Source organism: Puma concolor, chromosome C1 (genome assembly GCF_028749965.1).
Source record: "Puma concolor isolate L17-30 chromosome C1, mPumCon1.1.hap2, whole genome shotgun sequence".
NCBI lineage: Eukaryota > Metazoa > Chordata > Mammalia > Carnivora > Felidae > Puma > Puma concolor.
The window spans coordinates 3,056,097-3,128,185 of NC_141674.1; the positions used below are offsets into that span (position 1 = coordinate 3,056,097).

Consider the following 72,089-nt stretch of genomic DNA (forward strand, 5'->3'; position numbering starts at 1 on the left):
CCCAAATAAGAAGTGACAGAACTGGGACCAGGACTATGGTCTCCTAATGTGCTGGGATCCAGGATGGAATTCTGTTTAATTGTGGGGTTGAGATTTGGGACTATAAAACAATGGAGCCCATTGTGCTTTGAAGCCCCTACTAGCCATCTTCCTCTCCTATTCTGAGAGAAGTAGAGGTCCTCCAGATGAACCACAGACCTCTGGAACCCCTCCCTGAGCCCACTCCCCTTTGGTGGTGGGGCTCCCTCTTTGTGCCCCCAAAGCCCCAGCTGCATATCCCTAGCCCAGCACCCCCCATGATGGGAACTGCTGGCCTTCCCTTGTCCCCCACTAAGACTGTGGTAAGATTGTGGGTCATTCACCTCAAGTGTGCTCCTGGCACAGTGACCATCAGTGCAGGCTCTTGTCGATCAATGAGGAAAAGTGGCTTTCATTTTGCAGTAGGATTTGCAGAACAGCAAACCTATTTCAGATTAAAGAATGTGTGTCATAACATAAAATAGCTCATCACAACCAGTTACTGTCTCCAGCACAGACAGGATGACAGGAGGGACCATGAGAGGGTCACGAAGGGTGCGTTTTACCATCAAAAGCCATATCGACCAAAGTCCATTATGACAACCTGTGAGCACAGAAGTGGGTGGGCTCTGTTGCATTAGTGATTGTCCCAAATACAGGAAAATTGATCTGTGACAAATTAATCCTGGCAGCTTTCATTTTCGATTTCCTTTCTGAATTATACAGAAGCATTAAAATGTACCCAAATAGGAAAGAATAAGACGGGACAAAGAGATACATGTGCCATATATTGATTTCTTACAAAAATACTTGAAGAGTAGATTTAATTTAACTAAATGGTAGTAGTAATATTGACATAGTAATCATACTACTAACGGCAAAGCTGTTTCTTGGGGCTCCACAGCTGACCCCTGTCTATGCAGGGGCCTGAGGTCTTCCTTCTACCTGAGGGGAGAGGAAGGCCAAGGGACAGACACGAGTTGCATGAGGTTGTCCCTACTGTTCTTAGGATTTTGTGGGTTCATTTCATTATACTAATGGATGGAGAGGAGCTGACGGTGCTCTTATCCCCAAATCTACCTGGGAATACACGTTCAGTGCATGATGAACCATTCAGGCTAATCCCAGCTAAAGCGGAAAGCATGTAAGATAAAGCAAAGGAGAAGTTGTTATCCATTTGAGGGTTTCCAAGATGGCAGGGGGCTTGGATGACGATTAAATCATGTGGAAAGTCAGCAAGGGTCATCTTCCTTGAAGGCAAAGATAATGGCACCCCCTCCCTTCAAGATGGCTGGGCCCAGGTTTGAGCCTGGTACCCAGAGGAAGCAGGAAGAAATGCTGGCACAGGAGGTGAGGGTGGCCAGTCCCTAACCCACACTGTTGGGTCATTTACTGCCCATGCACCAAAGAGCCCCAAATAAGAAGTGACAGAGCTGGGACCAGGACTATGTTCTCCTAATGTGCTGGGATCCAGGATGGGATTCTGTTTTCCCATCTGTGCAATACAGAGAACAGTGGTTCTCAAACTCAGGTCAATGGACTGGCTATATAAGAATCATCTGGGGATCTTCTAGAAGTCCTGGGATTACCAAATCACTAGCTTTACTGTGGGGACCAGGAATATGCAATTCAAAGCCACTCCAGCAATTCTAATGCCACAAGTTTGTGATCTGGGCCTCTGTTAGTCTCTTAGGACTGCTGTAATGAAGTCCCACAAACTGAGGGGCTTCAGACAACACAGATTTATTCTGTCTCAGTTCTGGAGGCCAGGAAAACAAAATCACAGTGTAGGCAGGACCATATCCCACCCCTGAAGAGGCTCTAAGGAAGAATCCATTCCTCACCTCTTCCAGCTTCTGGCGCCCTAAGCCTTCCCTGATTTATAGCTGTGTCACTCTAGGCTCTGCTTCTGTCTTCATAAGACCCTCCCTTTGTGTGTGTGCGTGTGTGTGTGTGTTTCTACTGTATGTGTCTTATAAGTCCAGTTGTTATCAGATTTAGGGCCCACCTACACAATCTAGGATGATCTCACCTCAAGATCTCTAGTACCTGCAAAATCTCTTCTTCCAAATAAAGTCACATTTTCAGGGTTTGGGATTAAGATGTGGACAGATATTTTGAAGAGCCACTACCTGGCTCACTAGTGCTCCTTTTTCGCTAAAGTTCTGGATATCTGTGCTGCTCCCAAAGACAGGGCACTGACACCAACACCTGTTCCCCATAGCCCATCACTGGGATGTGGTCATTTGTTGAGAACTCCTCTTTGCTCTTGGACAGGCACCTTGGTGATTGTGATCCTTGAGCAAGGACAACCAGTCCAGAAGGATGAATAAGCAACTTTCTCTCTGCTTTTTTCCCCCTGCATTAGAAGGCATCACTGGGCCCATTGCAAACCTGTAACTACCCTTCTGCCCTTCCTTCACTCCTGGGAACATGGTGGAGGGTGGGGAGACAGGGAAAGAGATGGAGAGAGAGAGAGAGAGAGAGAGAGAGAGAGAGAGAGAGAGAGAGAGAGATTGAGCCCTGCCATGCAAACTGCACAAAGCCAGCTTTGGTTCCATTCCCAGGGCTGAGCACAGGGCCTGACAGAGAGCAAGATCCAAATAAACTGCATGTTTAAACCCCAAATATCTGCATGTCTGGCTCCCTTACTTCATCTGGGGCAGCTCAGATGGTGCCTTGCAGAGACTTCACTAACCAGAGCCTTGTAGGGAGTGCCCCAAGCTGTTGTCTCCCCAGTCTGCTCCTCTCACTCACCACACCAGACAAATTACCTAATTACTCAATCTTCTTTTGAGTGTTCCCTGCCCAGAGGCAGAATTTGATTCATGCCTACATTTCTGCTATCTGGAATGGTGCCTGTCACACAGGAGTAGATGACTGGCTGGCTTGATGGTTGGCTGGCTGGTGGATGGATGGATGGATGGATGGATGTGTGAATGGGTGTATAGGTGGATAGGTGGGTGGGTGGATGGAGGGATGCATGGATGAGTGGATGGTGGATGGAAGGATGGTTGGATGGATGGATGCATGGGTAGATGGATGGATGGAAGGATGGATGGATAGGTATATGGGTAGATGGGTGGGTGAAAAGATGGATGGATGGATGGATGGATGGATGGATGGATGGAAAGATGGACTTTTGAGGCACCAAAAAGGCAGGATAATTTGGTTATAGGTCAAATAAATTGGTGTGTGGAGGACAAAGAGGCTTGTGTTTTGGCCCTGGGATAGAGCTGGACCTTGGGATGCTGGTGAAGAGCTGGAGTTGTGCATTCAGTCAGTGATGAGCTTAGTCTGGAGAGAAGAGGGTCAAAGATGGCTCCTGTATCCTGGGTGCAATAGTCTTCTATTGCTGCTGAAACAAATTAGCACACACTCAGAGGCTTAAACAATAGGAATTTACTGTATCACAGTCCTGTGGGCCAAAAGTCTGACATGGGTCTCACTGGGCTAAAACCAAGGAGGCACCAGGACCAGCTTCCTTTCTGGAGACTCTACGGGGGGAATCTAGTCCCTTGTGTCCTAGGACTGAGGTCTGTTTCCCTGGTGGTTATCAGATTCTGGAAGTCCTTGACTCTTGGCCTCTTCTGTGGACTGAATTATGTTCCTCCCAAATTCATATATTGAAGCCCTAAATTCCAGTGTGGCTGTTTTTAGGGTTGGTGCCTCTGAGGAAGTAATCAAGGTTAGATGAGGTCATAAGGAGGGGGCCCAATATGATGGGACTAGTGTCATTTAAAGAAGAGACACCAGAGAGCTCTGTCTCTCTGCCTTGTGGGGACACAGTGAGAATGTAGCCATGTGCACACCAGGAACAGGCTCTCACTGGGAACCGTCTTTGCCAGCACGTTGACCTGGGACTCCAAGCCTCCAGAACAGTGAGAGTAAACATCCATTGACACCAGTAGCCTGGACCTTGCAGGCTGAGATGCCCCCAACTCCACCTTCAAAGCCAGCACGAGGGGGTGAAGTTGTTCTTGTGGTTTGATTCTCTCCTGATGACCCTCCTCTTCCTCCATCTTTCTTTAAGGGCCTGTGGTATTGCACTGAACCCATTTGAATAAACCAGGAAGATGTCTATGTCTTAAGGTCCACAGCCTCAATTCTACCTCCAAAGGCCCTTTTGTCACATAACATGGGGTATTCACAGGCTCAGGGATTAGGGTGTAGTCATGTTTAGGGGCTGCTATTCCACTGACTACATGGGAAAGAATGTGTAGCAGTTAGAACCAGGATGAGGCCATGATGCATGTTAATTTAATCCTTCTAGAGGCTACCTGCTGACTCTGAGGGGCAAGCAGTTTCCAGGCTATTTGGGGCTATTTGAGGGGTCACCATTCTACTACCTCTCTGACTCAAGGGCAAGAGAAAATCTTGAACCCTTGAAGCCCAACAAATATTCTGTAGATCTCCTGGGCTATTGAATTCCAACTAGACATACCTGGGACCCAACAAAGCAGAAAGAAAGAATGTAGGCTTTTCATACATGAGAGTATTCCCCTTTGAGATCTGTTTGTCCATCCGTCCATCTGCCCAAGAAAACTTATTGGCAGAAAAAGTTTCTGGGTGTTGTATAGGAATCCCGGCTGCCAGATGGATATGGGGGACCCTGGTGCTCATTCCAGACCAGTGGGTCTTCCCAGAAGGGGCACTGGTTAACCTCAGTGAATAAACAAACCACCCCAGTGCTGCAGAAATGCAAACTGCCCTCAGAGAGGGGCTAAGAGGGCACTGCTCAGATCATTTAGTTGCTGCTTGGTTGGAAGAAGTGAGTTGCAGAGGATGTCTCTGCACTTAGCCTTGTTGGAACCAAGATCCTCAGCTACTGATATGACGTAGCCTCTGGTCTCCAAGACCATCAGAGGCAGCCAATTAAACCAAAAATACTCCAGACAGCAATTGCAAGGGAGAGCCATGGGTTAGCTCAAAGCTTGTGCCCCCAGAAACTGCCTGTCATGGAGCACAAATGATGTGCTGTCCTTCCCAGAAACCCCAGAGTGAAAATGAGTTTTAATCACCTGTCCCCCTAACACTAATCACCACCCATCAGCAGGACAGACCCTGCCAAAGCACATAATTCTCAATCACACAGGCTAAATAAATGAATAATTACAGGAATAAACTCGGCAGTTATTGCTAGCACATTAAGCATGGGATAGACTCTCTTTGCTCCCCAGTCTGAATGCAGAGTCCCTGGGGCTGTCAAACTCAGGCTGGCAGGGCCACTGGGAGGGACAAAGACTTGCACATCAGGCCTGTGCCCCATGCTCCTCAGCTGCACCTCTGATAGAGGGTCCAAGCCACTCTGCAAGTCCTCACTGGAGACTAGAAAAAGCCATGTACCTCCTGAGAGGACCCAGAAGGCAGCTAGAGAGATCATTCATCCCCTAATGTGGTCAGGAACACATGGGAAAATGGACCACAGCAGCAGCATCCTTCTCTCTTGTCCAGAGTGCATGAAGCTCGTAAGGAAAAGAAGCCAGAGGCTGGAGTCATGGACGCCAGCCATGTCCCAGCCTGCTCGTTCTACCTCTGGGGAAACTGAAGTTCCCCACAGCCTTTGCAAGGAATGAGGCTCATGAACATGTTTTTATACAACTAAAATGGCCTGTGCCCATTTTATCGCTGACCATGCCTGCTTGGTCCAGAACCCTCCTCAGTTATCAAATAGAGACAAAAACAGGCGATTTTCTTCTCTTTCTATTTCTGTGTTAAAGTAATCAAGTGGTGTTGTGTTCGAGCAGCTGTTTACCCAAAGGAATGAACAGAGATCAATATTAATATCTGGACACCTACACACTAATCTTCTTGAAATGTCAGAAAAAAATAAGGCGTCGAGAAATTCTATTCTAGACATTTGCCAGTAATGGGAGTGAAACTCAATCTCTCTCTCTCTCTCACACACATACACACACACACACAATTTCGTCCCCACACTCATGCTTCTGAAGGTGACCCATAGCACCTGAATGGACACCAATGGTCCATGTGGAACTCTGAGCTTTGAGAGTAGAGTTTTGGTCCTTTTCATGTGGAAAGATCAAAGTGTGAGCCCCTTTGTTCCGAGACTGGAGGGTGGCAGCCAGTTGACAACTGGAGAGGGGCCAGGCCCTCCACCCTTCTCCATGATGTTAGATGGATCCCTGAGCCAACCTGCACACATGTGAATGCCTTTTAAGGATCATTCTCCAATACCATACTACAATTTTGTTACTAATTGATCAGAAGCTCAGATGTAAACAGAAGGCATCCAGGGGTCCTGCCTGTATTTCTTTTTTTTTTTTTTTTTTTTTAAATTTTTTTTTTTTCAACGTTTATTTATTTTTGGGACAGAGAGAGACAGAGCATGAACGGGGGAGGGGCAGAGAGAGAGGGAGACACAGAATCAGAAACAGGCTCCAGGCTCTGAGCCATCAGCCCAGAGCCCGACGCGGGGCTCGAACTCACGGACCGCGAGATCGTGACCTGGCTGAAGTCGGACGCTTAACCGACTGCGCCACCCAGGCGCCCCACTGCCTGTATTTCTAAGTGATTTGAGAGCTGTGCTCAGGGGCCACCCACAGAAGGTCGTCGTTCTGGAATTAAGAAGCAAAGGGGCCAAGTGGGAGCTTGGTGGCTCTAGAGCTGATCCCTTCTGGAAGCAAGTGTCCTATGAGCAACCTGTTTCTCTCTTGAATGTCCTCAGTCACTGCCCCAGGAGGGCTGCTTGGTGTCCTTTTACTTCCTTGGCCCCGGAATCCTTCACCAAACACCAAGCCCTTTGGGGAGCCACAAAGAGCAACCTTTGCTTGAAGTATGCATGGTTCCCATAGCTTCCTTGTCCAGGACAGGGAGTCCTCTACAGGCAACCTCCTCACCCCCCAATGGGGCTACGTGCACCAGCCTGTCTTCTCGGAGCCACAGCTCCCTCGTCTGAGAAGCAGCAGGGAGCAAAGTCATCTCTGGGTGGCCATGTGGGTTCAGGACGGCTCATACGATCTGCCTGATATAATGCTTGGAATATGACAGGGGCCATTGTGGTTGTCAAGAGTACTAAAAATATTAATTACTTCCATTTATTATTATTGATTCTTTTCTTCTTTTTATTGCCACCCACATACCTTGGATTGAATGGATCACCATGAAGGCCACCTGCCCTTTGTGTTTTGTCCCCTGGCTACTACCTTCACTGTGCCCCAAAGGCCCAGCCTATCAGCCTGGGCCGACCCCCTATCAGTGAGGGGCCCAGCCCTGCTGCTGATACTCATCAATGGGGTATCAGCTGAGTTCCAGCCTTGCTGGACCTCTGTTGTCTAATCCTCAAGGACGGGAGAAGCCTTCCACATGCACGTCCAGATTTCTGTGACCCTTGCAGACTCCTGTCAGAAGAAGAGACCAGACAAGGGAGACATTGAAATGGCCCCACAACCACTGAAGACACAGTGTTTGCCTGGGGCTTCTTTCCCACCTGTGTTTTGGACCCTGGAATTCCGCTTCCTCCAAGTCGATGGAAAACAAACAAAGAACATACATCTGTGAGAACATGGTGGTCGACAGCTGGAGGAAATAAAGAGCTGGCTGGAGGCAAAACAGCCGTCGTCCAACCGCCCTAAGCCGGCACAGCCCTTTCCTCAAGGAAATCTCTGTGGAGACAACAGATAAAGCCAGTGTTGTATTAGTGTAAGTCTATTTTACAAGTCCAAAGTGATTCTACTTCATCATCTTAAAGCAAAATCAATAAGAAACAAGAATGAAAAACACCAAAAGCAAAAGGCAGAGACTTGTAGATGAGAAAAAAAGAAAACCACTCTGATAGGAATCTTGATTTCCCATATTGTGGGGGAAACATGGGAACTTTGGTGCAAATGGTAGCACTCTCCAGCATCCTGTCCTCGAGATGCCCTTCATTCAGGCTGATCCAGAAGCTTCAAAGAGGAGGGACAGGGAACATGTGTTTACAGTAGAAACACTAAAAAGGACAGACACAGGCCTCATCATACATCCCCCAAAAATTGGATGAGAGGCACCGAAATTCACAACAGCTCTGAGACAATACAGTGGTCACCGTCATCACCCCGGGAGTCACACGCCCTGTGCCTCACACCCTCGGTGCCCCAGCAGGCTGCGGGCAGCATGTCCGGTGGAGGAGAACTGTCCTTTGCTGGTACCAAGTGTGCACCATCTTGAGAGCTGCAACTTTCCTGATCAGTGGCACTGGATAGACCATTGAAACACAGGCACCAAGAGAAGGAAGTTCATCCCAAATTCTGCAGACATCTTTATTCATCCAAAATCAGTGGTTTCCAGGGTGTCAAAGATATAACATGTAGGAAAAGGTGCCCATGGTCTGAAGTTCTACCACTGGGGACTAAGAAGCCAGGGGCTCTTCAGTCAACCCTGATGGCTTCTCCACCTCCAGTCTCACCTGTGGCCCCTCACTCCTCTGCTTGGAACTCAGGGCCCACCTGCTGCTCCTCTGGGCACTCTTGTGGCCTCCCTTTGCCCAAAATTCCTTTCTGCCAAGTGTTCACACAGTTGGCCTCTCCAGTCTGGGCTCATGTGCCCTTTAAAGGAGGCTGATCTGAAAATTACTCCTTCCCACTCACCCACTACTGCCCCCCAACCTTGCCAGTTCTGTCCTGTTCAGCCTCTCTCCCTGCCTGGTGCATTGCATTCTATGTACTTCTTTATTCTATTTACTGTTAATCATCTGTTGCTGTCACAGTGGAATACGTTGTTTGTGACCTAGAATAGGAACCTGTGATGGATCATTTAGTAGGTCAGCGTGGCTGGGACATGGGGCTTAGGGATGTGGTCATACATTATTCTGGGTGGTTTTGTGAGGGTGTGTTTGAACGAGATTGATATTTTAGTTAGTGGACTCTGAGTAAAGATTGCTCTCCCTGACATGAGTGGGCTTCACCCAATCAGTTGAAGATCTTCATAGGAAAAAAGACTGGCCTCTCCTGAGCAAGAGTGAATTCTGTGGCAGACAACTTTCAGGTTTTCTCTGGGTCTGCAGCCTAAAGATTTTGGACCTGCCAGTATCCATAATCACGTGAGCCAATTTCTTACAATAGATCTCTCTATATGTATAAATTTTCTGTTGGTTCTTTTCTCTCTGGAGAATCCCGACTAACACAGAGAGCTCATAACTGTTGAGTGAAGGAATGAATGAGTGAAGGAAGGAATAAATGGCTTTGAGAAGGAAACAGGGATTCATGGGAAGCCATTCTGGGGCCGGGAGAGAGCCAGCATCCTCGTGGGCTTCTTGGTGCTCTCCCTTTACCATGTGAGGTCTTGTTCAACCACTGAGCCCCCACCTGGAGGCTCACCACCTGGAGAAGCCATGCTGCCTCTTTGTTGTGGGAAGCATTTAAGCCTCAGGATGTCAGGTGTGGTGTGAGCAGATTCTCCTCCTTCGATGGTGAGGAAAGGATCATCCAGTGCTCAGAATCAGAGGACCCAATTACCATCTGTGGCCAGAGACGTAGCCTCCAGAGCCTTTGTTGTCTCGAGTCCACAGTGGGGAGAAGAGTAACTCCTACCTGCGGGTTGTCATGAGTAATGAACACAGGTGATGCGGGCAAAGGCTTTCCAGAGTACCTGTTACAACAGGCTCGGTGGTGCTGGATGCGTGCCTTCATCTACTCAGGTTGTTACAACAAAATTACCAGAGACCAGGTGACTTACAGACAACAGGCATTTATTTCCCACAGTTCTGGGGGAACAGATTCAGTATCTGCTGAGGACATGTTTCCTGGTTCATCAATAGCCAGGCTGTCTTCTGGCTCCCCTGGGGGGAGGGGAGTTCCTCCCCTGGGGGGATGGGGGAGGGAGCTCTCTGGGGCTTCATGTAAGGGCACTCATCCCTAATGACCTCCCAAACACCCCTCCTCCCAATACTGCCACCTTTGGGGTTAAGATTTCAACATGTAAAATTGAGGGGGGGGGACACAAATGTTCAGTCTATAGCAATGTTGTTACCAAAATGAAATATGTCGAATGTGCAAGTGACCTCTCTAGTCCTTGTGCACCAGCCCTTCACAGAGCCTTCCATTTAAGGCGACATGTTTGATCACTCATTGATTCATTGAACCAAGTGCCTACTGTGGCATCAGCCTGGCTCAGGGCTGTGGAGAAATCTGCCCTGGGTATGAACCACCGTACCTCACATTTTTGGGGAGGTGGCAAGGGGCAGAACAACAAAGGAGCAAGATGGTACCAGTGTTCTGGAAGAGTCTGGGGGCAAGAGGAGGGACCTGGTTCAGAACCGCTGTTCCCAGCAGACCAGCCAGCATGAGCCCAGAGTTCACCATCATCACATCACACCAGTTGTCACCCACTGACTCATTTCCTGGTGCTGAATTATGAGGCTCAGGAGATTTTCCAATACCCTCACTCAATTCTGTAGATGAGAAAGCCACAATATCCAGACTCCAATTCAGAAAGTTGGTGCCACGCTTACCCTTTAGCTATCTGCTTGCCCTCTCAAGTTTCTGGTCAGATTTGTGGTTGGGGCCGGGGTACCTCAACATTCCCATCTTATGTGCCCACTGGAATGGTGTCTAGGTGAGAGAGTACCAGGGCTCTCCTTCCCTGGAGGGCTGAATATTCAGTTCCAATGGCCTGGGCTACACACACCCATCCTTCTTAATTCAAACACCCTGCGTGGTGAAGTGTGTCAAACACTCAGAATCAACACAAAATGAAATGTTTGACAATGTGGCCTTGCCACAGATGACATCACAGAAACTTCCATGAGTAGCCTTCATTTCCTCTGGGTAGCAAGAACACGCTCAAAGCTTCATTCTGCATCACAAGCAAGGTGGTCATCCAGGCCCCTATGGGCACCACCTCCTGGAACTATAATCATAAAACCCAGTAAAACCCGGGGTTCTGATAGGGGGCCTGATCCCCTGAAGTCCGCCTCTTGATGTGGTTGACATTGACCAAGAGTGGCTGAGCTTTGTTATTCTCTATCTGATTGCTTCTATGGGTGTGGATGCCTTTAAACTATCCTCTTTCCTATTTGGGGTCTCTGTTTATCCTTCGAAATGGCCTGGCTAACGACTCCTATTTAACCTCCTGCTTTCCTTTCAGAAAAATGAATCCCATAAAAATCACTAGACTGGTGTCTGAGCAAACTCTTTGGTGTCATAAAATTTTGATGTAGAGGTTTAGCAAACGTGACAGGACGTTTTTGCATGCCCTTCCAAAGTGTGCAAACTATTTTTGGTGTGTGGGCATTTACAGAATATTGCCAGAAACGAGCTCTCCCCCCACACTCCTTTGAAAGGGGAAGAAGTGATGAGTCAGGCCACGATGAAACAGGTTCTGAGTCAGAAGTCATGGGTTTACCAAGTGAAGTACTCCAAGATAATGTTCAGGCACAAAGTATTAGAACAGAGACAACAAGGGCCAGGGGGAGTATGGACATCCAGAAAAGGAATGTGGGTTGTCAGTCACATGGTAGTTGCTTCTACTCTGAGGAGGTGAAAGGGCGGACAGGAACCCTGCCTGTAGTATACTTTGCTCATCATTTCAGTAGAGGAAACACCTGAGGTCAAGTACCATGTTCCCAGGGGAGTCATGTGACCATACACGGGCGCTGGGTGGGGCTATGGGGACGGGGTTCTTTTTATTCCCCACATCACCTGCAGGATTTTGTGCCCTGCATGATGCATTCGGGGAACAGCTACCGAGAAATTTCTTCCCGAATGGTGTCACATACGCACAGACATGGTGGTTCAAACAGTTGGCGTAAAACAAGCCCCAGAGTATCCAAAAGGAGGAATGAGAATTGTCTCAAGAAAGTGTAGTTGACCCTCCCCCACCCAGAGATGAGAGCCAGGATTTGGGGGAAAGAAGAAAATGACATTTATTGTGGGTTCCATGGGGAACAAGCCCGGAACAGGGCCAGACATGTGCAGGGTCACGTCTGTGAGGAAATATGAACACTAGTCTATGGTGGGCTTGCTATGCACCAGGCTTAGCCATTGACTGGTGTTTAATCCTGCATCAACCCATTTTGCAGATGGGGCGAAGCCAAGTCTTGGTGCTTGCCTAGGGAGGTAGGACCAGCATTCAGACCCAGAGCCTTTGCTTCCCACACTGGGCTGGATGCTTCTAATTTACAAACAACTGCTCTCCTTGGGAGGTACTGTCTCCATTCTCCAGGAATGTAAACCGAGAAGGGTCCGGGAGTTTGTCCGAGGTCCCACAAGGACAGCGAGGGGGCTCAGATTCACATGCTGACTGGCTGACTCTGTTGTTCATGCTCTTTCTGGGACACCTGTGCCTCCTTGGGGCAGCTGGCATGCCCTGCCGGCTGTTCTCCGGTGAGGGACGGCTGGGTCTCCTGCTCAAAGGCAAGGCACCTATTGGAGTGGAGGCCACCTTCACCACAGTTGTCTCCCTACCATCTTCCGGAGTACAGCAGGGCTGTGAGTTTGCAGAACTGGGTTGTCCTTACACGCATGCAGCGTGTGGGTTTCCTGTTACTACCTCCATTTTCTCCATTATGCTTCAAATTACATGATCTATGTCGTGCTGTCTCGCCATTGATTCACTGGTTAAATTAGCTGCTATTTCTCTCCCCTGCATTACAGGCTCCGAGTAATTTGTTTATGACTCAAATGTTCTGTGGGCTCTGAAGGAAAGGCTAATACGCATTCATTACAGCCTGACATGATCACTGTAAATCACGAGGACTGCAGGTCCCAGCCAGTCTCCTGGTCTCCTTGGCACAGTATTCCGTCTTCCACCTGACCAGGGCAGTGCTGCCGAGGCATGAAGTGTACCCAAAATTCATGGAAGGGGTGTGCAGAAGGCGGGCTATTGATGTGTAAAATCTGTAGAACAGTCTCAAACCGGAGCCAAGATTGTAAGTCTTGTCCTCTGCATGACCTTCGAAGAGCACCCAACCCAGGCCTCCTCCCTCACTCCCAGGCTCCCTGGGGATCACCATCTGTCTGACGTCACAGAGAACGTGTACAAGTAAAGGTGAGTGAGGATGACTTCATGGTCTTGCTGCTCAGGGTCTCATCCCCACCCAGGGCCTCAGGCCCCCAGGACAGACGTGGCCCAGGTTCTCAGACGTGATGCCCAGGGCATCATCCCTGCCCTCCCCACCGCGACACGCATGACCCAGACTCTCTCTCATGCTTTGTTGCTGTTCCCATTTTGACTTCTCTCGAAGAGTCTTGTCCTCTGACCTGTCCACGGGGTCCCCACTGTCGGTACAGCCACGTCCACCCCAGAGCTCTGTTCCCCACTGGATGGTGTGGTGCTCAAAAGAGTTTCCAGACCCGTGGTCCCTCTCTCATCACACCTCGCCCTGGTGAAGTGTGGGGTCTTGTTCCCCACCCAGCGCCTTCGCAGACAGAAATGGGATGTGCGTGCTAATGTGTGCATATGGGAGACTTCCTGGTCGCTTATCCCACCAGTCCCTGCAATGGGCTGAATGTTTGTGTCCCTCTCAAATTCAAATGGCGAAGTCCTAACCCCCAAGGTGATGGTGTGAGGAGGGGGGCCTTTGGGAGATGATTAGGTCCTGAGGGTGGGTCCCTCACGAAGGGAATTAGTGCCCCCACAGAAAACCCCACAGAGCTCCCTCACCCTTCTGCCATGTGAGGACGCAGAGCAAAGATGCCATTTAATGAACCAGAAAGTGGGGTCTCTCCAGACACCGAATCGTCCTGAGCCTCATTCATGGACTTCTGGCCTCCAGACTGTGAGAGAACAGCCCTGTCAGCAGCTCCGATGAACCCACCATCCAGTGGCTCTCCAACAGGAGACACTCTGGATACAGATGAGCGATGGGTGGTGTCCACAGAGAATAAACAAGACTTTTAGATTTTCTAAGCAAAAAGAAGAGTTTTGTTGGAGTCCAAGTGAGGACAGTTGCCCAGGATACACAATCTTCACAAAGAAGAAAGTGCTTCCCTCTGGCAAAGGAACATTTAGTGCAGGGCTATATACATTTTTTATATAAAACTCATTAGACAAAGAACATTTCTAAGAGTTGCAGACCTTATCTTAAGTTTCTAGTATAGGCAAGGATGTGGGACTTTAATCTTATGGGAACCAGGGAAATTTCTTACTTTTTCTTATCTTTGTGTTCAGAATGCTCCTTTTTGGTTATTTTCTTTAATGATGCAGATGTACAATGTGTGCTTGGGGCAGGAATAGAGCACAAGTTTTGAAGTTTTGCCGAGTCATTTTGAGCTCGGTAGATGTTGAACCGTAGCTTCCCTGGGAGCCCAGGAGCAGGGCCCACAAATATTAAAGTTAAACATGTCCTTTATGAGTGGAGGTGTTTTGAAGAGATGCCAGGGCATGTCAGGTGTGGCCTTTCCTGGAGGTGGGCCCCGAGGAGCACCAGGTGCCTCAGGATGCCAACACAGAGTGGTGCTCCCCAAGGATCTGTGAGTCTGTGTTGGGTTCTCCTAAGGGAACACAAAACCAGACCCATTTGTCCTAAAATATGAGGCTCCCATGCTGAAACTGAGCGCTAAGGGACACAGAGCATGCTGACTTGACCCTGGGCAGGTGATGGATGTGAGGGGCAGGTGTGAGAGGTCATCAACAGACAGGGCTCACCTGGAGGACCTCTGCCTACAGATGGTGACCCCATCACTGACATGGGCCTGCGCCCAAGCCCCCCGCCCCCGGCAGCTTCTCATGGTTGCTTCGGGGCACTGTCCTTTCTGATTGGGAAGGAGACCAGAGTATCTCCAGTCAACCCACTGGGAAAAGCCAGCTCCTAAAGCCAGAAGCTCAGGAAATTCCCACCGTGAATGACAGGTGCACCACGTTAGAATTTGTATTTGAAGATTTAATTAGAAACTAGTTTGTGACACAAATTATGTGGTGCCTAGGAAGGAACAGTGTAGAGGAACAAGGATCGACCTGCTTCAACGCTGAAATCCATGATACGTGGGTCTTCATGGCCGTATACGCAAAGCCTTATCTGTTTCGGTCTTACAGAATCATGCTTTACTCCTAATTCCACTGACAATATTCTACTTAAAGAAATGTCTAAACAAACCACATGGCAATATGATTGACTATGACTTCCTACCGACAGACCAAGTACAGAGCAATTGCCCAATGCCTTCATCGGTCATCGGAAACCCTAATAGAAAATCTCAACTCAATTTTGAAGCCTTTATGGGCGCGGTGGGTACAGAGGCAATGCTAGCCAAAGATATCGGAACTCCTGGGACCAGGGTTGAAAATAAAGCTCTATAAAAAATGTCATCACTCTAGAAGCCAAAGCGGGAAACATTGCCATCTTGCTCACCAGCCGGGCCACTCCTTCCAGAGCTCTCTCTGGGTTGTGTGTCTCTGCATCTCTGTAGGTTGTGATTCACGCCCGGGGCTGAGGCTCGGGGCTGAGTCACCTACCTCTAGGACGTGGGGGAGGGTGTGGCTGGGTGACAAGGGCAGAGTGCCCATGGCTGAAGCAAATTTTTCCTAATTGCTATCTTCCCCAACTCCATTTAAAGATGCAATGAAGGTGATTACAGAAAGCTCTTTAAGGTAAACCTAAATTAATGGGTTTATTTAAACTCATAATGAACTTTAAACTCTCCAAACCGGTGAGCTCTGGGGCTGGAATCACTAATTGCAGCGTTGGTGGGAGCTGGGGACCAGTTGCTGGGCCTGGCAGCTGAGTGCTTAGCTGTGGGGGACAGTCATTCATTATCCGGGTTTCTGGGAAACAGTGACCAATTACTCCATCTGCTCAGCATTTCTCTTCCCCAAACAGACAAATTAAGCCCTCGACCAGAGTCCCAAACATCAAGTCCTCTGGGAGCTAGGCTGCCCCTACACAGAGAGGCTCCAAATGTAAAAGAAATCAGAAAGAGGTATCTCCGTGGAAGGGTTGCGGGGAGGCCCGAGGCTTGTCGGCTGGGAACAAGGCCAGAATGCTCCCTTTTGCTGAAAGAGATTTTCTCGTGCCCGTGGCCAAGCTGCGGACACTCTGGAGGACCCCCAAATGGGGCTGGTGTCCTGGGCCCTGTGCGGGTACAGGTGGTGATCTGCCTCATTTACGCTCAGTGACTTCCACTCAGAGCAAGGATGCTTCATTCCCTTGAGGATGTCCTGCCCCACTTGTACACGCAAGTGTTCTTAATATTCTCCAATGCTCTCAAGCCTACGGACACGGTCTTTCACCTTCCTGGGATGGACCTCTCTCTCGCCTGCTTCGTTTCTCAGAGGATTTGGGTCAAGGACAATTTGCTTTCCTGCCTCTTTCCTTCAGACTGCTCTCCCCAAACTGGCCCCACCCATTCTAGACCCTGAGGTCACCACCGTGTCTCTTGCCCAAAGGAGCGCGACCATCCAGTTTCCAGAGGGGCCTCTGCTCTGTGTCTGCCTGCACGGCTGGGCATGTGACAGGCGTGCAATAAACTGGCAGAATGAACCTCGCTGGCTTAGTCAGGCAATACATCATCAAGAGGCTTAAGAATGCTAGATTTTTCTGGGCCCAGGGCATGTTCTGAAGTTTCATGTGTCAAGAAATAAGGACAGAGCTGGGAATAACTTAATCATCTGTCCAAAGAACTCACAGCCTGACACAGCTCGGAGTCCCCAGTGCGTTCTTGGTTCCCATCACCTCGCAGGTGCCTGCGTGTGCTGACTGGCGGGCCATCGGGATTAATAAATACAAAGGCTTTTGCTGATGTGCAGGTACAGAAAAGTCACCTGCAGCTGCTCTGTCGTGACTGATTAATTAGGAAAAGACTCCGTGGTGCTAATTGGCGGTTGAGAATTTTTGGAGTTTTAACATTCATGGTATGCAAACGGATCAATGTCTAACAATATCTAACAAGATCATTTGAAAGTGAGATTCTCCTGAGAAGTGCAATCATGGTTTGGGGAAGCTGTGAGGACCCTCCGTGTTGTACATACTCGTGTCAATCAACACAAAGTTTGTTAGCAATTGTACTAATGTTTTTCAGCAAATGGAGACACCGGCCAATGAATATGCATTAAATGTAATTCTACCTACCTGTTGCCCTCAATCCCAGAAGCAAGGACCATTACATTGCAGAAGTTTGATGAACGTTGTCTCCAGCTCATATGACTTGGAAATGAGTGAGTTTGCCCAGTTTGGGGGAAAGAGGCCCACGTGAGGCTCAGTGCTTTCTCAGTTTCCACGTGGAAAGCTCTAAATTGAAATCCATACCTCTAGGGAGTGAGATAAAAAAAAAAAAAAAAGAAAGAAAGAAAGAAAAAGAACTGTTGGGCCCCAAAGGGACCATTTCCCATCATAATGAGAATTTTAAATGGCGGGTTTAAATTCTTTGAAAAGCCTTTCAGAAATGGGTGTGCAAGTGATGGCTCCTGAATTACCAGCAGAGATGCAATTAAATTAGAGACAGAACATGTCACTCCAAGTTCCCAGCCTGAAGACCCTTTCCCTTGTCCCGGGAGGAGGGAGCATACATGGCACACACAGCCCGGGAACCCAAGGGAAGGGCCCTTCCAGTCACCCCAGCTGCTGCATTTGAATCCAGAAGGGAAGGATGCACCATGAGAGATCCAGAAAGCCGCATGGCATTTCTTCCTGATGCACCCACCTCTTCCTCACCTGGACACAAGCTAGCTAAACCCAGGGTAGGAGCCTGTCCAAATGTTAGCAGAAACCTCCCAACTGCACCCACATGCATGGGTAGTTCTAACAACCGTTCCCTGAGCATGTACAGGTGCAGGGCTCCCTACGTGCCCCACGTAGGCCACTGGCTTACATCGTCAGACTCTCTGGGGCAGCACATGCGGTCAGCTCCCCATGTTCCTGGGAGATGGGGAAGCGGCCAGATTTGGGAATGTGGTACTTAAAGGAGCTGGAGGCAGCCTGCCTCCTGGGTTAGCTTCTGGCCTCCATCAATCCCCAGCTGTGCAGGTGGGTGACCTTCTGAGCTTCCTTTACTTCCCCTGTAAAATGGAGATAATAAGATCACCTGTCCTGTGGGATTGTTGTGAGGATTGAATGACCTCATCCTTGCCTTGCACGGCCTGGAAAAAGCACCTGCTGTTATTCCAAAGGTTACATTATTTGGCCATTACAAGTAAGCAATGGGGGAAGTTGAGGTTCCAAGCGATGTGTTCACCTCCTGGATGACCTCCGTATTATGCTGAGAAGTGGGGGGGGGGGGGGGTTGTTTTGATTTAAACACAGTGGTGAGAGAAATGTAGCCTCTCTGAGTAGCCTCAGGGACATCGGTTGTTTTTCACCCTGCGAGGCCCAAAGCTGGGGCCAGAAACATGGTAGGTAGGGCTGGCTCGATAAATGTTCAGGAATCCAGCCCAGGCCATCCTCCTTAGTGGGATGTACAAGGCTCCCAGTAAGCCAGCCTTGCCTGGACTCCCATAATCACGGTCACCCAGCCCCCCGTTTATCCTGGCCAGACGGTTGGCAGGTCCTAGTGCACAACAGAACAATGGCCCCCAAGGTCAGCTCCTGATCCCTGGGATCTAGAAATGTTACTGGATTTGAGAAAATGGTCTTTGTTGATGTAAATAACTTAAGAACCTTGAGACAGAGACGTTATCCTGGGTCATCTAAGTGGGTCCAAATGCCTCCACATGGGCCCTTACAGGACGCGGGCAGGGGGGCATCTGACACATGCATGGAGGACAAGGCCTTAGGACCACGGACACAGAGAGCAGAGCAACACAGCCATAAGGTAAGGGCCGCTGGCAGCCACCAGGACACAGAAGACATAGGACACGTTCTCTCCTAGAGCCTCCGGAGGGCACGTGGCCCTGCAGACAAACTGAGTTTGGACTTCTGGCCTCTGGAAATGTAAGAGAATAATTGTGTCTTCTTTAAAGCTGCTCAGTTGCTTACAGCAGCTACGGGAGCTCACACACACGGGTCTTTAAACCCCCTGCCTGTGAACACGTTGTTTTCTTCTACCCGTAGGACACTGTCCACCTTCGTGTGTCTAAGTGATGCCTACAAGGCCCTCGAGGCTCCCCTTCCTCCAGGAAGCCTGCTGGGACCATGCCTCCTGGTCCTCACCCCTCCCACAGCACCCGCACTGACACAGCCTCTTTGCTTGTTTTTCTCCCCAACTAGACTAGGGGCTCCTCGAGGACGGGGGTCGTCCTCTCTGCCAGTGTCTGACCTAGGGCTGTGGATGAACAAGTGCATTCTCTCATTCCTACTAAAAGTCCCCCACAAGGCTGAGCATGCTGCCATTGAAGAAAGGAACACAGAGACGTCAGGAGTCAGCACTTCTGCTGCTCTGGAGTGTCGCAGGGAGGTTAGGTTTCCTGCAGAGTCTGCAGATAGGTCCTCAAAGCCACCGCGCACGTGGAAGACAGGCTGGGACATCCCACAAGGGCAACGATGATGGCTGCGGGACTCCTGGAGAAGCACGGACCTGTCTCCTAAGACGAGAGCCTAGTGCTTTGCACAGAGACTTAGATGCAGAGCAGTGAGACTTCACAGGAACTCTGTCTTGTGCTGAGGAATAAAAGGAACATCCCCATCTGCGTGGGGGCTGTGGGAATGGGCGGAGGATGACCCTCACCATTGAGGTCACACATTGAATTAGGACTTGGATGAGCCACTCTGTGCCTTGGGTGAGGTCACTCAAATGCCCTGCCTCTGAATGAGGGCCTTGAACTCGGTGATGCTTTCACATCCTTTCAACTCTAAAATAAGATGACATTTAACAGGAGCCCTGTGCACTGACAGAACTGGAGTGGCCGTCAGTGGAACAGCCCCGTATTGTTGACAGATCTGGCCAGATGCCAGAGATGCATGGCCTCGCCTCTGAGTGTCCTTGAAGGCCAGCCTCTAGACAAGGGACAGCAGTGTGTCCAAGCCCGTCGGGTGTGGCTTCCTGTCACGGCACAGAAAAAGACCCTTGTCTGCACTCGCCACTTCTCTGCCTCCAGGGCACTCGCTCGCGCTCTGACCACGCATCTGAATTCCACGCGGGGGCTGGGGTGGAAGGAGGATGTCTAGGACACATCAGAACGTGGTACCTGGGATCTTGTTAGGTAGGAACCGGGGTTTGGTCTCCTCGGCCAGGCTTCATCCTTCCTCGGCTCTGGGCTCTGCGGATCCTTGGGTGCTGTTCAGATGCCGTTGGCAGCAGGTGCAGAAGGTACGACTCAAAACGGGTCTCAAGCAGTAGGGTGTGGACTGGGGACAAGAACTAGAACATTGGGATCCAGGCAGAACGGGATGCAGCTTGTGCTAATCTGGGCAGCAGCAGGGCTCTGTGGAACATGCGTGTCGTGTCGCTCGTTCTGTGGTTCGCGGTGGGTGGCCATGGGTAAGTTACTTCACTTCTGTAGGACTCAGTCCCCACCTGAAATGTGCAGGTGCCCCAGTCCTTTCCCTCTTGGGTGTTGTCCTAGGTCTAAACATGCCCCTCCATGATACCATGTCAAAACCCCGAATGCTACCCTATTGGAAAAAGAGTCTTTGCAGACACAACTAGAATTAAAGATCTTGAGATGAGGTTATCCTGGATTGTCCCAGTGCAGTGGGCCCCAAATCCAATAATCACTCTCCCTGTGACAGATCCACAGAGGAAAAGGCAGAGATTGAAGTGGTGTCACCACAAGCCAAGTGTTGCCAGCACCCCCCAGAGCTGGAAGAGGCCAGGACCCTCCTCCAGAGCCTCCAGAGGACCAGAGCCCTGGGGACACTTTGATAGTGGACTTGCAGCGTGCAGAATGGAGATCATAAATGTGTTTTAAAAGCCACCAAGTTTTCAGTAATTTGCTGTGTACGTCAGCTCTAGGGAACTAACGGGGGTTATGAGGATTAAGTAAATTAATTCTTATCAAGTGCTCAGTGAGACATTCAAAGCAGAGAGCTCAGGGCGCATCAGAGATACACAGAGCCTGCGAAACGCAGCCGTGACTTCTCACAACACGGGTTTCCGTTCTGTTGTTACGTGTCCTCCTGATAGAACGGGCTTGCCCCGTGTGAGATTTTGCTGTGTGAAGATCTTAGTATTAGTCAATCCAATAAACGGGACGTTTCCTCTCAGAAACTGTTCACGTAAAATAAAGTGGATGGAAATCGCCAGTTGCCTCTCCCCTTAGTTTACTAAATAAATAAGCCAATGAAGAAACCAACATATGTTGAGTACCTACTCCATGCCTGACCTGATGCTAATTTAATCTATGATGCGTTATTCACCCTCCCAACAGGCACGTTCATTAATTCATGGGGTGTTTACTGAGTGTTGACCCTGCGCAGGCTTTTATTCCAGAAATGGGGATAAAACAGTGAACTGAACATCCAAAACTGGACAGGGCTCCCTGCCCTCACTGGGTTAACTTTGGTCTGGGGTTAGAGGCAATGGGAACGTAAACTGAGTAGAGCAGCAAAATACATTAGATATGGTGATGAAGGCAGAGAGCAATACAGTAGTGAAGGTCAGGAGGGATCCCATGAGCACCATGCCCAAAGGCCAAGGCCCCGAAGGCGAAAGAGAGTCCCAGGGAGTGCCAGTGGGTCAGGGGAGGCATGGCTGGACAGGGATGGTCCCTTGGCCCTAGGACTGGGAAGAAGCAGCCGGGGAGTGGAAGGAAACTGAGGAGGGTAGGAAAGAGCCAGGTGGAGGTGTGTTTCTGGAAAGCAGGGGAGGCTTGAGGGGTCAAACGCTGCCTCAGGTCAAGGAACATCAGCCTTTGGGCTGACCGCTGATGGGATCACGTCAGCATCGTGGGGGAGCCTCAGGAAAGCTGGAGGAGAGTGCCAACCCCGCCACACCCCTCTCATTAACAGCACCTCTGTTCTCTCTGTGGAGCTGTCCAGTCAGTCAAGACCCTCTGTTTCCGTTGGCCGAGGTAAGGTGTGGTGCCCAAAGCACACCTCCTTCCTCTTCTCCTCTCTCATAGACATTCTCTTCAACTAAAACACGGCAAACCAAACCAAAGAAGTCATGATTCATCCCATCTAGATGCACCGTGAAGGAACCTCCATTTGTCCTTCCTCCTGCCAGTGTGGGGCTGCTCTATCTCCTCCATTCTAAGACTTTACCTTGATTCTACCATTCCATGTCGTTTTGTGAACCAGCTCTTTGCAGGGGCCACGTTTTAGCCAGCCAGTCAGCTTCTGAGGGTTCCATCCAAAGAACCCCAATGGGCAGGAGACAGCGAGGCTACAATTTTGCACTAATTTCTTCTTATTTCAAATTCTGTCCTCTTTCTGCCACGCCACAGCTGCCTCCTTTAGAAGCTGCTCCAAGAGGAAGCAAGATCTTATAAGAACAGCATGGTCAGAAGCCGACACCATCGGACAACTTACAAGGGGTCTCCCAAGATCCCTCCAACTTTTGCTCAGACTTGGGCCCACAGGAGGGGAGACGTCTTGGATTGGCTGTGCACCTGCCCGTCAGCCCACCGGATGGGAACGTGGCCAGGCCGGGGGGCGGGGAGGAATTGCACCCTTGGCTATAACTCAACAGGAACGTTCCATCCAGCAATTTTGTAGGTTTTTTGTTCTTAGGAAACCTGAGAAGTCATCTCACTTTGTGTGTTTTGGTAAAGGAACCAAGTTTACTGTTAAGCCGTGTGTGTATGTGCTCATCGTTCCGGGGTGACGTTTCTCTGCGGCAGGTGGATTTCCCCGGGGGTGGTTGCAGTAGAGACCGCCCCCTGGTATCAGCAGTCCCGTCACTGTAGACACAAACAGGACATCTACTTCAGATTTCTCCCTGGGTTATGCTCATCCCCACTCAAAGCAATATCTGACTGACACCTTTCGCCAAACTCCACACCACAGACATCCACCCACCTGCACACACGCACACACCTGATTTTTCTGATCACTCATTTGCTTTTTGGTGGGTTTCATTGTCTAAACGCTCCCAATTATTCCCCACGTGTAATAAAAGCTCCAATCCACTCCCTTAGCCCCCAACTTTGAAGGAAAGAAAGCTAAACAAAACTTTTGATTTGGCCGTGTTCCCCTCCTAATTTCATTATGCATTATTAAATTTTTACTGTCGACAACCTTGTTTAGAGGGAAAATCATTGGTTTGGCTTTTTCTTAAACTATCAGATGTTTTATAGACCTTCTAATGGCGTGTTTGGTGTGAAATTAATTATCAAAGATTCGCAGAGAGTTTTAAATTAGATTTTTTCTGTTCTTCAAGGCAAACAACTGGTTCTGTTTTTGTCACTAATATAAGGTTCTCATTGCTGCTTTTTTTCCCCCTACAATGAAATGATAAAACAAATCTTCAACTTATTTTAATGTGCTAATTGAGGGTTATTACAATTCATTTTCCTTGCACAAGCAAGTTAGAAGGGATTTTAATTGCCTCCTATACAAACATTTATTTGTAAAGAGAAATGATATATAAAACTAAGGGCCCGGAAAAACTTGTTTGGGCAATGTGCTAAGGCAAATCTATGGTTTTCTGAATAGATACTTAATGCCTAAACCAGTTTCCCTTTTGGATTGCGGATCCATATGTATGCATTGGTGTCAAAGCTCTGCAGAGATGCTAGTAGGAGGTAGAAAGATCCAGAAAGAGAAACAAATACAAGATGACTTCAGAGCATTGGTGCTGCCCCGCCCAAGAGCGTGGGGTTACTTCCCAACAGGTACATGTATCCCAGTGTGGATTAAATGGTACCTGCAACCCCCCAGGGTTGCCGGGTCCCATGCCTGGGGACGCCAGAAGATGTGCCCATGTGGGCGGAGTTTTACGCTGAGGCGACGGATGCATGTCCTTGGCCACCACTCCTTCCCCTGGCGTGTCCCTATCCCCCTCCAGTGTGTCGTCAAGCCTCAAACCTGCCGGAGCTAATTATTGTGTGGGATGACAGGTTTAAAGACATACAATCAGAAAATAATGATCAGATAATGCTTCTCATTAATAGTTCGAGTCCAGAAAACACTGCGGGAAACAGTCGCAAGGCCCTGGCTTCTGGAATCCGGATTTCTGCTTTGAGGCTGGGGAAGCACTCCCTGTGGCACCTTTCTGGAGTTAGAATCCCAGCAGAGGCTGGAGAGGTGCTGTGTTGTGGGAGGTGATGGGGGAAGTGGCAGTGAGGAGACTCAGTGCTTGTAGACATCCTGCCCCTGCCAGGTCCCTGACCCCATCTTCTAACCGCTGACTGCTGCAGACTTGGGGGTGCCCCTGGGCCAAGACCTGCTGGCTGTTCCACCCCATGCCTCCTTCGTGCCTCATAACCCATGACCCCATGGATGCACCTGGGTCGATGACTTTTAACACTTTCAGTAGATGGAGGTAGACAGGCCAGGAGGATGTTTTTCAACACTCTTGCAACAGGGGTCAAGACTACGCCAACAAGGGACAGAGACTGGATGCAACTCACAGCCGGGGAGGCCATTTATAGCCAACAGGCAGGGTGAGGGGGTCAAGGGGTAGAAAATTACTAAGAGGGGCACCTGGATGGCTCAGTCGGCTAAGCGTTTGGCTCTTGGTTTCGGCTCAGGTCATGATCTCACCATTTGTGGGATTGAGCCCCACGTCGGGCTCTGCGCTGACAGCGTAGAGCCTGCTTGGGATTCTCTGTCTCTCCCTTTCTCTCTGCCTCTCCCTCCCTCATGCCATCTCTGTGTCTCTCAAAATAAATAAATAAACTTCAAAAAAAAAAAAGAAAATTACAAAGAGGAACTTGATTGGATACCAAGGAAAAGTGGAGCCTCACTCAACTGGCTTTAGCAGGATTCTTGCGAAACGGAAGTTTGCTCAACGAGGAACCCTTGTTGATGTGTGGGGTAGGGGGAAAGAGAAGGCCACTGGTGGACAGCCTTCTGTGCTTGGCTCAGTGAGCTGGAATATCCCTCTGGACCAAGGGGAGGCCCTCCTGCCTCTTCCATCCACAGACTGGGCTACAGGCTGACCATCTCCTATGGTTACTCTTGCTGGGGCAGAGAATGTTCTAGCAACAAGCAGGCTTAGGCTGAGCACCCACTCCATTGGATCATCTCCCTGCCTTCTCCCCTGAAAGCCTGGGGTCTTCAGACAATGCGGAGCCAGGACCCTGGTGTTTACCCGGCTCCACAGAGGTAAGGCTCTGAGCCCCCACTGGACATTCTCCTTTCAGAAAGAAAAGGTGCCCCCGAGGGTGTGGGTTTCCTGCCACAGGCCGGTCACACGGGCTGGGATTCCGGCGTGGATCCGAGCCCAAGCATGGTTCCCACTTGTCCTTCATTCTCAGGATGGCCGCATTAGCTGGGCTCCCAGATGTGTGTGGAGTATAATTAGGGACATTCTGAAAGCAGCCCCAGACATTGGACTGAAAAGTCTGTCTCACTGCCTTCCGTTTCCCTCCCTCTGTTCGGAGGCTGTGGAACCTTCCACACAGCTGGGCCCCTGGGATGCCCTGCTTGGAGCCAGTGTCTGTGTGCCCTCTCGTTTCACAGAGCATCTGATACAAAGCGTGCAGTGTGCAGAACCCCCGGGGGGTTCGGGGAGGGGAGAGAGGCGGCGGGGCTGGGGGAGGAAGCAAGGGGGCCGCAGGAACAAGTTAGGGAGAGAGATTACCATGAAGGCAGCTAATGATGCCCTGAGTGCACAGTGGGCCTGGGGGCGGGGGGCAGGCTGCCCACGCGGCTATGCCCGGCTCCACCTGGGGGACGCCCCAAAGCTGTTAAGTCACATGCTGGTCCTGCTCTGGTTTTTAGTAGCCACCAACAGGAACAAGTGAGTGATGTCAGTTAGCACTTGACCTTGGAGACTCTCTGCCCCAGGCCTGGGGAACTGCATTTCAGTCAGCTCCTCCCCGCTGGCCACCGTGTGGTGGGGTCACCTCCACCCTTCCTATCCACTCCAGCTTCCTGTGTTCCCCCCACCCCCCAGAGGCCCAAGCTCCCAACCAGAGGGTCCTTTATGGCTCCAGATATACCAGGTTTGGGCACCAAACACACAGGAACCTGGGCCCCGCCTGAAATACCACCCTGTCCCTGAACGCTGAGCTCCAGCTCAGATCCAAACAGCTGGCTTTGGTCCCATCCTCGCAAATCCCCTTGGAAGGTGGCAGGATGTGGTACCCCAACATACGCCACTTTGGCACTGGATTCTCTTGAGCTAAAGGCACAGGGCAAACAGCAGGTGCAAGATGCTAGGAGCTCTGAATCCCCTTTCCTTCCTGAAGGCGGGAGCTAAGATTCCCACGTAGAAGACGCCACCTCTGCACCAGGAGGAAGAAACGTTCCAGTCGCCCGAGAGGGGAGCAGAGGCCGAGAGAGACGTCTGTGCAGACAGACCTCATGAAAATAAGTCTCCTCCCCCGAAGTCCCTTTTCCACCACAGCCGCCTCTGCTCACACGGGCCCATGAGCACTGGGGCTCTGTTGCTGTTTGGGGCCTTCCTTTCCCTGGAAGGAAACGTAAGCATCTGTGTGCTCTCCTGTTAACCCTCCTGTGTCAGCTTTGTTCCTAGGTGCAGCCAGAGACTCTCGAGGGCAGAGGGAAAGCGTCTGCAACCCTGCACCTTCCTTGGTCTTCCTGGACGTTCAGAGCATCCTCACCAAAGCCCCCTCCTACCATGTCCTGGGTTCTTTCGCCGCTTCAAAGTTTAAAGATCGAGTCAAATTTGAGATCGCTTTGCATCGCTCTTATGGCTGAACACTTACACGGCATTTTAAAAAATCTGTTGCTCGGGTCCCTTGCTCTTGGAAAAAGAACTCCAAAGTGCTGATAAGTCCCATGTTTCCTGTGTGCTAGGACCTTGTGCTGAAGAGGCACCTGTTCAAACCTGGGAAAGATGTCGGCCGTAAACTTCCCTGAGTCAGGTGCAAATAGGACATGATGAAGTTTCTTGGGGTGGCAGTGGGGCTCGTGGGGTCCGGAGCTGACGACCAAGAAAGAATTCTTGAAGACGTCTTTGGTGCAAAAAGGTGATTTTAGTAGAGACGGGGACAGGACTCCTGGGCAGGAGAGACTGGTTATATATTTGGGAGTCGGGGGAGGTGAAGTCCAGGGGAAGTTTCCAGTGAGACTTTCACAAGCTAAAGACCCTCCCAGGGTCTCGGAGGCCTGGCTATTGTCAGGCTAAGGTTGTTTTCCCTCCAGCAAAGCATTAGCAGCAAGACAGTGGGGGTTCCTGGCATTTTGCTCTGCCGGCCTCAAGTATCTGTCCATGGGCTGCAGGTTAGAAGGAAATTTAGTTCTACGTGCCCTTTCCTTCTGCCTTTGTTTTCCCATCAGGAGACAGCCCTGACTGCCTCCCGGGACCTTTGCTGGTTGCGGGGGGTGACGGCACTCTGGGCCGATGGTAGGTGATGGCCACGGGTTCTGAGGAGGAACCGTCTCGCTTCTGAAACTGTTCCATTCCTCCTCGTCCTTCGCTCAGTCCTGCGCGCACCTCGGCACGGAGGTGTGCTTCGTTGCCGGGACAAGGGATCTTATTAAGCACAAAAGGAGTCACCTTTAGCACAGACCAGAGACCACCGGCCGTATATCTTCATTTTAAAACTGTAGCCACAGAAGCCAGCGGTACTGAGAATGTGATTTTCTCCCTAGGACCCACAGGGAGAAAAGACGCTAATGATGTTCCAAATGTTGATGGTTCTCTGGCCCCAGGAGACAGCCTGCAAGGAAGGACCATTTGCTTTAGTTCAGGGAGCCAGGGGTGGGGGCAGGGACAGCTGCGCCTTCCCCCAGATGTGTAATTGCCATATTGTTTCTCCTTCCGCACCCCCTGCATCTCGGGGACCTCAGGCTATAATTAATTCTCGAATCTGGCAATAAATCAAAGCTTCGAAAATTACAGAAAACTTTTCTCCCCTTTCCAAATGGCTCTGCTGGCTGCTTTAATGTTCTCTCTCCTACTGTGTCTCTAACCACCTGAAACCTGGGCAGACATTCCAGGAAATGATTCTGAGAACAAACCCGTGTTTCAGTCTCTGGAAGCTGGAGTCGAAAAATAAAAATAAAACCAGAAATAGCATCCATTACCCAATCTGGGTCATCTCGTTTTTTATTGGATGCAGACATCCCTCGATGCCGTGGTTTGGAATCAGGAATGACCCTCCACTGCAAGCGTCAAATGCTTCGCGCCCAGCAACGCTGTGATTTCCATTTTTAAGATGCACACTTTGCATATAAAAGCATTCACGGCCCCATCTCTACTCACTGTAGTATCCAGCAAATGGGCCTCTGTAATTGATGAGAAATAATCATAATAAAAGAACTAGGCGATGCAATGCATGAAACCCTCGGTGTGCAAGCGAAGGATGAACGCAGAACAGCCTCTGGGCTAATCCGCACGCTTTCAAAATCACTGTTTCTTTTGTTCCCTCAACCCCCCCCCCCCCCCAGATTTAAATCTCTAGCTTCTGCAGCAGCACGCGGAGGCACAAATGCTCTTGGTTCTCTTAACGAGCGGCTTCCTCTGCATTCATTTTGGGGGAACAGCTCCAGCTGAGGAGCATAGCGAAAGGGGACAGAAATTTCCAGATTAAATCTGATGAAACCTGAGACTGCTCTTTCGCAAGAAGCTGGGGCAGACCCTTGGCCCTTCTTCCACTTCACGGCAAACCTTTCCTTCCTCTGAAAGGGTTGGGAACGCCAGAGGGCAACGGGTAGCAGGTCAGGTGGGGAGGGCATGTGAGGGAAGTCTGGCCCTATTTCAGGCGCCAACCTTTGAATGCTGGCTCCCCTAAGAACTGTGTGCCTCGGGCGCGTCATTAAAGCTCCATGGGCCTCAGTTTACTCATCTGCAAAATGAGTTTGGTAATAGCATCTTTCTCTCTCAAAAAAATACCTGTTTGTCTTTTTTCGTAGAATTAAAAGAAATAACTCATGGAAAGGATTTAGGATCCGCGCTTTTATTATTTTAGAAATACTAGAGGCCCAGCTGCGAGGCTGGGAGTTCGTCATGCCAGACTCAGTCCCTCCTGGGCATCCAGGGAACCAAGCCTCTGGCTGAGTTGACAAGGTCGCCTAAGACAGCAGGCTGACCATGGGGACCAACACAGGATGCTTATGCACTGTGGCTGCGGAAACTGAGATGGGTATCAAGGAAGGCTTCCTGGAAGAGGCAGGGACCTGGTTTGGTCAAACTGAAGGCAGTATTCTAGCTCTCTGCTAGCCTGCCTTCCCCGTTGCTGTTCTGGGCAGTGCCCTGAAGCCTGGGCCTGTGACAGCGCCTCTCCCTGAGCGCTCCAGTAGCTCACTGCCGATGCTCTGAAACAGCTCTGGAAGTTAGTGGGCTGAAACACCCGGAGAGAAGCACGTCTTCTGGGTGCGTGCAGAGTCACAGGTACTACTTGGAAAACGGGGACTTGCACTTCAGAGCACGGCTGGTTCTGGAAGGTGTGGGCTGTCAGCGGAAAGGCTGTGAGCTCAGACGAATGTGGGGCCCCGAGCATGAGGCTGTCTGCCTGCTGTCGGGGCGCACCTGTTTCCCTCCCAGGGAGAACCCAGGGACTGAGACACAACGCTCGGGGAGCTCAGATGTGGCCCTCCATGGCTGCCACTTCTCTTCCGTCCCTGCCATCCGTTAAGACACTGCCAGGTGTCCGACCCCCGTGGGCGAGAGGGAGCCTCGGTGTTAACTCTCAATTACCGACACGCTGCAACGCAGTTGGTTTTCAGCTTGCTCTGAATTCATTTCATGATTACTGGGCCGCTTAAAACAATGTACATATAATGAATGAATTTTCCATAAACATGCATCTCTGCTTAGGTGTAAATATTTCAAAGGCAGCTGCAGAAAATGAAAATTAAGTGACATCAGATATTTGGCAAAGTTTGGGGCTGAAAACCCTTGGGTGTTCTCACTCCGCATTCAACGGGTTTCCTGAGGACCCGCCTCGTGGCAGGACCGCCTCCCCGTGCTGCAGACACGGGGCGAGCGAAACCGCACCTCAACGACCTCGTGCCCGCGATACGCACCGAAGCCTGGCCCCTGGCCCCTGGCCCTGCCACGTGAGCAGACACGCGGAGCCACGCCTGTGCCCCAGCCCCACGGCACCTGCCCAGTCTGCCTTCCAGCGCCTCACACCATCCAGAGGGCTCCGGCTGAAGCCACCAACCATCTTCCTGTTCTAAATCCGAAGCACGTCTCTCAGACTTCACGCCCCATCTTTCTGCGGTCATCACATAAGCCATCACCTTCTCAAACCCACACCCTCTCTGGATTCTGGGCTCTGGGCCGACGTACCCCCACGTTTCCCCCCAGCTGCTCTGGACTCTTCCTGTATGCGGTTGCAAGGTTGTAGTCCCAGGCTCGTCTTTGCAGCCTCCACCCCCTCCCCCCCAAAGACACCCATCCACACTGGCGGCGGCTTCGATCAACCCCACACAGAACCACCCCTGACACTTGTACCTCCCTCTGCCCGCGTCTCCTCTGAGCACCAAAACCGTGTGATGGGTGGATCGCTCGCGGGTCTGAATGCCTCAAATACACCACCAAGTCACACTGTTAAGAACCCCGGTTTTCCAGGGCAGAGCCAGCCTTACGCTCATGGGAGGGTGGCCCCCTGTGAGCCCAGCACACAAGCCAGGGATCCAGGAGTCACTCCTGCCATCTGTCTCTGTTGCTGGGCTCATCTGGCACGCCACTGGCCCTTCCTGGTTGTGTCTCTAGACATGTGTCCTGTTCATAGGGCTTTCTCTTTGTCGGTGCCTGCACCCCAAGGCTGAGACAAGGAAACCAATGGGACCTCGTGAGAGAAAAAGCTGTCTTTCCCCTTTGCTTCTTTTCCTGCTTCTGTTCTTGCTGGGACCTGTACCCCACCTCACTGGACACATACCTTGTAATGCAAATGGCGTATGTCCTCCTGGTAAGGGACTAGGAGTTCGTGATTGCTCTAGAACAGATCACATCTAGGGAGGGACCCGGCGAGAATGACCAGAGAAAGCTATCATACACGTATTCCAGACCACCAGAGGCAGACATCTCAACACCAACACCCTCTCGCTCCAAGGAATAACACCCAGGCCCTCATCTTTGTCCCAATTGGTTCCCGGATGTCTGAGAGGACACTTACACCAGACCACCGTCCTCAGGAAAAACCCCCAGACCCCGAACAAAGACGAGACTCCCTCCTTTCCTTTCTGTGTCTCCTGGACACTCGGTCCATCAGTATCCACCCCCCACCACATCCTCCATAAATTCTTTTACCTCCTGCTGTCTCGTGTTTGACTTCCATCCTGTGTGAAGCCAGGGACCCCCTTGGCTGGTCCTACAGGACCCCTCTGAGTCCTCAGACCTGGCCAGCCAGCATCAAAGCCACTGACCTCTTTGCAAGTGCCCCTTCCTTAATCTCCCTCACCCTTGTCCCTGCAGAGCCTCCTTTTTAGTCTTTTGAAGAATAATTATAAAGGAAGCAACTGGGTAATCACCACCCAGGCCAAGACGGACCTCGGCCAGAGTCTTAGAGGGTCCGAGCCTCGTGCATGCCTCTCGCCAACCACACCTCCTCCCTCTCCTTTTGGATGGCAATTTTCCTGGTTTAATTTGTGGCTTTGCCACCTGCCTGTGTGTCCCTAAATGACAGAGTTTGGATCCTGCCTGCCATTGATCTTTATATGCAAGAAATCAGACTGCACATGGTTTTTGTGACTTCCTTCTTCAGCTTACTACTTCCTGGTGAGATTTGCCCGACATGGCGTGTGCGGCTGTGACTTCCTTGTTCTTATTTCCAAGACGCCCATTGAACTCACGCGTTCTGCAGCCGGTAGACATCTGAGGGGTTGTCAATTTGTTGCTCGGAATGTTCCCAGCACAGCCCCCCTCTGTAAAAATACACGGCCTCCCAACAGGACCTCCTGCGACCTGGTCTCAGGTGGCCAGACACTTGGGTTTTCACAGATCCCATGTCTGTGTACGGGTACCTCAGTGAGCTGTTAATTTACATTTTCCAGGTTAGTAATGATGTTGGAGTACCTATGTATGTTTACTGAATTGGATTTCATCCTCTCGGGCATGCCTATGTAATGCCAGAGAGGCTGTATTGTAAATATTTTTAATTTTCTGTATATTGTGATGTTCTGCCATCTTAAAAAACAAAACAGACACAAAAACAAAAAGCTTTCTGGCGGGGTGGATGGGGGCAGAGACTGCTCCTCTTTCCTGGGTTCACCAGTTCTTAGAGACAGCAAAGAACCCTGCAGGGAGCTTGTCTTTGATATGCAAAGTGACCTTCCCAGAGCCCTGCCTCCTCTCTCTGGCTCTTACATCCCAGGAAGCAATATTCCTCTGCTTTTTAGCCATCCCAGGGCCGGGTGCCAGGCAACTAGAGGCATCCTTATAGCCTAAAGTCCACTGAAAGCTTCCCACTGGCCAATCCCACACAGCTCACCCTGCTCAGCCTGGCCTTTGCCGCAGAAACTCCAGCAAAGGCTTCGGTGGAGGCCCTCCCTTCAGTGGGGGCACAGCAAACCTTGTGTCTCTAGGACCCATGAGCAAAGCAGACTTTGCTTTTTCTAAGCCTCTCCGTCTCCTCTGGGGTCATACTTGATCGACCGTCTCGCAAAAGAATACAAAGTCGAGGCCATTGATGGAGCCCTGTTGGGCTCTGTCTTGTCTCCAGGTTGATTAACACAGGTGCACACTACCCAGCTGCACACTGGTCCTGCACTGATTCTCTCTGTCGAGATCTCTCACTTCAGGGCACGTCTCTCTGCTTTAGGTAAACATCCCTAATTTTAATGGGACGTATCGGTCCTTTATTCTGCATCGGTGATGCTGGCACCATGCTCAAAGAATCCTTTCTGACCTCTTATGCTAATTCTTGATTTATAGGAAGGCAGATCATCCCGCCTCGTTCAATAGCTTCATCTGTTGTATCCTCCCCTGCAGTTTTTTGGTCTCGGCTTTCATGTTTTTTGCTTATTGCCAAGTCAAGACATCCCTGTCTTAATCATTTTGGGATTGTCACTGTAAACTATTGGAGCAACCTTGTCCCCAGCGGCTCATAGCTCATACCACCGCATGGCTTGCTCCGGGCAATGGGACTTCAGCAAATGGAACAGAGAAACTTGGTGAGTGCTCCCTTACTGGGGCTTGTCCTCTTGAAAGCTGCTCAGGGACAATGATGGTGTGAAAGACGACTCGCAGGGAGTGGGTGAGAGAGCTACTCTAGTCATTGCAGATAGACCCAGGCAAGTGGCCTCCTCTTGCAGCCAGTGAGCCTTGCAGAACTGGGGTGTTTTCTTTTCTTATACAGTAATACAGACATGAAACAGTGGCCTTGGCTGTTTGTGGGTCTCTATGCTTCCTGCTGGTTCATAGCCTGCCGCCCCTCCTGCCCCGCTCCAAACCCCCCCGTCCTGATGAGACCACAGGCATCTCTGCTGGAGGCTCCCACTCATCCCCGTATGCCCACTTCCAATCCACTCTCCATTTAAATTCAAAGTGTAGAAAAGCACACAGAAATTGTAGCAAGCTCCTCCGTGCTCAACATATTTTAAAAATGCCCTTTATCTCAATTCAGGTTGTTTTGAATATGAAAGAAATAATGGTATGTTTTAAAGTTCCCTCTGAGACTTTCTCCAGTTTCCTCTCCCTCCCCACTGGGAACCAGCTCCAAAACCCTGGTGTTGGCAAAGACTCTCCTTGACCAAACTTTGGACAGGCCCCTCTGAGCCCACTTTCTGGCTAGTCCTGCACTTGTTCGGTCTTCAGCCTGCTGAATCCAGCTGTAGCAAGGATTAAGTCAGTTAGGTAATTAATTAAGTCAGTTATGGGTAAGTCAGTTAGGATGGGATCCACCGCTGAGAGTGGATCACCCTGTCCTGCCTTCAGCTGGGAGCCTCTTAACTCAGGTCAGCAAAACTCCCCCGCCCTTGCCAGCCCCTGCCATGTTCGGACTTGAGTTCAGTCTCTCTCCCTTGTTGCAAAAGTCTCCAATAAAGTAATCCATTCCTTTTAGACAAGGGTCAGAATAATTTTTAATAGTAAGTATCCCTTTGTCAAAGTTTTTTCATAGCTGCTATGCATATATGCACACACACAGCGTTAATCTTTGAGACAGTGTTTAGCATTGTTAACGTGTGACTTGCCTCTGACGTAAGTGTGACAGTTCTGTACATATGTAATTCTATTATGCTGTTCAAAACTCAAATTCATCTCTTGAGCACCAGCCAGGCTGATTCAAACACCAAATTACTTTTCCAAATGGCTAAATACTGTTTTATCCTATGACTATGCCACAATTTATTTAGACATCTCCCAGTTTGTGAATGCTAGATTATTTCACATTTTCCCCTCTTACTGACCAGGCTGCCAGAAACATCTGTGTGCATGGCACCTGGCACACACATACAAGAGTTTCTGGTGCAGATTATAGAGAAGAGCAGAGTTTGGGGGCTTTAGGGTTGCACACACCAGCTTTACGAGCCAAATGCTCTCTCAAAGGGAAAGTGGCACATTGCAGACCCATCGGCTGTGTGTGAGAGTTCTGGTCTCCCCACACCTTTGCCAATACTTGATATTTACATACATTTATATCTTTTATTTTATAAAAATAGCCTCCTTTTGAGGTTATTTCAGAGAGGGCCTGTGAATGTAAGATCTCTTGGTCTTTTTATGTCTGAAATACATGTATGAATGTTCTTATTGAGTTCTTAGGCTTGAACTGTGGATCATTTTTCCCTCCCTGTAATAGCTTTCTAGTGTCTCAGGGTATTTGTGTATTCTCACTGCAATTCTCATTCCTTTATGGCTTTTTTTTTTCTTCCTGGAAACATTTAAAAATTCCATGTGTGTTTTTTTTCAACCCTCTGCAATTTCATTACACTGTTTCTAGATTTGAATTTTTTTTTTATATATGTGCATTCTGCTTCCGTATTGGAACATTTTTTTAGAGTTTCGATCTTCTGCTCAGCACTGTGGCTGATGTCCTCAATTTTTTTTTGACTTAATTGATTTTCCCTTCGGCTCTATCTAGTTTTGTCTTCAATCTGCCTATTGAATATATATATATATATATATATATATATATATATATATATCCTCACAATTTTGTTCTCTGAAATTTCTCCTTGGTTTCCTTTCAGATTTACCTGTTCATGTTTCATACTTTCCAAGCTTTGCCCACAGTGCCTGGTTTTTGCTCCTTTCTGCCTTACCTTCTTGTTCCCTTACCTGTTGTTTGTGTGTTACAGTCTACAGTATTTTCTTATCTTTACAGCAGGACTAGGAATATCCTACTTCAAACTGTTCCAACGTTTTCCCTGAAAATTTCCAACTCACTTTCTGCCTAGTAGCAAAAGCAGTCTGTTAAATATATAGATCTTCCCAGATGGTTTTACTGGAAAATTTTACCAAACATTTTAAAAAGGAAAATCAATTATACATAACCTCTAGAAAATATAAGAGGGGGAAGTTCTTCCCAATTCATTATGAGGCTAAAATTACTCTGATTATAAAGCCCAGAAAAATAATAATAAAAGATCTAGCACCACCACCATCAGCAACTAGAGACTAATATCCCTCATAAATAAAGATTAAAAAAAAAAGCCTTAACTAAGTATTAGTGAATAGAATTTAGCAGCATATAAGAGAAATTGTACCCTCTGAAGAGGTAGGGTCTATTCCAGGAATATGAGGCAGTTCAATGTTTGAAAATTAACTGATGTAATCCATCAGATTCACAGATTAAAGACAAACATTCACACGATCATGTCAATTAATAGGAAAATATACTTGACAATGTCTTGTTCTCACTCATGATAAAAATTCTTGAAAAAAATAGCCATGTGGGAAAACTCCCTTAACCTGATAAACAGCAACCACAAAAACAATGTACAACAAACATACTTAATGGTGGGGAGCCTGACACTTTCCCCTGCAAGTGGGAGCAAGGCAGGACCCCCGTCCTTGTAACCTATTCGATACAGTGTTGGAAGTGCCAGCCAGAGAAGTAAGGCACATGAAGGAAATCAAAGGCATACAGATCAGAAAGACATAAAGTTGTCCCTATTTGCACATGATCTAATTGTGTATGTAAGGAAGCCCAAGGGATCTCCAAGCAATAACTCCTGGAACCAATGAATGATGCAGCCAGGTTGCAAGGTGCAGGTAAACACATAGACATCAGCTGTGTTTTTACATCTTAGCAATGATCTTATGGACACTGAAATTTAAAACACGAGACAATTTACAATCGCATAAAAATCAAACACTTGGGTGTCACTCTAACAAAACATGTATGGGGTTTGTATGCCTAAAACTACTAGATGCTCATGAAAGAAATCAATGATCTATTAATAAGTGGAGCGACATACTGTGTTCATGAATTAGAGACTGAATATAGTCTATATATGTCCATTCTCCCCAAACTGATACATAGGATTAGCACAGTTCATACAAAACATCTCAGTGACATCTTTATAGCAAGAGACAGGATTATTCCAAAATGTGTATAGAAATACAAGAGGGCCAGAATAGCTACAACCATTTTGAACAACCACAACAGAAAGAATAAAGAGTTAAGACTCAATCTATCCGGTTTCTTATTACCTAGCCACCGCAATCTAGAATGGGTGGTATTGTCAGAAGGACCGTTACATAGATCAATGGAACAGAACAGAAAATCCAGAAATAAACCACTATGAATATTCCCGACCGGATTTTTGATGAAGATGCAAAAGTCATTCAATAGAAAAAAGGTAAGACTCTGCAACAAATGGGATTTGTTACGGGTTGAACTGTATGTCCTCCCCAAAAAGGTGTAGGGAAGTCCTAAAACCTAGTACCTCAGAACTTGAAAATAGGGTCTTTACAGAAGCGATCAAACTAAAACAAGGTCATTGGGGTGGGGTCATTATAGTATCTTTATAATAAGGGGGAATTTGCACAGAGAGAAAGTGAGGCAAAGAAGCAGGGAGAAGGACATGTGCAGACAAAGGCAGAAGTTGAGAGATGCTGTCACAAGCCCACGAGCACCACAGATTGTCAGCAGACCCCTGGGTCCTCTCTTGCAGCCCTGAGAAGGGACCCACCATGCAACACCTGAACTTGAACTTCTGGCCTCCAGAACTGGGGAAGAATAATGTCTGCTGTTTCAGCCCTTTGGTCTGTGCTGCTGTGTTAATAACAGCCCCGGGAAGCAAGTCAAAAATAAACCCAACCAAAGTTTCATACCTTCTACAAAACCTAACTCAAAATGAATCATGGAATTACATGTGAAGTGTACAACTATAACACTTTAAGAAAACAACACCGACATCACAGGATTCTTGAATCTTTAGGATTGAGGGCAGGCTTGACCCCAGAAGCACCATCCATAAAGGAAAACATAGGGAAATCACTCATTACTGGAACTAACATCTGCTCTGTGGAAAACTGTTAGGAGGATGAAAAACGAAGCTACTGACAGGCAGAAAACACTTGCAAATCACATATTTTTTTTAAAATGCAAATTTATTTATTTTGAGAGAGAGAGCAGGAGACAATGGCAGAGGGACAGAGAGAGAGGGAGACAGAGAATCCCAAGCAGGTTCCACACTGTCAGGGCTGGATTCTACGACCATGAGATCATGACCTGAGCCTAAACCAACAGTTGGATGCTCAACCACCCGAGACTTTCAGGTGCCCCCACAAATCACATATTTGACAAAAGACTAGTATCTAAAATAAATAAAGTACTCTCCAGCTCAACACTAAAATAAAGTAAATAAAAGGAAAAAATGCAATCCAAGTAGAAAATGGCCACGTGATATGAAGAGATACTTCACCAGGGAGGACAGACAAATGTCAAAACATATGAGAAGGTGTTAGATGTCATCAACTATTGGGGAAATGCAAATTAAAGCTGCAGTGAGATACCTCCTCACACCTATCAGAATGGCTAACGTAAAAAAATATTGATCAGTAAATGCTGACAAGGGTGCAGAGAAATTGGATCACTCACATTGCTGGTGAGAGTTTAAAATGGGACAGATGCTCTGGAAGAAAAAAATGGCGGGATTTTCTTAAAAACTAAACATGCAATTACCATAGAAGTCAGTGTCTGCACTCCTGGGCACTTACCCAGAGAAATGAAGACTTAAGTCCACACAAAAATCTGGGCACAAACGTTTACTTCAGCTTCACTCCTAATAGTCCCAAACTGGAAACAACCCAACGCCCTTTGATGGGGAAATGGTGAAATAAACTGGGATGTCCATCCCACATAATTCGACTCAGCACGGGAAATGCACAGATGACTGATACCCCCAGCTGCCTGCAGGAATCTCCAGAGATTTAAGCCAATCCCCAAAGGTTGCCTGCCTTACAGTTCCATTTATGTAGCATTCTTGAAATGACAAAATTCCAGAAATGGCGAACAAAGTAGTGTTGCCAGGGATGGAGAGGTCATGGGGGACAGGAGGGAAGTGCAAGTGGCCTCAATAGGGCACCAGAGAAAGCCCTGTGAACATGGAGATGTTGTACCTGGGCTGCATCAATGCCAGGGTCCTGGTTGCCATGTTGTAGCACAGTTCTGCAGTTTGCTCCTGTTAGAGAAACCATGGGATGTCCTTGTAGCCACGGGTAAATCCACAATTATTTCTAGATAAAAAGTTTACATTTAAAAAGGCAGTTCTGGGGCACCTGGGTGGCTCAGCCGGTGAAACGTCCAACCTCGGCTCAGGTCATGATCTCACAGTTTGTGAGTTTGAGCCCTGCGTCGGGCTCTGTGCTGAGAGCTCAGAGCCTGGAGCCTGCTTCGGATTCTGTGTCGCCCTCCCTCTCTGCCCGTCCCCTGACTTCGGCTCAGGTTGTGATCTCACAGTTCGTGGGTTCGAGCCCCACGTCAGGCTCTGGGCTGACTGCTCGGAGCCTGGAGCCTGCTTCGGATTCTGTGTCTCCCTCTCTCTCTCTCCCGCTCCCCCGTTCATGCTCTTTCTCTCTCCCTCTCTCTCTCTCTCCCTCTCCCTCTCCCTCTCTCTCTCTCTCTCTCTCTCAAATGAACATTAAAAAATAAATAAAATAAAATAAAATGAAATAAAGTAAAAAGGCAGGTCTGGCTATTACTCTGCATTGTGTGAAAACCCCTCATGGACTTCCTACTCGCCCTGCAAGAAGATGGTGCTTTTGTCTTGGCTCAGGACCTGTGCAAGCCTCTCTTTCCCACCCCCAACCCCTCCCACGCTCTCCTCTTTGCTGCGGGCCCTCCACCACTCTGGGCTTCTGGGTCTTCTCTGCTCAAATGCACCATGCCCTTCCCGCCTCACAGCTTGTACTGCCTGCTTCTATTCCTGAAAGCTCGAGTTACATACTGCATTGTTTATTTATAATGAGGGTTTTAGAACCACAAATGCCCGCAAGCATCTGCTATAGGCCAGGTCGCTCCTATTCCAGGCAAAGAGGAAAAAGCAGTGAGGTACACTGTCCCCGCTGCTGTTCAGCTGACCTTCTGGGTTGTGCACGTGTATCTGCTGAGGAGAGAAGGGGCTGCAGGACAGCAGGTCGGGGTCTGCCCAGGTTGCCTGCACACAACAGCTGAGTGTACCATGTGGAGTGACCCAATAGATCATCATTTAGACCTACACCTGCTCTCCATCCTTCCCAGGAAACTGAAAGTTTCAGACATCTCTTGGACCCTATATTGGGCCCTCTTGGCCTCACTTTTCTTCCAACCGCTGTCATGGGGACCAGTTCTGTACAGCCTTGGCCAGCTTTACTCAGATGCATCCTGACAGCACCCTACTTCAGGCCCGCAGTACACCTTGAGGGGTACTCTGATGCCCAGTCAGGGGTGGGAGCCTTATGCAAACCTGTTCAACAACCTCACATCCACAACCAGAGTATGGAGGAATTAGCACCCCATGGAGCCCTCTTGACTTACCCCTAAGAGGGCAGTACTAAGACACATGTCATGAGGCTAGAAGGTCCTACCTGAGTAGGGTTTCCAGATAAAGTACAGCATGCCCAGTCAAATGAGAATTTCAGATAAATGACAAACAACATTTGGTATAAGTATATCCTAAATGTTGCACGGGATATACTTATACTAAAAAAAAAGCCTCTGTTGTTTATCTGAAATCCAAATTTTAGCTGGACATCCTGCATTTTTATTTGCTGAATCTGCTGAATTTGGTGGGGCCGTGTCTGTGATGTGTGTCCTTGTGTTGGTGACCTTCCCTCCTTCTCTGTCCCTCTCTCCTTCCCTCTGGAATCATGAGAAAGTTACTTCCATTTAACCCTTTGTCTCAGGCTAAGACACTGTTTCTGTGTTTTCAAAGAAAGGAATACTTTCTAAAAAAGTCAACCAGTTCAAAAATTAAGAATCCCTTTTGAATTCAAGTAGGTGGCTGGCTATTCCTTGGCATTACAACGGATCTGGGTCATCCTGGTCTAAGTTGAGGTTCCCCATCCCCACCCCCCAGCTGAGTTCACTCAATTTCCTTCTGAATCCTTTTTACGCCTTTTGAAGTCTGAGGGATATTTACTAAGAAGACTAGTACTTAAGTATAAGCCTTTAAAAAGTCATTTGACCTGGTTAAGTCACCTGTGCCCTACTTTGGCAAATGTTTTTGAAGCCTATAGCTTGATGGCAACAAATCTTCCTTTTCAAAAAAATAAAAAGCCCCATGGAGAACAAGAAGGGGAGTAAGGAATCACCCCCCACTCCACTGGGCTAGTTTCAGCTTCAAGAACTTTCCTTATTAGTGACAGACAAGTGTGTGCTTATATAATGTGCCAATTACTCCAAAAGCTTCACTCAGAGAGACAAATTCACCCATAGACCCTCCCCTGGGAGAGAAGCTGGCCTCCAAACATCTGTTTTCAGTAAGGCATCTATACAGCTTTTATGTGCTTATGTGGATGTGGAGGGAGGGGGTGGTACCAAGAGGGATTTTTCTCAAACTCTAAGGTAAGTCAGGGAAAAGAAGGAATTAGAGCATTTAATAAGGAATGAGATAGTCAAGGATGGTCAATCTTTGCTGTGAGTGTGTGTGTGTGTGTGTGTGTGTGTGTGTGTGTGGTGCTATCCTTGCTTGTTTCACACACCTCAGAAATAGAAAGTCCTTGTTAGACCCAGAGCTAAAGCTCATGTTGTTGTACACCCATCGTCTTGGGTGGGAATATTCTGTTTCGACAGATTTGTGATGTTGTATCCATCCTGCCAGAGTGCCAGGTGGGACTCACAGAATTATTCCATTTCATTGAAAGCCACTTTGGAAGGGCTGTGTTGATAAGGGAGCATCGTCACCCACCCATGTAACACAGACTGATTCATATCATAACCCCATTGAACCCAATCTATATCCCAAAGGCCCCCAGAAATCATCGTGTAGAACGGGGAAACAGGGGAGGGGCATAGGCCAGCTGAATACAAGTCTTCTGTTGGGGGCTATGAGGATTCACCCCCCCCCCCCATTCTCAGACCCCACCCAAGACAATGGATCAGGTTCTGTTAGGGTGGAGCCCGTGGGCTCATCTCCTCAGAAGGACTTTGTGTACACAGTTTACTAATCGTCCAAAGGCTAGATGCCTTTGCTTTTCCCTTTCTTCCTTCTTTTGAGAGTCACAGTGGCTAAAATGTCTTATGTCTCCATGTATGTCCCTTACCCTTCTTCCTCTTGCCTTCCTGCTTTTGTATGAAAAAGGATGGAAACTATTTCAGGTGGCTGGGTCCCCTCACAATTCTGTCCTTAAAGACATTCCATGTCAGCCCCAAACTCTCAGTCCCATTAAAGATGGGACTTCCCCAGACTGGGTGTGTCCCTCTGTCCCTCTATCTGCAGCGTTTTCGTGTCCCTGCCAGGCCTGCTGACCAACTGCACACAGAGGACTGAGTCCACAAGCAAGTCCTCAACACTGTGTACATCTGAAGAGTTGGCATCACCACAGCTGTTACTTTTTATAGTTTCTTTGCCCAAGTCTTTGGGTAGCACTGAGAGACGAATCACCAGGTGCACCTCTAACTAGCAAAATTAGGAATCATTCAGTGCTTTGATGGTGCCAATTAGCTTCCCAGTATGAGCGCCAAGATTTTTTCTAATTAAGGCAGGAATGGTTTCTCAGTCTATAATAATCTCATTTAAAGTGTGTCCAAAACACCTACCATGCTTTGTTTGAGAATGTCATTCATATGCATTTTTTAAACTATGTGAAAATAGATAGATCCCTGGGATGTGGAGTCTGTCACTGGTTATTCACTAGACACGTGTACAGTGTGCTGTGGGATTGTGGCTTTGCAAGACAAGTGGGCTCTTCAGGTTGAGTTTGCACATTTGTGCACTAAGGACCTGCTCATCTGTGGAAAGAGACTTGTGGTTTTAGTGCAAAACAAGCAAAGGGTTCCTTTGGACAAGCACACTATGTCTCTGCCTTCAGGTTTCTAACTCACATCCACAGTGGAAACATAGATTTAAATTTGAGAAAGATTGCAAGATCTAGACCGAAGATTCTTCCAATGCCCCAGAAAATGGAAAGCCAGTCACTAAGGCTATTCCCAAATCCCATTTTAAGCAGACCTCAGTACCACCCAGAGTGAGAACTGGGGTATTCTGGTCACTGCCGCATCTTCAGCACCTAGGACAGTTCCTGATGCATGGTTGGGGATCCAATCAATTAGTGTCCAACAAGACTTTTGGAATGAAGTTTTGACCTTTCAAAACAAGAAATGCATGGCTTTCTCTTGTACCCAATGAGACCCTCTGCAGAAAACCTTCTGGTCCACATTTCAGATCTTACATCAGAGCTACAAAGAGCTAGAATCCTTTTGTATGCGTCGTGTAATAACCATTTTTCAATCTCTACGAATGCAATCTAATCCAACCTCAATGGTTTTAGTCATCAATTCCATGGTCATGAGGATATCCTTCATGGAAGTTAAAACAAACAAACAAGCAAACAAGAAAGTCATCTTCCTTCTGGTAAAGGACATAATCTCCCCATCATGTGCTCAGTTACAAAGTGGAACAGCAGTAAGTTTGCAGTCATTGTCCAGCTATCGTAACACATCTGCCTCTTTCCTGACCAAACTATTGTCTTAAACAAGATCCGTGGTCAATTTATGAGACGAAATAGCTTGATTTGGATCTTGTTCGATTTTCTCCCCCTTTTCTAAATTTCCTTTCCTTTTCTTGCCTCTCTGGTATGAGTCCTCATGTAGCTAAAATGGTCTGGAAAGCAATTTTTTAGACAGTGATGTCAGTGCCCATGTCAGGGACTGTGTGTCACTTTTTCTTGCATCTCAGGGTCAAGGACCACATTTGGTTTATAGTAAGTACTTGGTAAATGCTGGTTGAATGATTGGAGAAGTTTGTCAAATGGTATGCAATTAGAAAAAGCATAGCCTCCTCTCCTGTTGTCTATAAATATCCCATCAGTGAGAAAAGACGTAGCCCTGGGGAACAACAAAATGAGCTGGCATGGAAACCAGGCAGCATTTTTTGGAATCCAGTAGCTAGAAGCCAAAAGTCACCGCTTGGGCAGTCAACAGGGATGCCTGAGAGCTTCTGCCCTTTACAACTTGGAAGACAAACAGGAAAAACTCTGAGATTATAATAAAAATCCCATTGCAAATAACCACAGAGAACACTGACTGGAAGGGAGTGTTTGCTATTGGCCTCAGATGAGGGGCAGGATGTGGAAAGAAACCCTCTTTGATCTGGAGGGAGTGTAGCCCAGAGGGCTCTCATTTATAAGGAAGCATTATCTCCTTATCCATATGCTCCTTTTTCGATTTAGAGCTAATTTGCTGCAGTGTACCCTGCATAGCCCTAAGGGAGAGGCTGGCTTTTGGGCACCTGCCAGTTGGCCCCTCACTGTCCAGTTTACTGCATTTAAATCAGCTGGAGCGGATCTGAGGCAGCACACTGAGGGATGGTGGTAGCTGTCTGAACAATCTGCTGGGGAAACATCTCGGCCCCAGTGCCCCTTCTGAAGAAAGACTTTCACTCTGGAGGTCCCCTTGACCTCTGCTTCTCTCTCCCATATTTCTATTATGGCATAACAAATTAACACGAACATCACGGCTTTTGGCAACACCCAGGTATTGTCTAGTAGCTTCCATGGTTCAGGAGTCCAGGCACAGCTTATGGAGCCTCTGCTCAGGGTGTCACAAAGCTGCAGTCCAGATGTCAGCTAGGGCTGTGCTCTCCTCTGAAGTCTGACTGGTAAAGTGTCCACTGCGAAGCTAGAGGTTGTGGGCAACATGCCATTCCTTGAAGGCATGAGAGGTCTGTTTCTTTCTCTTAAGTTTTTACATTTATTTGTTTTGAGAGAGAGGGAGAGAGAGAGAGAGATGGAGAATCCCAAGCAGGTTCCGCACTGCCAGTGCAGAGCCTGACACAAGGCTCAAACTCACAAAACCTCAAGATTATGACCTGAGCTGAAGTCAAGAGCTGGAGGCTTAACTGACTGAGCCACCCAGCTGCCCCGAGAGCTCTGTTTCTTGATGCTTGCCAGCTCCTTGCCCTGTGGCCCTCTCCACCTGATAGCTCACAGCACAGCATCCCGCTTCTTCTAAGCCAGCAAGTGAGAGAGTCCTCAAGGTGAACTGGCAGTCTGACAACGTGGCAACATTCAGTCTTACAAGGTGACGATTGTAAAAACACATGGTAACACAATCAGGTACCTCCCCCTCACCATTACCATATTCTGTGGGTTAGAGGCAGGTCACGGGTCCCACCCACCCTCAAGGAGAAGGGGATCCCACAAGGACATGGCCCCTGGGAGATAGAGACTGGGGAAGCCACCTGTCACTTCTTCCTACGTGCCACTCTTGACTTTAAATTCCCCAACAACTCCTTCTTAAAATTTTTTTAAATGTCTATTTATTTTTGAGAGAGAAAAACTGAGAGAGAGAGAGAGAGAGAGAGAGAGAGACAGAGAAGGAGCAGGGGAGGGGCAGAGAGGGAGACACAGAATCCGAAGCAGGCTCCAAGGTTCCAAGCTGTCAGCACAGAGCCGATGCAGGGCTCAAACCCATGAAGTGTGGGATCATGAGCTGAGGCAAAGTCGGATGCTCAACTGACTGAGCCCCCCAGGCGCCCCTGAATTCCCCAACAACTCCTAACCCCAGACCTGATCATCAGCCCCTCATAACCTGCTCCTCCCACAGTCCACCTCACCTTACTTGGTGGCAGCTTCGTCTCTCTGGATTCGGGCAAAAGCCACCTTTTGGCCCCTCTCTTACACCTCACAGCCCAATCCATCATCGAACTTCTGCTTCTACCTTGAAATTACGTCCAGACTCAGAACACATCTCATCCCCTGCCCCTGTGTTCCACCCGCATCTGCACCAGCATCGCCATGTGTTGGCCCCCAATGGCTCTCATCCAAATTAGAGTTAAGCCCAAAGTTCTCACTGTGGCCCGTGTAGCCCTACACAATGGGCCCCCACCTGTGTGTTTGACTTCAAGAAACAAGACTCTTCTCTCAAGGCTCATTCCTCTTCTTGCTGTTCCTCAGACACACAAAGCATTCTTCAGCCTCAGGGCCTTTCAACTCGCTCTTCCCTCTGCTGCCATGCATGTCTCCCAGATATTCCAAGAAATTCCAACATATTCTAGATGTCCCCTCTCTTCCCTAGGCCCCCACTCACATATGTCACTCTCGGGGTGGGGGAGCTCCCAACCTCGTCACACTGGCTAGTATATACCCACACCCACTCCAGTCTGGTAACTTCTCTTACTCTGCTCCATATTCCTCCATAGGATTGACAGAATATTTATTTATGTGCTTGTTTTTGGTCTACTGCTCCTGTTAGCATGTAATCTCTGCGAAAACAGGGACTTTATCTTTTCGTGTGCTGTCTCCAGGTCCTAGCACCCTTACTGGTCAGTAGAGTTTGCCTGTATGCGAGAGTATACGGAATGGGTCCTGACACCACTCTAACTGTGCCATTGTGCCCGGGCACACACACAAAAATCATTTCATTTATTCTCTCTGCGTGTTTATATGTAGAAAGTCTTGACCTCAATTATCTCTGTCTTCACTGAACCTCAGCTTAAACCTTTCCAGGTCTGGGGTCCCAACAGTCTCTTTAACAAACCAGAAATTCTTCTTTGCCTCCTGTTTTCCTCTCAATCTGTTTGGGAAGTTTCTGAGCACATCCCGTCAGACCGTTATGCTGGGATGACTAATATCTTGCCCTGGTAAATGCGTAGTTTGCAGCATGTGATTCTTCCCATGTTAGGTCTCTAAGCAAAACAACAAGACGACAATGGTGATGTCTGTGATGACGGTTCTGGAGACAAGGATCTGCCCGTCATGGAGCAGCGCCTTTCTCTAGATGCAAATTCCTGCTTTCTGTAGATGCAAATTTGCATCCACAGCTACCGGACCTTGGCCCTGCTACTTGCCCTCTCCAAATCTCATTGTTTTCATGTACGCAATAGACCAGTCACACCACCCATGCCAAGTTATTACGAGGAACACATAATTTGACGGATTCTAAAATATGTAGCAAGGTGCCCAGCATGAGGTAGGGACGCAGCAAATAACCAGAAATCACAGTGGGAGGATGACAAGGAGTTTTACATTGCAACATGATAGGCAGGAATGAGCGAACACCCACCTTTCCCTCTGGAAGAGCATTTTTACTCTCAAATCACTTTGGGCGGCCAAGGGAGTGAGCCAGTCTGCCTGCCAGCAGGGAGCCAAACACGGACCCAATCTCAATGGTGAGCTTAGAATCTCAGAGGCCGTGCTCTCAAATGCTGTGTCCTAACCAAGCAAGGGCACGCTTCGCCATGGCACACTTCAGTGTATCTGTTATTTCTTCTAAGTATTTAGTACACCTTTAATAGTGATATTGAATTTAAGAACAAAGACAGAGAATGGAGGGACTTTTGACAATAGACCCCTTCTGCGTTCAGAGAATTTAGCAGAGCAGTTTCTGAATCCTGAGAATTTTCAGAAGCTGAATTTGGGAGGTGAGCTTTCTGGCAAGGTCAAGGTCATCATGGTTTTCTGTAGAAACAGCTGGAATGAGGAGAGACAGCTGCAGAATCCCCTTTCCATCACCTCCCTCCTGTCCCTGACTTCATGTCAGTGACTACCATTGTTCTAATTTACAAAAATATCACTTCTTGACGGAAAGAAGGTTCTTAAAATATTCAAAGGGCTTTATGATCGTAACTCGATCTCATACAACAACATTTTAATAACAGCTATTTCTACAGTAGCAGCAAAAAGAGATTAAACTTCCATCAAGATAGCCTGAGGATTCAAAATCCTCAACACAGGGTCTGAGTGGGAGAACACTGCTTCCCGTGGGGCCCAGAATAGTGTTTAATAGTTTGGAGGAGGGCAGGCAGTTGGCGCCCCTTCGTTCCCAACCCAGAAGGATGCTCGACTGCGCCCACCCACTGCATTTTTCTTAATTTTCTTAAACCTGGCCCAGGTCCACCTTAAATTAATGTTAAACAGCTTTATTAAGGCAAATTGACTTCAATTTCAAGGCTCTCCAGGAGCTGGCACGCATTAGTAGGCTCCAGTGGTTTCCAATAGGTTCCAAAAGCACTTTTTGTTGTTTTAAACATTGGGGAACATCAGGGTTGGGAATATTAATGCACATGATGATTAAGCCGCTGTTTTCTTTGTCAGAGGTTTGATTGCTCACAGTAGGGCTGCTGCTAAAAGGTGTATTTCAAACTCCATCACGTCCCTCACCACATCTTGCAGCCAGCCCATTTTGAGATGTAAGAATTACATCACGGAGGACTTCCTGCTCTAAGTGAGAGGAAGGGGTAGCTATCGCTGTAAGACACTGCAGAAACCCACAGCGTCTGACAATGGCACCTCCTCATTCCCTCCCCTCTGTAAAGTGGCACAATGTCTTCCTCCTCACTGAGCAATTAAATTGCCCACAGGATGGCAGGATCCCAATGGGCCAGTGAGCAGGGGTTCCAATGTCTCATCCGAAATCAAGCACAGATCACCAAAGCTTGGGAGAGAACCCTCCGTGGTCTTAATCAAAGTCACTTTCCCACTCAGCTCAAGAGTCCCTGCTGGTTGCCCATGGCACCATGTGGGATTCTGTTGGCCTAGCTAGCAGTTAAAAAGTGGTGTGTGTGTGTGTGTGTGTGTGTGTGTGTGTGTGTGTGTGTGTAGGTGAATGGATGGATGGACTTGTGTGTGTGTGTTGATGTCTAGGTGGATAAGTGGATAAGTGGATGGATGGATGGATGGATGGATGGATGGATGGATGGAAGGGTGTGTGAGTGTATGTGTGTGTATATGTCTACATGGATGGAGGAATGGCTAAGCGGACATGTGAATGTGTATGTGTCTGTCTAGGTAGATGGATGGGTGGATAGATGGGTGGACAGGTGAGTGTGTTTATATGTGTGTGTCTCTAGATGAAGGGATGTGTGTATGTGTGTGTTGCGAACCTATAGATGGACTGTCAATTCATACATATAAATATGCACACGTGCATACACACACACACACACACACACACACACACTCACAAACACACATTAGCTTTTAACTTTACTAAAATCCACCATGCAGTGGACCTACAACAATACTTAGACAGCTGCCCCCCTCTTACCTGGAGTTGACCTCCTCCAAGTCCTCAGAGGAGAGACAGAGTGGTTCTGTGTGGTGGGTCGGTACAGGCTTCTTCTGGGCCACAGGATAGAAAGCACTGCTCCCTGACAGTTATCACGGAGCTCAGGAAACTGTAACATCCCAGTAAGCTGCTGAAGATGCCCCTTGCCAACATGCAGCCCCTTGGTTCCAAACATTTAAATGATATGCTTCCCAGAGCTCACACATCATGCTGAAGTCACCTCAAGCCCAACTTCCTTTCTCAGTTAAGAAGCTGGTTGTATTCTCTGGTCACTCCATGTTTCCCTAGCTTTTTATCCTTATGAAATTTGGGCTACGAGACTCTTGGAAGAGCCAGAAAAGGTCCAGAGGACACCTCCCACCCATGGGCCCTGGTTTTTTATCATTTGCTGCTGTGTCTTTGACTCTAATACATTCCTTGTTCAACCAACCAATAATGCTGGGTGACTGCTGGGCTCAGGCCACACGGAGAACCCCATTCCACCCACGACACCCCAAGGACAGGCCCCTGAGGACTCACACTTTCCCTGATGATGGTGACCAGAGAGGGCAGTAAGTGTGATGGGCTGGCAGCACGGAGTGCCTCTGGCCAGTCCCAGGAGTGCTCTTGGAGGACACTCCTCCTCAACTGTCTATCACATCACAGGCAAGTGTCTAGACAGCATGGTCATGTTCAGCTCTGAGGCAGATTCTGTCTGGAACATGGGAAAATGTGAGGGTGTCCTGTGTATGTAATAGATGAGTGAGGGCTCAAAGAAGTGTTACAGGTGGTGTTGAAACAGGCTGTGCCCTCCAAGTTCTTAGCGTCTAGATGGAGCTGAGACACCTCTGCAACCACTAGTTGTAGCACTCAGTGAATGGTGCCCCAGGATACAGGTCTGGGAGTTCAGTAAAGGGGGGTCGGGGGGGGGGCAAGGGAGAGAGTTGCCAGCAAGGCTGCAGGGAGGCCATGGGCACAGAAGACGTGGATACCTTTTGAGCAGGTGAAGCAGTGAAGAGGAGGCACTCAAGAGCAGAGCCAGGGGCGCCATCACCACGGCCCCTCTGGGGAGTAGCATAGAGGCCATCCTTGCCTGAGCTCAGGAATCACGGTGGATCAGGGGAGATGCTGAGTGGGGGCTGTGGGACGGAGATGGGGAAGGGAGTCGCACTTTAGCATCACGTTGTTTCAGACCCTTCTAAACATCTCTGGGGCAGCACTGAAGACAGCAACAGTTTGACACATCCCCAGGGGAGGCCAGTCCTGCCGTGAACCCATTTCCCACAGCAAGTGGCGAGAGACCGTGAGACCCTGAGTTACGCTTTTGTCACACAAAGCTGCTTCCCTGAGGAGCCACGGCCACCCACAGAGTGTTCCCAAACCTTCCTCTCTGTCTCCAAGGGCACAGTCTGGGAAAAGAAGAGCATGGAGAAAGGAACCCTGAGCAAGGAGGGTTCCAGCCACCAACCTCTCCAGCCACCCTCCTGCTGGCTGTGCCCATCCGCACCCCGGGACCACAGCTGCCTCCCACCGGCCCTCTCTGCTCCCTGTGTGTTGACATGATCACTGTTTTTTCTACCCCTGCAAGTGTCTCCTTATAAGGAAACATGCTGACGTTTCCCTTGTCATTATTCACAGCTTGTGATGCAATGTGCATGGCCTCCCCAAGATTGGGGACCCTCCGCTGTGGGATTTAGCAACCAGACTTCTCTGGCCTCCTTTCCCTGCTGGTTTTGTCAGGTTTCTGTGCCTCTGCCGCTGTATCACAGCCTGAGATCCACCACCCTCTCCATCACTTCTGCTCATTGTCAACAACCCAGAAGCTTCTACCGGGAAACGTAATCTGAACACCCAGAGCTGAAAGCGATGCTGCTCTCTGCTCTGGGGAACAATTGATAGAAGCCGGGTGCTGTTTCTTCCAGAATGCTCTGCATGCAAACCTAAAAGCAACCCAGCTCCCTCCATACAGACACCAGCATCATATCTTGCATGTTTCAGGCACCACTGTGTAAAGATGCAGAAGATATGGTGGCTCTTGTTTGTTTGTTGGTTGGTTAGTTTTTTCCCAAGATGCTCTTAGGTCTCTGGAGCCAAGACACATGAAGCCAGAGCCAGGAGGGGGCGGACAGAGGCAGCAAGGTTTGCACAAGCCCCTGGAGTGGGCCTTGCAGAGCCCAGAGGGCGTGGGGTGGGTGGTGAGGGGTGGGGAGCGGCAATCCAGGAACCTGCAGACAGAGCCCTGGGAGGGGCAGGCACCAGGCTTCTAAGGGGAGAACGGGGCAGGAGGAAAGGGCTTGGGCGTCGGTGGGAACCAGTGGATTCGAATCTTGGAAATCTCTGTGACACTGGGAAGCTCCCCAAATGTCAGAGGGAGGTATCCGTTGACCCAGTGGCCAATGGGTTGCTGGGGCAGGTTTTCAACCTGGTAACCGAATTTCTGTTAAACAGGATTGCTTGAAATTGCTCCTTAGGCCGTACTTTTAAAGACTTGCCACATTTAGAACAATAGTGATTTAACTTTTTGTGCCATTTTCCTTCCTGGGAGAAACACCTCCTCTGGGGGAGGAGACAGTCTGCAACCCTGCCACCCACTCCAGCCCCTTGTCCCCGCAGCCAAGACAGACAATTACCATTTTAAAACCTCAATATCTGATGGCTCCTCTGTAAGTTACTGGCTCTCTCTTCCACCTCAGACTTCACTTTTCTGTGGCAAATAACCTGAGTTTATAAAATGGATTCTCAGAGGCTCTATCGTAATCTATATGCTTGTGCTGTAAATCAATAGCCAATAACTGATGTCGGCTCATCTCCGTATCAGCTGCCACATGAGGCTGGTGGCCGCCCGGCATCATAGCTGACAGCTAATGTTAGACGGGGCTCGGAGGGGTTTGGTTTGGGTTTTTTTTTTTGAAGTTCTACAGCTGCCTGCTGTGTGACCAGACAGCTAATGACTCCAAGTTGTAGTATCATTCTCTCCAAGTTCGTTTCAGTATGGAAAACCAAAATGAACTATTAAAACTCATTACCATTTTTATCTCCAATGGTGTGGGTTCCACTCCCAACCATTTTACTCGTATTTGAAAGGAAAATTTTATTTGAATAAGGAAGGGGAAACCTCTGGGGATTTTTTTTTCAATTAAGAAAAAATATACATAATGGTTTCTAGAAAAAAAAAAAAAAGTCCCACCCAAACACATCTGTTAAGCAAATCAAAATCTCAGAAACCTGCTCTTCTGGAATAAATTGTATCTCTTCCCAAATTGCCATGTTGAAGTCCTGAACGTCAGAACCTGGGCACATGACCATGTGCAGAGACAGGGCTGGGACGGGCTCTGATCCAGTAGCCGTGGTCTCTTTATAGAAGAGGAAATTAAGGCACAGAGACAGACACACACAGAGGGAGGACCACATAGGGACCCAGGAGAGGACAATTGTCCACCCAGAAGGGAGAGAGGCCTCAGGAGGAACCAGCCCTGCCCACATCTCGATCTCAGACCTCCAGCCTCCAGGATGGGAAGAGAATACACTTCTGCTTGTAAGACACTCAGCTAGCGGCACTGTGTTGTGACAGCCCAGATCACCTGAAAATTGAGGGAGATTATTGAAGCACTTGAGTTTTGCTCATTGTGATGGTAACAGCAGGTATTATCCATTTAACATTTACTGTCTATGTGCTTTCAGACTTTCATACATCACCTCACTTAACCTCAGAAATCCCTGTGGTGTGAGTGTTACCATGGTCTCCAGTCTTGCAGATGAGGGGACCCACTGCAGAAACGCTGTGTCTTCATTCAAGGCTGTCCTGTTAATGGGCAGAACCAGGTGGCCTCACCCAGAGTTTGGGCTTTAACCATGAAGCCATGCCATGTCAAATTCCAAGCATCCTTGGATGGGGTATGAAGCTGAATATCGATTAAAATTGTGCGAGAGAGCCTGGCTTCATTAAGTACCTCTAATGGGAACACAGGTCTTTTGCTAATACCTCCCCCCACCATTCACATGTGTATTTTGTCCAACCACAGAGATGAGCTAATGAGATAAAGAAGAGAACCAACCTGCCCTTGTCTCAGGGCACATTCACACGGCACAGAGAAGGAGAGCCAGGGGCTCAGGAGAAGCTGGTGGGACCCGAGAGGACTCAGGGCCTCAGTCTTCAGAGCTGCATCAGGTGACACTCCAGGGTTCAAGGCCAGGATGCCCAGGGCAGCAAGAAACAGGCAGAGCCCTGGAAGAGGTGGTAAGTAAGGCAAAGGGTGTTCCTCACCAGCCTCACTGGCACTGAGCACAGGAGTCCCTGGAAATACCGTGGTTCTGGGCTGGTAACACGGGAAGGAAGGGGGATCCCAGCTCGGTGCTCAATGCGAGAACACGAGCGGCCCCTGGGGTGGCTCAGTTGGTTAACCGTCTGACTCTCAATTTGGGCTCAGGTCATGATCTCACAGTTTATGAGTTTGAGCTCCTCATTGGGCTCTGTGCTGACAGCGCAGAGCCTGCTTGGGATTCTGTCTCCCTCTCTCTCTTCCCCTCCCCAACTTGCTATCTCTTTCTCAAAATAAATAGAAATAAACTTTAAAAAAATATGAGGACACTGCAGCTCAGAGGGTGAAACGATTTTCCCAGGGACACGTAGCTAGCATTGGGACAAAACGTGAATGTAGGTTTGACTCCAACACCAGTATTCAAACTTATGTATTACAAACTCTATTATAACCATAGTCCAGAAAAGTAAGGCATTGCTCTCTCTGTACCTGGGTTGGGGGGGGGGGGTTGGGAGGAGGGGGTTTCCTATCAGAAAGACATGGTGTTTCCAGGAAGGCCAAGGCCATGTGGTGAAAACAGAGTAACTCGATATTTCTGATTCAAAGGACACTTTGAACTCCTGTTATGTAACACCAGCTAGGATATCTTTCAGGGGCCAACAACTTTGTATGGGTATTCCCTAAGATACCATTTAACACTTAAAAAAATTTTTTTAACATTTATTTGTTATTGAGAGACAGAGAGAGACAGAACGTGAGCAGGGGAGGGGCAGAGAGAGAGGGAGACACAGAATCCGAAGCAGCTCCAGGCTCTGAGCTGTCAGCACAGACCCCGACGCGGGGCTTGAACTCACAAACTGTGAGATCATGACCTGAGCTAAAGTCGGTCGCTCAACAAACTGAGCCACTCAAGCACCCCTTCCCTAAGATATCATTTAAAAAGTAGAGAGAGAAGCTGGCGCTCAGACTAGATAGGTTTCATGCAAACTAAAGACTCCAGGAAAATCGGACCTCTCATCTTAGCTGAGCTAAGCAATATCTCTATGGGAACACCACTTCCCTGTAGACAGGGCTGACCCAGTGGATGAACGTATGAACCTTGATCTTGAATATTCTTTTTTTTTTTTAATTTATTTTAATTTTGAGACAGAGAGAGAGAGAAAGAGAGACAAAGCATGATCAGGGGAGTAACAGAGAGAGAGGGAGACACAGAATCCAAAGCAGGCTCCAGGTTCTAAGCTGTCAGCGCAGAGCCTGACGCAGGGCTCAAACTCACAAGCCGCGAGATTATGACCTGAGCTGAAGTCAGATGCCTAACCAACTAAGCCACCTGGGCGCCCAAGCTTGAATGTTCTTAATAAAATTAATAAGAAGCTATAGCTATTGAGCACTTATGATGTGCCAGACTGACTCAGACAATAAACTGTTTCTATGATGGAGGCTCCATGTTTACATTTTACAGATGAGGCAACTGAGGATTCACAGAAAGAACATGTGCCCAGAGTCTCCGGCTGGAACAGCACTGGGAAGTGTGGCTAGGACCCTCCTGCCATTGTCTACAGAACAGCAAGCCCTCCTACCTCCTTAACCAATGAGAGGGAGAGTGTGGAGCCAGGACAGGAGGACAGTGTTCCCCACTGTGGCAGAAAGTCTTCATTCCATACCCCCCCCTTCAGAGGAATAGCGTTCACCCTGGAATGTTGCTAAAATGGAAACATCTAGAAGTGAACCTCAGCAGCCATTGAGCCCCACAACATCTGAGCCACATTGGAGGGACGCCCAGTAATAGAGGAGAGGCTTGGGTCCTGCACTGTATGGGAGAGGAAAGTAGGAATTGTTATTTAGGCTGGTATTATTTGGCAGTTCTTGTTTACAACAGTCAAGTCAATATCCAAATGCATCTATAAAGACACTGGAGACACCTTAATAACTGCCCCCCCCCCACTTTTGAACGCTGTGAGGCCCTCGCACACACTTATAAAATAGCGTGTCACTTTCCAAAGCTTAAGATGATTTGGAGCAGAAAATGGTTCCCTAGTTTGTCTCTTGAACCAGTCAATAAATCTGGCAGCTGTCCCTGAATTACAGCAAAAATGTTGGGTCTGCAGAGTACAACCATCACAGCATCATTCCTGGGAAGGAATGCATGTGTCTCCTGGAAACCCAGGGCTCAAAGGATTTCTCCATCACATGCCAGACTCACTCTTTCTGTCATATGCCACAGTGATGAGGCTGTAAAACAAGCAGGTGGAATGCATTTTGTGAGATCAAACCATGAGTTGTAGAGCTGAGTGGAAAGAGGGAATCACTCCCCAAAGAGGCCAGCTCAGTGAGCAGAACTGATGGGGACAACTGAAGACGCCCGGGGGCAAGATAATTGCAAAACACATTGTGGTTCTTCTGATAGCAAACAATTTCAGCAGGGAGGGCTCAAGAGCACTGCACAGCCTGGGGGGAATCAAGGCCAGGAGGACGCAAAACCATGGAAACCATCATCCTCATCAACCCTGAAGCACCCCCCAGTGGGGAGGTGAAATGGTACAGGTGCCAAAGGACAACATTTTCATCCCTTCAAGATCATGTCCAGGCAGCCCCAGACTGGCTCTTGGGGTTTAAGACGAGCTTGGGCTTTTTCAGAGAAAAGATGCTCGGGTCAAGGTGTAGCATTTAGTGCTAATACCACAATCCAGGTAGATGGAAGGGAAATAAAGGCATCTGAGTGCTGGACAATAAATTTCACCAAGAGTGTGCATTAAAATAGACTCAGAGGAGAATGTTCTGGAAACTCTTGTACATGTTCACTGAGAAACATGCAAGAATATTTGGGACCCCATTCTTGGTTCTGAAAACAAATGGAAGTGCCCCAAGTGACCATTCATGGGACAGTGTGTGCATACATGGCTGTGTTCCACACTGTGGAAAGGAGGGAAGCACAGGTACACGAATCAGCTAAGACTCATGCTAAGACCAAGAAGAGACAAGGTATAGAAGAATGCATACTTCAAGGAAGAGTTCATTCTGTAAAAATATTTCTATATTGAGGGCACATCAGGTGCCAGCTTCTTTGCTAAGCGCTGGGGGTATGGACACACACAGGAGACACATACACACAGTCTTAGCCTTCATAAAGCTTACATTCTAGTGGAAATAAAAACACACATGATTAAGTAGGTACGTGCCACATGGAGATAAATGTTAGGAAGCAGCAAGCCAGGAAGGCAGATAGGAAGGGGCATCATTTAAATTTCAGTCCAAAAGACCCTGGGGCAAAGGCAGCATTGAGTCAAGGGAAAGAGTGGACCTGGTGGACGTTGGGGGAGAGCACCGTAGGCACCCAGAAAAGCAAGTGCAAAGACCTTGAGATACAAGTACGCTGGGAATGTTGGAAGAACTTCAAGAGGCCACAGGATGGAAGGAGAGTGAATAATGCAGAAAGTAGCCAGGGTAGAAACATGAGAATAGAGGCTGGGGAGCTTGAAAGAAAGAAGATGCGGGTGGGGCTTGGAGAACTGCTACGTGAAGAATGTGGCTTTGATCCTGTAATGGGAGGGTCATCACCAGAGAGGAAATATGGGCAAAGGATAGAAACCATAGAAGTTTACTGTAGGTATCCAGGGGAGAGGTGATGGTAGCTTGGGCCAGCACGGACTCCATATATGGCAGATCAGTAAGTGGTTCAAAACAGTCAGTACCAAACCTATTGTTTATGGATGTGTGGATGAATACTTAATAATACTGTGAAGAAAAAGAAGGAGTGAATGCATGTTATGGAAAATATTCACCTGGGGGATGAGGCCTGGGATAGGAAGGGTGAAGGGAAGAGTGACATTCAGGGTCACCCTATTTTCATAGCAGATGAATGGCCCTCCTGGTCACACCCTGGGAGGAGCACAGAAGTGTTTAGGGGTAAAATACATTTATCACTTGCTACTCAAATTTTCAAAGACACAACGATGGGCTTGTTAAAAGAGAGGTCATGTAAGGGACACTTAAGATTTACCATAAACCAGGGTTCAACCAGATTATAGCTCCGTAGAGTGCCCTCTGAATTCTGCCAACATTTTCTAAACCTCTTCAATGCCTTTTTGCAGGCTGATATAAAGGATTGGAGCATGAGAAACCACATACAGTTGATAGATATTGTCAACATTTGGTAGGATCTACACCTCAGTCTAAACCCTGTGTCTGGAGTAAACATCCGTGATTCAGAGTGTGAACATCCTGATTGCTGGGATGGAGCACAGGTGTGGAGTTTTACAGGGTTTGAAATCCCTCCAGCCCATTGTTATTTCAGGGTGTGGATATACTCTGGCTCTTTTATACCTTAGGCCAATAAGCGATGATTTCTCTTGGGTCCAGACCCCTCTTGAACTGGAGAAGGGAGTTGCTATAAATATTATTTGATAAACGATGTCATCTTTTAATAAAAACAGATGTCACAAACTTTTAAGTGCTTTTATTTCTGGGTCCCTGGGATTTGTTCCAACTTCATAATATTGTCAACTCCAGAATGAAATTACCTTATACAAGATAATGTGAGGTGTTTGGAGAGTATTAAAGAACAGTCTTGATTGGGGATTTTGCCCCACAGCAAAAAGCTGCTTGGTCAGGGAAATTTCACAAGATGTGGTTGTGATCCACAAAAGCTTTTGAAACAAATTGATCCAGCTCAGGGGCATCTTCTGCCTTTGTTTTGCAATATGAGGGAGGATCCTCTGGGCAAACACTCCCAAGTATTTATTAATGAAATGTCATGGGTTTTATTAAGGGTTTGCTTTCACTGGCCCTATTTTACCATAAGAGGCTCTTACATACTGAGAACAAACTGAGGGTTGATGGGGAGGGAGGGGAGAGGGGAAAGTGGGTGATGAGCATTGAGGAGGGCACCTGTTGGGATGAACATCGGTAAATAAGCAAAACACATTGTGTAAATCTTTGTGCCTCTTTTAGACCACCTGAGACTAAGCCTATTCAAGAAGCTAAAGAGAGGAATGTTTTGTGTGATTTTTGTTTTATTTTTATATAATGTCACATTCACAGGCCATGCTCCACCCAAGAGGTCCCGTGCAGGGCAGCAAATGGAAGAAGTATTATGCGTCAGATGATGTGAATTTGAATGTTGAACAAAGCTCATTGTACCTGGCCATGGGCCAGCCATGTCACCTCTCTAGGCCTCCATTTCCTTATCTGTCAATAGCCATATAATAACAATGACTCCCCATACTCATCTTTTTCTAGTGTATATAGAACATTCTCCAGAATAGATCACATATCGCACCACACATCAGGCCTCAACAAATTCAAAAAGATCAAAGTCATACCAGGCATGTTTTCTGACCACAATGCTATGAAACTGGAAATCAACTACAAGAAAAAATTTGGAAAGAGTGTACGTACATGGAGGTTAAATAACATGCTACTCAACAAGGAATGGGTCAACCAATAAATCAAAGAAGAAATAAAAAATTACATGAAAGCAAGTGAAAATAAACAGTCCCAAATCTTAGGGATACAGCAAAAGTGGTTCTAAGAGGGAAGTTTATAGCAATACAGGTCTACCTCAAGAAGCAAGAAAAAAATCTTAAAAATAACAAAACATTTGTTTGCTTCTCATAGGAGAAAGACATTTCCTCAATTTTTAAAAATGTATTTATTTGTTTGAGAGAGAGAGCAGGGAGGGGCAGAAAGAGAGGGGGAGAGATAATCCCAAGCAGACTCCTCACTGACAGCAAAGAGCCCAATGAGGGTCTTGAACACATGAACTGCAAGATCATGACCTGAGCCAAAACCAAGAGTCGGACACTTAACTGAGTTGCCCAGGTTCCCCTCAAATTTTCTTTTATTCAAGAAGATACAGCTCTCTGGTCTGGGTACCCTGCTTTGGATATTTCTAACATGCATAGCGACCATTCTTTCGTTCACTCCTACACAGATATGTATATGCACGTGTATGGATAGTTCTACATGAATGGAGACTCCTCATTCGTGTTTGTTTTGATCTAGTCTTTTTCTTCTTAAATTTTTCTCCACACCAGCCTCTCTGCACTCCAGGTAACTTATTGTGCACCCATTCATGCCTTTTCTGTGCTCACATATGTGTGATCACATATGTGGTTGTGTTTACACTAACACACACTCCTGAAACCGGAGCTGGCTGGTATGGTGTGTTTATTATGGACTTGACACCTTCCCTAAGTGTGCTCCTATTCAGTCCTCACAACAATGTTTGAGTTGACTTCCATCATTACTACCACTTTTACATGTGAAGACGCAGAGGTACGGAGTGGTTAAGGAACATGGCCACACAGTAAGGTTCAAAGGAAGGTAGGCAGTATGACTCCAGATCCATGCTCTGGAGGAGATTTTTGGCCTTTGGCTTTTTTTCACAAATTGAGATCACGTTAGGAACACTTTTCTGAATCTTATTACCCTTTACCTGATGCAATACGTTACAAAATCCCATCTCATTTACCTGATTCCTTTTAATGGCTGCAAGCTATCCCACAGCGTTGATACTTCACAGTAGATGCTAATCACTGCCCTCTTACTAGGCATTCCCTTTGTAAAAAATTTTCCCCTATAAGCACTGCTGATGGAAAACATCTGGTACATTGCCTTAGGTAACAGTGCTTCCATTTCTGTGGAATGTTTTGTTTTTTTTTTTTTTTCAAATATACATGATACCAAACTGACCACAGAAAAAATAGAAAACTTGAAAAGAAACAGGTTAGAAAGACAATTGAAGATGGATTATTTATAAAGGAACCATGATTAAATGTGTAAATTAGTTCATGGTTAAATTCTATCTGATACATAAAGGAAAGATGATTCTGGTACAACTTAAACACTTTTAAAGGCCTATGGAAGTATGGGAAATTATCAGTTATAATATCCTGGCTTCTTCTAGCCTCTGTGGTACCTTCCCACAAATTAGAAAGGCATGCCCCCTCTGAGCTTGCCCATGACGTCTATAGATGCAGACGTCCACTCCAAGGGCACACCATGCCCCCTGGATGGTTGGGTCTCAGCCCCCCACTTGCTGAATGTGGTAACTTTTTAAATTTCTCAAAGTACACAACTCCTCTGAACAGTGTAACCTAACTCTGAAACCATAGTACAAAAGGTAGTACAAAGAAAGATGCTTATAAACCAGCCTCATTTATCAATGTTGATATGACTGTTCCATACAATGCCTTAACAAATTCATAGTTGGCAGTGCATCAAATGAATAAAACTATAACCAAAAAGGTTAATTTAAAAAATGGAAGCATGGTTTATTTTTTGGAAATCCATTACTATAATTTTTCCTCAACATATTAAGCAGGGAACAAAGATATAAAAAGATACTAAGAAAACATTTGACAAAACTTAGCAATCACTCACAGTACCCATTCTAGAAGAAACTAGTTAAATATGACCAAGTTTATTTCTTCAAAACAAGCATCAATTATCATTCTGAATGATGAACATTGAAATGACATCCATTAAAATCAGGAACCAGACAGGATAGTTGTTACCATCATTACTATTTACCATCTTTGTAAAGTTTTATCGAATGTAATAAGATAAGAAAAATTAAAAAATCAAGGCAAAGAGGAAATAAAAGTCCTCCCCACACATATTATGATTATATACCTAGAAAATCCAAGAGACTCCAGGAAAAGGAACACTAGTATTAGTAAGGAATTTTTAGTAGGTGCAAAAATCAAAGATAAAAAAAGATTAGTAGCTTTTTTTGTCTTACAAATAATTTTAATACAGAAAATAGTGCTTCTATGTACACATGGGTCACCTCATTTAATCCTTGCAGTGGTCTAGAAGGTAGATAAAATTATTATCCCCACTTTGAGAATGATGAGAGAAGTCACTGAGAGGAGAAATTGCCCAGAGATGCACAGACAGTCATGAAAGAGTGGGATGGAGTCCAGTCAGCCCAACTCCACATGCTGTGCCCTCAACCGGCCTCTTTCTGAGGCTTCTCACTTCAGAAGAGAATTGGAAGATTGCATCAACTTAAAAGAATGGGTCTATACGCTGCTGAAGACTTTGTCTCTTGTCACATTTATACCCAGGTTACACACACACACACACACACACACACACACACTTCTTTCACATAAATCATCAATGAATAACAGAATCATGTTATACATGTCCCAGTTTCTTTTTTTTAAATATGAAATTTATTGTCAAATTGGTTTCCATACAACACCCAGTGTTCATCCCAGCAGGTGCCCCCCTCAATGCCCATCACCCACTTTCCCCTCCCTCCCATCCCCCATCAACCCTCAGTTTATTCTCAGTTTTTAAGAGTCTCTTATGGTTTGGCTCCCTCCCTCTCTAGCTTTCTTTTTTCCCCCTCCCCCCCTCCATGGTCTTCTGTTAAGTTTCTCAGGATCCACATAAGAGTGAAAACATATGGTATCTCTCTTTCTCTGTATGACTTATTTCACTTAGCGTAACACTCTCCAGTTCCAACCATGTTGCTACAAAAGGCCAGATTTCATTCTTTCTCATTGCCACATAGTATTCCATTGTGTATATAAACCACAATTTCTTTACCCATTCATCAGGTGATGGACATTTAGGTTCTTTCCATAATTTGGCTATTGTTGAAAGTGCTGCTATAAACATTGGGGTACAAGTGTCTCTATGCATCAAGCAATCTTAAAATTTGTATGGACACAAAAGACCCTGAATAGCCCAAGTAATATTGAAGAAGAAGACCAAAGTGGGACGCATCACAATCCCAGACTTCAGCCTCTACTACAAAGCTGTAATCATCAAGACAGTATGGTCTTGGCACAAAAATAGACACATAGACCAGTGGAATAGAGTGGAGTCTCCAGAATTGGACCTACAAAAGTATGGCCAACTAATCTTTGACAAAGCAGGAAAGAATATCTGATGGAAAGAAGACAGTCTCTTTAGCAAATGGTGCTGGGAGAAATGGACAGCAACAGGCAGAAGAATGAAACGAGACCACTTTCTTACACCATTTACATGTCCCAGTTTCATATCCTCCCTCCCCTTCCCTCTCCCCATGCCTCCACCACCATGGTCCTTCCCCATCTACCCTAAGCACAGTACTCCTAACCCATGTTAACCTGTCTGCAAATCGCTGTCTGCCCATCTGTATTTTTCACCATTACATATAGTTATATCCATACTCTTATGCATGCCAAAACTTCACCATTGCTTTCTAAAATGGGGTCTTTGTACAACTGGTTCTTTCTTCTTAATCCCTGCATGGTATGTCCTATTTTACTAGTGTGATCATACCCCCTTTTCATTCAGCTGTTTCTTTAGCTTTCTTTAGTTTTGGTTTGGCTTGCTTATATATACAACACTTTAGGCACTGGCATTTGTATTTTTGTGACGGGTTGGGATCTGTATTTTTAATTGTAATAATGTTGTCAAATGCTTTCCAAAATGGCTGTGTGGACTTGCATTTATATCAGAGACTGGTGTGTATATGCTCTCTGGAGTATCTTGCCAACAGTAAGTGTTAAAGTTCTTAATTTTTATGGCCTGATTGTTGTAAAGAGAGATCTCATTTCAACTTCAAATTGCATTTCCCTGACTGCTAATGAGTAAGAGACTCTCCCCCCATTTGTTAATCATTTGGATTTGCTCATCTCTGGGTTGCTGAATGAAACACTCGGCCCATTTTCGGTTGGCTTGTCTTTCCATTACTTGTCAATTTTTAGAAGACTTTTATATTACAGCTGTTAACCTTTTGCCTGTCATATGCACTGCAAATGTTTTCGGAATCCCTGTTTTTATTTTTAATTCTTTGCCATCAGAAGCTTTTCTTTGGATTTCATCAAATATGTATTTCATCTTATGATGTCTGGGTTTCTGGGTTTTCTGTTCAAGAAATTTTCTCTTTCTCTAGATGTCTCATATTTTTTGCAGTTGTCTTTAATACATTTGTAGTTCATATTTTCTGGGGTGTCGAAGAGGAGCTCAGCTTTATTTTCTTCCAGAAACAATGGCCAGTTGCACCAACACCATTAATTAATACATCCACTGCCCAGGGAAGCGAAATGCTCCCCACACAGAGATCGTTTTCCAGGGTTTCCATGTGATCCCTCCCCCAGAACCTTCCTGAGCGAATCATTTGCAGTCGGCTCTGATGTCTCATGAGAATAGATCTCTGTTCTCAGCTATTCCCAGTGCCAGTTCTTCCACGTGAACCTCAAGGTTTTTTTTTCCTACTTTCCAAAATAACTCCCAAACTAACAAACCAACCACGCACCCACCCACCCACCCAACCAGCCAACAAAGCATCGCAGAGTCCAGTATATCTCTCTGTCTCTCTGTCTCTGTCTGTCTGTCTGTCTGCCTCCCTCTCTCTCTCTTTTCTCCATGTTGAGTCCTACGTCTCTTCTACGGTTTATTTGTTTCAGGTGCTTGTTGCTAAAATAGAGAGAAACTAATTGAGTTTTATGCATTTCTCACTCGGTCACCCATCTTTTCAAATTTCTTTCTTAATTCCAGCACTTTGCTTACTTAACTCTCCTGGGTTTTCTGAGTGTGCAGTCACATCAGCAAAAAACACAGCTAAACAAAAAGGAATGGTTTTATCTCTTCTATTCCCCTGTCTACTCTGAGTTCTCATTTCTCATAATGTTGCCTTTTCTGCAACACCAAAACAATGTTGAAAAATGATGGTGACAGTGGAAACCTCTTCGTTACCATTTAATTGAGGCAGCTGTAATACTTTGCCTTTGTGGATAATGTGACATTTTTTTCATATTTGTTACTGCTTTGGACATAAGTTTTTATCATATCTAAAGAGTTACTTGTGTAGTGTTATTTTACTTAGGGTTTTCATTATCAGTGGTACCTAAATTTTAATAATTGCCTTTTCAGCATCACTAGCTTGATCATATATGTGTTTTCGTCCCTTTTTTTCTGACACAATGGATTGTGCTGGTAGATTGTATTACATTTGACCAACTTTGCATTAACTGGAACAAATATGCCTAAATTATCTAAAATAAAATACGAATTTTTGCTCATATGTCTTACATTTATTTTCACAATATTCAATAATAATACTTATTATTTATGTTGACATGATTTGTGCTTGAATATTAGACAAGACTTCCTGGTTAGTTCTCACCTTGATCAACATCCAGAGCAAGTATAACACTGGACTTCACCCCTTCTGTCTTGTTTTATGATGATTATTTCACTTTGTTATTTCCTTGTTACTTTTTCCTATTTCGTTTTCTAGTATGGTCCAATTACTATTAATTTCTCTTTCCCCTTGTTTGTTCGAAAGCTGTGGTGGATCCGCATAACAAGGGCCCCCAGGGAATCTCACCTCCCAGTGTGCTGAGCAGATGAACTTTGGGACTTCTGCCCTGCCATCTTGGTCCTGCAGACACCCACGGAGGCTCTCACCGTGCTCTTCGAGGACGAGAGAACCCAGTGGAGAGCTTCTGAGGGACATCGAGGTCATGTGGAGAGGGAGAGGCCCAGCGGTCCTCTAGCCCTTGCTGAGTGCAGCCACAGGAGCAACCCCAGGCAAACCATGAATCGTGAGAAATACTCGTTTGTTGCTGTATTAAGCCAGCATGTTCTGGGAGCCGTCGTCATGAAGCAATACGTAACTGATACCAAAGAACTTTTCCATCTGCTATATTCATAATCAAACAAGCATTTCCTCATTATTGTATGAAAACAAGGCACCAACTATTTCCCTCACTGACACAGTACTGGCCCATCCGACCAGACCGAGGGGAACCTGGCACACACTTCCACCTTCTCCCTCCCCTTCTCGCCCACCTCCTGGGACCTGCTGGCAGCATGTTTGCTCCAGCCAACAAGCACGCCTTTCTATTTCAAGAGTTGGTATTTTCAGTTATTTACTTGTTTTACACATGCCCACTCACTCGATCATCATACATTTATATTTAACTGTGTGTGTGTATGTGTGTGTGTGTGTGCCTTTCCAAGGTTTATGCCATATTTAAATATTAGCCCCCAGATGGAGCCTGTATCCTGGCACATTGGAGACTCTTCTCACCTGTCAAGTGGAGGACTTCCGGCTTGCTGGCTTGCCTCCCCCCTCAGTGGTCTTTCCAGCTGATTCCGAAGTCTTAGTTCCCATAGCAGCAAAGGAGGAGCCGGATGCCAATCCAGTTCTCCCTTCCTTCTCCCTGTGTATTGTGTGTGTCTAATTACAGTGCTTCCATTGTAACTTTTGTTGCTAGGTAGGTGACAAAGGGCAAAGATATACTCCCAGGGGTTTTGCCAGAAGAAAGAGCATCTCAGATTGCCAACAGCTGCACCGGTTGGGCTGGCCTCCAAGGTGGGTTTCCAAGTAGGAGCGGGCTACGTCCACACCAGCCGACTGACTTTGATAGGATTGAACGTAATGTGCAGTAGAAGTCATTGTAATATCATTGAGCCGTATCTTAAGTACATTTTAGGTGTATAACAGGCAAGCAGAAAACTACCAAAAAAACATATCCTTCTAAAAGGTGGCATGGAATATCCTCACACACAGAAACATTCTCCTCTGTTAACCTCTAGAGGCTTTATCGATTTACCTCTCCAATCAAATCCAGACAGACTGAGAGGAGAGGGCACCAGGGGCTGGGAAGGGGCTGGGGGTTAGTGTTCACCAGGACAGGGTCTCAGTTTGGGGAAGGCGAGGAGGTTCTGCAGATGGACAGGGGTGATGGTCACACAACAACGTGACATGCTTCATGACACTACATCATACACTTAAAAATGGTCACCGTGGTAAGTTTTAAGGTGGGTACATTTTGCCAGAAAGAAACGTGTGTATATCAGGATCTCATGAGGAAGCCCCCAAGCTGGTGACTCAGGAGATTTCATAGGGGAGACTCCACAAAGGCGAGGCGGGGCGACGTGCTCACCGATGGTGAGGAATGTGGGCTGGAAAGTGCTAGGAGCTGTCAGCCCCGAACCCTGAAGGGGGAGGACAGCGAGTTACTGGAACCTGAAGGCAGCCGTGTGGAGGCGGTGCCCTGGCAGTAGCTGTGGCCTCTTATTCACCTTCCCTCTGATCTGCCTCTGCCCTGCAGGCCCCTTGGCAGAATCCAGCAGGAAGCAGGAAGGCTAAAAAGCCCATGTATTCTTTTCAACCAGGTCAGCCTCCTGGGAAAGGGAAAAAGGTAAGTAAATGTGGACAGCGTAACAGATGCAGGCACAGGAGAAACCCAGCCCCGCAGACACTTACCGAGCAATGCTGTTGTGTGAGCCTGTGTCCCAGGTCCTTGGGACCCAGCTGTGAATGAGTCCCCCTCCCCCGGGGAGCGTCCCTTCTGGCTAACACAAGCAACGTAACTTCTGTGACTTATTTCGGCATTACCCTTCTTCCGTCTGATCTTTGTGATTTTTCTGGAACTACTAATATTCCCTTTTGGTTTTCTGGGAAAGAGAGAGAGAGCACGTGTGCGTGCCCAATTGGTGGAGGGGCAGAGAGTGAGGGAGAGAGAGAATCCTAAGCAGGCTCTGAGATGTCAGCACAGAGCCTGATGCAGAGCTTGATCTCAAGACTAGGATCATGACCCGAGCTGAAATCAAGAGTCAGACCCCCCACCAACTGAGCCAGTCAGGCATTCCTGGAACTCCTAATACTCTTACAGTAGGGTTGGGATGTGAATTTGAAACCACCTGTTTTCATCTAATATTTTCATCTTTTTTCCTGGGTCTTTTGTTTTGTTTCTTCTAGGCCAGCAGTAAGTAAGCTTTATCTGCAAAGCTTTATCTGTGAATGCTTCAGGCTCTGCAGGCTGTGTGGTCGGTCCCCACCACTCAGCTCTGCTGTTACAGTGAAAAAGCAGACCTAGATCATACATAAATGTAAAGTGTGACTGCATTCCAATAAAACTTTATTTGCAAAAACAGGCAGGGGGCCAGATTGGGCCCCAATGTGCAGGCCCTGCTTGAGGCCACTAAGTTGGCCCCCAACAGTGACTTATTCAAAGCCCGTCTTATTGAGTCTTCTAATAAAAAGGCCCATTCTGTTACTTTGCTGTTTTCTGGAGGTTCCATTTATCATGCTGTTCACTGTTTTGTCCAACTTTCTGGCCCTCAGCTCCCTGGATGGGGCGGGGGGGGGGGGGCAGTGTTGGTCTGGGGTGTTCTATTTCTTCCCCATAGTGACTTTAGGCCCTTTGGGTGCATCATTAGTTTTTCTTTACCACTTCATCTGCTGTATTGATCCTTGGGCCTGGAAGTACATCTGTTGGGTGATGTTGAACTGTCCCTGCTCTGATGGGCAACCGGTGACAAGCTCCCCATCAGGGAATCAGGCACAAGGATAGGTGTTAATGTTGGCACGGGTGTAGTCCAAGCCCTCGTGGATACCGAGGTGGGGATTTCTGGGACAGTGGCCCCTCTGTCCTCCCTCTACTCTGGGGAGCCAGCAGGCCTCATTGATGAAGCCCTGGACTGCAGATCTTGCCTCCTCCAAATGACCTTTGGCTCTGTGGTCCTCTCCTGGCCTCTCACTAACCCAGAGAGATCACACACTGCCCAACTTCTTGCAACCAGGCCCCTCGTGGGCCTGTGGTCCTGGCTGCCCTTCCAGGTCCATGTGCCAGCCAGCCCAGCCGCTCCAGGGGTGGCTTGTGCATCTGGATTCCAGCTGGGGTGAGGGAAGAGCCCCAGGAGGCAACTTCAGGCTGTCGTCATATCATGCTACCATTAACACCAGGGTTTCAATCTGTCCACACGTCACAAGTTTTCCAACCGGCAGCTGCTAATGCTTTCCAGAATCAGCATGTTGGTTGGTTCACATGAGTAGATGTGGTGAGGAGGCTTGCACACAAGCAGCCCGGTGCTGACATTGGAAGTGGACCCACCAGGCGAGCTGAAAGGCAGGTCAGCATGGAGAGTGAGTCTGGAGAAGGAGCATTATGGTGCATGGTCTGCATCTCAGAGAGGAGATTTGTCCACCATGCCTGTGACAAGCTGCAGGCTGAGTGGCCGCTGTGCCCCCTCCATGAAGTCAGCATGGCCCAGGGCAGGGCCCCAGGGTATGGGTGTGGAGGCTGGAAGGGATATCTGAGACTAGCCCCATCCCCGCAGTCCCCTGGTGCTTTGCTCCTCTATCCCCTCCTCCCTCTGCACAAATGCATCCCTGGAGCTCCTTCAGTGGCCATGGCATGGCCAGTACACACCTCGAACTTCTGCCCATTCGGGGAAAAAGTCTTGCACAGCAGAGCCCTGGTGCCACTGAAATACCAAAGAACGCGGCAGCAAAATTATCCCTGGTTCATACTCTTTAAAGAGTGACAGATGCCCCAGTTCCTGACGTGGGTGTTTATGCAGGAAGGCATTAAAAGATTAAGTATGACTCTATTTTTTGACAAGAGACCAGGTCCCCATTCAATATCAATATGCTGGCATTATTATTATTTTATGAAAACAATAATTCACAGTTTGCTGAAAGAGAATAACAGTATTGATCTTCTGAACAGTGCATTTTATTTTCCATTAAATTTTTATGGAGCATGACAAGCTGTGTGCTGGGTCTGATCTCTTCTGCACGTTAATGTACAAAGCTTTTGCAGATGTGGAAATTATGAGGTCTGTATTAATAAACCAGCTCTGATGGTCTAGGAACGAAAAGTAAACATTTCCTCACCAGAGTTTTGCTCCAAGCTTATTAGTTATTGAGGTTTGTGAACTGACCCACGAAGGAAATAGAAATCTCTCCTTGGTGAGCAGAGAGAAAGAAATATGTTAGCAAAAACGAGCAACTCTCTCTCGGAGGCTCCTTAATAGCCTTGCAAATACACATTTCCGAAAAGCAGTAGAGCATGAGCAGAGGCAGGGGGTAATCCAGACAGACCCCGGCTCATCCCCCCACCCAGAGACAACATCTGTCCCATCACCAGAACATTTCGAACATCTTTTGGAGTAACTGCGTTCTCAGAAATACTTCTCTGAGGAGCTGAAAACCATCACTCTTCACTCATGTCACAAATCCCCACTTGGAAGTTGACATTCTTACTGATCCATTGGCCATTTGAAGATGGGGTTATTTGAGTGAGTCCTTCTCAAGTCTCCAAGTTCCAGACTGTAACCCACAAGGACTCACTGATGTCCATGAGTGCGATGTGTTTTAATATCTCTTTCTTAGAAAGAAAGAAAGAAAGAAAGAAAGAAAGAAAGAAAGAAAGAAGAAAGAGAGAAGGAAGAAAGAGAGAACAAAAGAAAGACAGCAAAATACAAAAAGAGCTACATGCCAAAGTCTTCACCTGGCTGTGATATACAGAGACGCCTCCGAACAAGGGCATTTCTGACTAACATCAGAGCAGAGTCATAGATTCAATGGTGTTTTAAGCTGTCCACCTTCACTTTGCCACAAATACATATGGTCTGTGTGTGTGTGTGTGTGTGTGTGTGTGTGTGTGTAGGTGTGTATTTTCCAACAACATCCAGTTCTCTGACACTAACTGGTGGTCCAGCAATTCAATCCAGCTCTGAAATTAACTACCCAGTGTTAGTGCAGACCCCACAGGGTAAGGGTTCTGTCTCACACGATGGCCCCACTTCAGATGCCAGCTGCAGATGGGGTCCCCAGGTTACCCACACTTTTGCTCAGCTGGTTACAAAATCAAGGATGACCACAATCTACTTTCAGGTTCAATAATTCACTGCAACAACTCCTGAAACTCAATAAAGCACTATCCTTGCTATTATAGGTTTATTATAAAGGATAGAACTCAAGAACAGCCAAATGGAAAAGACACATAGGTCAAGGTATGAGGGGGTGGCCCGGAGCTGCCATGCCCTCTCTGGGCAAGCCACCCACCTAGCACATCACATGTTCACCAGAAGCTCTCTGAACTCCCTTTTTTTAGCATTTTGTATTGAGGTTTTATTATATAAATTATATTATATAAATTATATAATTGATTAAATCTTCTGCCTTTGGCCATTAAACTCAACCTCTTGCCCCTTTACATGTGGGGTAGAGCTACACATTCTAAGCCTCTGATCACTTTATCCCTTGACCAGCCATCTCCTGGAGCTTTCTAGGGGCCAATTATGAACCACCTCATTAGCATACAAAATGCTCTTACTAACTCAGGAAATTCCAAGGGTTTTAGGAGCTCTGCATCAGGAGCCAGACACCAAAAACAAATGTTTTATCATTATTATTATTATTAATTATAATTATTACTATTATTCCACAGTCTTGCAACATGTTAGAAAGAGGACTGGGGATGAGCACCTCAGCATGGAAGGCAGGACTTTACTGCCTGAGTGTAATATTACAAAGCACACATGTGCACACTCATGCATTAGTTCTCTGCTGGACAGAGGGAGAAAATGGGTCAGCATGTGTGACCCTTCATACCATAGGATGGAACTAGAGAGAGATACTGAACCCTTTTATGAGCTCATGAGCTGAGCCTGCGCCTATCAAGGAAGCTATCAGTCTTCCAGTGTCTGTCCTTCTCTCTCCCCTACAGGACTTGTAATTAGTCCAAAATGAACTGTATACAGACTCCATTTTCTTCAAAAAGCTCCCAGAATAACAAATTCACTCAGCTTTTTCTGATTATCAAATTATGACATTAAATAGGCTAGCTTTGAGCATGTGGAGAGCTGGTTGTGATGCAGTGTGAAGTCCCATAAATCACTTCCTAGGCTGCAACCCACTCGGGGGTGGGGAGAGATGGAAAGGCTTTCAGTCTGTACATGGTAGGAAGCCCCATACCACCTTGACTTTTCAGTGTCAGTCTTACAGGGATCTGGCCCAACCCAAGCCAGCCATCAGGAGACTTCCCAGCCGAAGTTAACTACGATGCACACTTTCAAACCTGCTTCTCAAGAACACCTCCCTTGTGAAGCCTGCCCTGGTACTCCTGATGGAGGAAGGTTGACAGTCCACCCCTTGAACATCTCTAGGACCTTGTCCTTCTCCTCTTCCTGGCCTTGCAATGGCCAGCTTACTTAACTCCTCCAGACCAGAAGCTCTTGTTCTACCCATTAAGTGTTGGGAGTATAGCTGGGGACCCGGGGGACCCGTGGGGCCTTTGAAAACTGAGGTGGAGCACTTCTCATCACCGTTTTTTGCCGTTTACTATGAGTGCCGGCACTGCTCTACAATACAGATTGACGCACTAAGCAGGTCAAGGATATTAACATTCTGTTGGAAATCCGCAAGGGCGTACAAAATACCAAAAATAATCAGTTTGGGGAAAACATGGGTTTGAAAAACAAACCTAATCTAAAAATCAAAACAGTGTTGACTCAGAAGAATGAATTTATTTTGGAAGCCAGCAATTTCAGGTTTAATTGTGTTGATTTGTCATTTTTCTCCCCCGTTCCCTTTTCCACAGTGTGTTGCTGGAAAAGGCTCAGAGCTGCCAGGGCTTTGATTTATCTGGTATGGCAGAAGACCCCCATGCTTCCAGAAAAGACCTCATAGCTAATGCTTACTTCAAGTGCAATTAAAGGGACTTGAACATCCCGTTTGAAATTTCATCCTCATACTTCAAAGAAATCAGTTTGATGAGTGATTGCAATACAGTGAAACTAATAATGAAAATAATTAATGCTGGAAGATACTTCATAGGCACATAAATTGCTTGTGTACCTTCTTTATATTTAAAGAAAGCCCCCAAGTCAGAAAAGGGAAAAGCCAGGAGGCCAAATTGTCCATCCCAACTTCCCAGCAGTTTGCTCACTGCCTCCTAATTAAGAGATCCCTCCTGACACCTCTTTGCTTGGACCAGCATTTGTAAACAGTGAGGCCATTGAACTGAATTCACATAATTGCTATGGAAGACATGGTCCAGACTTCTAAAACCTACCAGCACTCAGGAGGGAATAACAATCACAATGAAAGCTTGGGTGATGCATGTGGGAAGAAAGAAGTTCTCCACTTCCATGTCCCACCTTTAAACTCACTTCACCAAACTTGACAAGCCTTTTTAACATGGGATTCCAGATCATATTGGGCAAAAAAGATGTGAATCGATCGATTGTCTTCTGCTATCCTGCACCACACACATCCAGTGGAACAGGGATCACCAAGCACAGAAACACTTCCATTGTGAACTCCCACTGCATCGATCCCCAGTCATGATCTCAAGTGGAGACAATTAATCTCATGTGTTATATAAGTCTTAGTACCTCTTTGTCAATCCTTACTCCAAGTGCCAGGCACCTCTGCTCCCTTGTTAAAAGGTCTGGTTGACCCAAGTTCTTGCCTGATGGCCAGCTTCTTGGTTGTATCTTTCACAGAGGAACCTGTGCAACACATTTCTTTTGTATTCCCTGCCTTCTGTTATGGACTGGGTTGTGTCTCTTCCCTATACTTTGCCAGCTCATGTGTTGAAGCTCCAACCCCCAAGGTGACTGTTTGGAGTGGTAATTAAGGTTAAGTGAGGTCATAAG

General features: G+C 47.4%; 2 long non-coding RNA genes across 2 annotated transcripts; one reads left to right on the forward strand and one right to left on the reverse strand.

Annotated features, from left to right (window-relative positions):
- Nucleotides 1-7,081: 7,081 nt before the first annotated feature.
- LOC147577731 (uncharacterized) lies at nucleotides 7,082-8,637 on the reverse strand. The gene is made up of 3 exons (XR_015254131.1): nucleotides 8,426-8,637; nucleotides 7,469-7,643; nucleotides 7,082-7,379 (listed from the first exon to the last, which is right to left on the reverse strand). It is a non-coding gene; the product is annotated as an uncharacterized LOC147577731 (long non-coding RNA).
- An 11,211-nt stretch (nucleotides 8,638-19,848) lies between these two features.
- Nucleotides 19,849-23,004, forward strand: LOC147577732 (uncharacterized). Its single transcript, XR_015254132.1, has 2 exons — nucleotides 19,849-21,837; nucleotides 22,213-23,004. It is a non-coding gene; the product is annotated as an uncharacterized LOC147577732 (long non-coding RNA).
- Nucleotides 23,005-72,089: the final 49,085 nt, after the last annotated feature.